Here is a 50,717-nt window from a genome sequence, read left to right on the forward strand (position 1 = left end):
TTTTACAGATGAGGGAACTGAGGCACAGATAAGTGAAGTGACTTGCCCACAGTCACACAGCTGACAAGTGGCAGAGCCGGGATTCAAACCCATGACCTCTGACTCCCAAGCCCGGGCTCTTTCCACTGAACCATGCTGCTTCTCTGACATAGTCCCTGTCCCACATGAGACTCACACTCTTTATCCCCATTTTACAGATGAGGTCAATGAGGCCCAGAAAAGTGAAGTACTTACGTGAGGTCACACAGCAGATATGCAGCAGAGCAGGGATTAGAACTCAGGCCTAACAGCTAAGTGCACTCCTGTGCATTTAGTCCTGCCTTCAAGCACTTAGGTACATTCATTCATTCATTCGTATTTACCGAGCACTTACTATATGCAGAGCACTGTACTAAGCGCTTGGAATGTACAATTCGGCAACAGATAGAGACAATCCCTGCCCGATGACGGGCTCACAGGTACAGAGCTTTGTACTCGGCTGTTTCCCTTACCTGAAACATTTTAATTTCTGTTTACCCTCATTAAACTGTCGGCTCCCCGAAGGCAGAGATGGTGTTAACCAACCAAATTGTACTCTCCTGAGGGCTCAGTACAGCGCTGTGCACACGGTAAAGTGCCATTAATTGATTGATTCACTAGTTGGTCCCCTAGTCCCTGGGCTCCCTCAGTCCCCGGTTCCACTACCCCGGAAGCCCCGCTAATCCCCTAAACCTCTTATCAGCCCCCGTCCCCTGCTTTCCCTCCAAATTCCTGGCACGGGGTCTGCTTTGAGAGGAGGCCAGCTGCAGTGAGGCTGCCGGGCTCGGGGCGGGCGGCTGCCCTTCCGGAGACGGAGTCCGGAGCCTGGCGCAGCTGAGCCCCGGGGACCCGGAGCTGGGGATGGATCCCGCACGTGGTGGGAGGAAGCCCTTTCCCGGACGGAGCATCTGTGACTTGAGACACCTATAGCTGGGGACACGTGTGACCATGGACACCCGTGGCTGGAGAGACGTATGGCCAAAACAAGCTGTGGCTGAAGACACGCCTAAGGCCAGACACAGCTGAGGCTGGGAACACCTGGGGCCGGAGACAGCTGGGATGATAATAATAATAATTACTGTGGTATTTGTTAAGCACTTACTATGTGCCAGGTACTGTACTAAGCTCTGAGGTAGATACAAGGTGACTAGGTTGGCTATAGTCCCTGTCCCTCACGGGGCTCACACTCTAAATCCCCATTTTACAGATGAGGTGACAGCTACAGACAAGTGAAGTAATTTGCCCAAGTTGTCATAGAAGGCAAGCGGTGGAGCCGGGATCAGAACCCAGGTCCTTCTGACTCCCAGGCCCTAGCTCTAGCCACTGGACCACGTTGCTGTGGTCAAGGACACCTGTGGAGAGACACCTGTGGCCAGGGATGTGTGTGGCCAGAGGCAACTGTGGCCAACACTAGGTGTCCTGATGGTCCTGGCATCGCTTTTTTCCGGCAGCCAGGCCCAGGGGACCAGCAAGCACCTCTGGGCCAGGGCTATGGGGACCACGGCCTCCCTTCCCACCTCTGGGCCAGTTGTCCCCCCCTTAGGCATGTCAGGCAGCAACTTTGAGATGCCTTCTGACAACCTGAAGATACTAATTGTGAAAAGCAGCGTGGTAGTGGAAAGAGCCCAGGCTTGGGAGTCAGAAGGTCACGGATTCAAATTCCGGCTCAGCCGCTTGTCAGCTGTGTGACTTTGGGCAGTCACTTCACTTCTCTGTGCCTCAGTTCCCTCATTTGTAAAATGGAAGTGGACTGTGAGCCCCACGTGGGACAACCTGATCACCTTTATCCTCCTCAGCGCTTAGAACAGTGCTTTGCACATAATAAGCGCTTAACAAACGCCATCATTATTATTATTATTTTTATTCGTTAGGCACTTACTATGTACCAGACTCTGTTCTAAGCACTGGGTGGGCAGGGGAGAGGGAGAACACAAGAATAATGGGTTGGACACAGTCCCTGCCCCACCTGGGGCTCACAGTCTCAACCCCCATTTGATAGATGAGGTAAGTGAGGCACAGATAACTTAAATGACTAGCCTAGGGTCACACAGCAGATGGCAGAACCAGGATTAGAACCCTTGACCTGACTCCCAGACTTGTGCTCCATCCAGTGGGCCATGCTGATTAAACTAAAAGCTTCTTCCGGGGGCCATGAGAGGCTTGCCGGGGGTGGGGAGGCCCGGGCTGAGGTGGGGTCTCCCCAGCAGTAGGGGAGGCGAAGGCAGGGAGTGGAAGGGGCCAAGCAGCCCTTGCCGTTGTGGCCAGAAAGGCCACTTCCCGAACCTTTCCGAGAGCTTCCCGGAAAGGCCACTGTTGTGGCGGGAGGGGAGCACAACAGAAAACCTCCGGGAGACAGTGTGGATAGCGGGCAGCAGTGCTCTGCCCCCGCTCCCCCCTAAAACTCCCTCGACATCTGGGATTGCCTCTTCTCCAGCCCTCACCCCATTCTGCCCTCCACCCCCTCCCTTTATCCCACTTGCCTTCCTCTCCTCGCTTCCCTCTCTCCATCCTCCATCATCCCACCCATCCCTCCCTCGGCCCCCCGACCCCCTGGAGGCCCTGGCCTCCTCGCACCGGGCGGCCCAAGGGTCCTGAGGGGCCTCCCCGAGGAGCAGCTGGCGGGGGAAGGGTGACGGGCCTGACCACCGACCAACCCCAGCTCCGGTAGAGAACGGGTTCCCGCCGCTCCGTGACTCTGGCCCTCTTGCCGTCAGCTGGGGGAAAGAGGCAGTTTTCTAAGATGGCCCTGAACCCCCCTCCTCGCGGTCACCCACTCACCTCCCTCGCCCCGGCTCAGGGAAGCAGGCAGGACCCAGGTGGCTGTGTTTCTGTATCTTTAATTCTTAGTCATTTATAAAAAGATCAAAACCTTAGGACAGGCACCTACCAGCCCTGCTCTAGGGAAAGGGGGACCTTTATAGGACAGGTGAGGAAATAGGGCCGCATTTCAAGCCACGGACCTGAAATTCAGGGTGGGGAGGGGAGAAGGGGGCAGTCCCCTCCTTCCCAACAGTGTGGCTAGAACGGTCCGGGAGCACCCACCGAGTAGCGCACCCCTCTCTCACCCCGGTTTGGAGCTGCCCTGGCCTCGTGTATCCTCAGGTGGGCCGCTCATCCTCGGTGTCCCTGTGCAGGCCGCTAGAGGACCAGGGGAACGAGGCGGAGCTCCCCCTCTCCCCACCAGGTAAGAGGAAGGACTGGGACCCTCCCCTCCACGAGCCGGAGCTGCGAAGGCAGAGGGGGATCCCCGCCGGCGGGCCGGCGCTACCCTAGGACAGCCGGGCCGCTCCCCCGGGGCCCGGCCCCTCAGCGGATGACGGGAGCCGAGCGGTCATTGGTGACGGTGGGCCGTAGCTTCACCGTGGCGAAGGGGTTGGTGCCGCTGAGGAGAGAGAAACATACCGTGAGCCTGTCATTGGGCAGGGATGGTCTCTATCTGTTGCCTAATTGTACATTGCGAGCGCTTAATCCAGTGCCCTGCACACAGTAAGCGTTCAGTAAATACGACTGAATGAATAATAGTTGTGTACTTGTTAAGCGCTTACTATGTACCAAGCACTGTACTAAGTGCTGGGGTGGGTACAAGCAAATCAAGTTGGACACAGTACCCGTCCCGCACAGGGCTCACAGTCTCAATCACCATTTTACAGATGAGATAACTGAGGCCCAGAGAGGTGAAGTGACTTGCCTAAAGTCACACAGCAGACAAGTGGCAGAGCGGGATTAGAACCTATGACCTGTCTCCCCGGCCTGTGCTCTAGCCACTGCGCCATGCCGCTTCTCCTGGGCCTTGATGGGTGCCAGGAAGAGACTCCCGGCTCTGCTCCCACCCCTGGGACCCAGGGACATGGAGGAGAATTTGGTCTTCACTCAAGTGACACACCTCTTGGTCCGGTCTCACCCCATGGTCATGCCACAGACGGGCCCACAAACACCCCCCTGCCATGGACATGTCCCCACAGACATATCCCACTGATGTGCCTTGGAGACACCCCTCCATATATACACCCTCTGGGTGTATATTTCCCCCGTCAGCCCTGCCCCCGGGGCCATGTGGACGCCCGGGCAGGCCCCCTGCTCAGTCACTGTTACACAGTGCCCACCCACCCTGACTGGGTCAGGCACCCAGCCCTCTCCAGCCCCGCTATTCTTTGCGGGAGGCTCCCAGGCTTGGGATACAGGGGCATCGGCTGCACCTCCGGACCTGCACCCGTGAACCCACACACTCACGAGGACACGTGTACAGACTCCCCACGGGCCCCCACATGTGACCAGAAGACAGGACCCATTGTGAAGCCCCCACCAGCCCCGTCGGACTCACCGAGGGAAGAGCTCTGGGGGTTGCTGCTCCCAAGCCATCAGCTTCTGCAGGTGGGATAGACAGGTGGACAGAGAGGCAGGTGGACAGACAGGCAGGCAGGTGGACAGAGGGGCAGATGATTGACAGGATTAACGGTTGGGGGCAAGGGGTGCATAAGAAAGGTACAGGTTAAGGGTGACCCCATCCAACTCCAAAGTGACACCTGGAAGCCCCTGGACACACATCCCTGCACGCATAGCCATAACACGCACACTTCCGCAGGCACGCACACACCTGCGGGCCTCACCCCATCCCCTCTATTCATAGATTATGAATCCCTCAAAGTCTGTGTCTTAATTCCCACCTGCATACTGTCTCCCAGTGCTTCATTTCAGTTCACTAATTCAATGCTCTGCACGCAGTAAGCGCTTAATAGTCCTCCTACTACTACTGTTGAAGGCTCAAGCCAGGGGGAGGGGAAGGAAAGAGGGCAAGGGGGTGGGGGGGAATGAGGGGCCGGGGACCCTGTGAGGTGGGAGGTCTCCTTCCAGCTCCTCGTCTTTAGGGCCTGAGGCTCAGTGGGAGGCAGAGGTCGGAGTCAGGGGGCTGCTCCCTCTCGGCCCCCGGCCACTCACCTTGGCATCGCTGGTGCCCCCCAGGCTGCCCACGCTGCCGTGGGAGCTGTTGGGGATGGGCGGGGCTGGTGGGGGGCTGGAGGCCAGGGGCTTGGCCGGGGTCCCCCAGGAGGAGTCCAGAGAGGCTGCTGAGCTGTTGGGGCGATCCAGGAGGTCGTCGAGGCTGTGACTTCCCCGGAGCGGGAAACTCCTGGAGCAGGGACCGGGGCCAGCGGTGACGTGGGGTTGTCAGGGGGCGGGAGACACGGACCGTGGGGGCCTGGGACTCTCCCTCCCTCTGGGGTCTCCCTGCTACCGGGAGTCCAATATGAGTGGGATGCATCATCTCATTCCCCAGAACCAGATACCCTGATCTAGTTGGGGGCAGAGGGATGGACCAGCTGACCTCTGGGTTGTCTGCTAGATTCTCACCTTCTCTGGCAAGAAAAGAGGGTGAGGGGGTGTCAGAGGGGATGGGGAGACTGCAGAGGGGATGGGGACTGCAGAAGAGGGAGCATATTAAGAGGAAACACATTAAGAAGGCAGAGGGGGCCGGTTTAGGGGTCAGCAGGGAATGGTCAGGCCCCCCCTTCTCTCGGGGGAGCTCCCCCGCCCCCAGTACCTGACTGACAGCTCATCGAGGTTTGTGTCCTCCAGGAGCTTCACATAGGCCTCAGGGAACCAGCCGGTCCTACAAGCGGAGTTCAGAGACAACCAGGTTGTCCTGGGCAACCTCCCTGCCACCCGCCCAGACCCTATTTCACCATCCTCCAGAAGGCGACTTGAGGTCTATAGAGGTGGGGAGGCCGGACCACCTTCCACCCCGCACTGAACTCCCAGACACCTCCTTCGCTCCACCCCCATACAATACAGGCGGTCCCCCTCCCCACCGGGCGCCCGGACTGCGGACTCACGTGCCGGTCCCGTCCAGCTTGCCATAGAGCCAGCCGTTCTGGGCCTCGGGGACCAGCACGGCGATGACGTCCCCGGCCGCGAAGCGCAGCAGGGTGTGGTTGGTGCTGTTCGAATGGGACACCAGAGCCCGGACCCGGCGGGGGCCCCCCTGCGACCCCACACTCTCCGCCAGCGAGTTGGAGCGGGACCGCCGGTTGCCGGCAAAGAGGGAGGCTGCCCCGGGGGGAAGAGAGGGTTCAAGATGACGAGGGGGCCGGATTCCCTTAACCCACCCCAGCCACCACCAACTGTAAAGGCTTTGAGGGAGGGAGATTCTTTCTAAAGTCTAAACCGAGTTCTGCTTGCTGCAGTGCGGTGCGGGTACGGCACGTCCTGATTTGGGTGGGGCAGAGAATGGCTGTCTCAGGCTGCGGCCTGTCCTCCCCGGCGGCCATCCCTGGGGCTCATGGGGCCGGCAGGGCCCCGCGTGCTCTCCGCCATGGGGGGGCCAACAGTACTTGCTCCATCCCTCCTCAGGAATGTGTGTGTGTGTGGCAGGGGGCGGTGGGTAGGGGTCGGCCCCCCAGAACTCACAGGCAGACGAGGTCCTCGGCAGAGATCTGCGGTCTGGCTCCAGCTGGGCCGAGGGCCTCGCCTCCACAGGCTCAGAGGTGTAGGAGCCCGAGTTGTGCCGGCTCCGGGGGGAGCTGAAGTCTCCCAGAGGCCTCTGGGGCTGGGAAGGGAGACGCGGGGAGGAGAGGGGTGGGCAGCCCGGGGACCACGGAGGCGGGTCGTCTGGCGGGGGTCGCTGGGGGTGGCGCTGCCCCTAGCCCGCCCCGGGGACCCCCGCGGGAACCCTCTCACCATCCCCCGGGCCAGGGGGCAGGCACGGGCGAGGCCGGAGAGTGGTAGGGGGAGAGGAGGGGATGGCCGGCCCCCGGGGGAAGAGCGAAGTTCAGCTCCCGGGGCATCAGTGGGGGCGCCGGAAGCCTGGGGGGCGAGGCCAGAGGCGCCCAAGGCTCCCAGGGTCTCACCATCTCCAGGTGGGTGGGGGTCAGGCGGCCGGACGGGTACCCCGGCCCCGAGGAGGGACCCCGCAGGCCCTGGGGGTGGGGGCCCGACGGGTTGCGGCTGGCTTCCGACTGCTCCTTCCACAGAAGCACCCGGTTCTGGAGGAGCCCGCGGGCCTGGGGCGGGGGAGGGGGCGACATGGGGCAGGGACGTTGAGGCAGCCAGGCCCAAGCTGCTTGTTTCCGCCTCCCTCCTGCCCCCAGCCCCCAGATCCTGGGAGGGGAAGAGATCAGGGGGAGGTAGAGGAGCGACAGATGATGGACTGAGGGGCTGGGGGCGGACTTGAAGAGGGTGGGGGTGGAGGCTGTTATTAATAATAATAATGGTATTTGGTAAGCGCTTACTAAGGGCCAAGCACTGTTCTAAGTGCTGGGGTAGATACCAGATAATTGAGTTGTCCCACGTGGGGCTCACGGTCTTAATCCCCAATTTACAGAAGAGGTCACTGAGGCTCAGAGAAGTAAAGTGACTTGCACACAGCTGATAAGTGGCGGAACCAGGATTAGAACCTACGACCTACTGACTCCCGGACCTGTGCCGTAGCCACTACGCCAGTTCGGCACACGGTAAGCGCTCAATAAATACGACTAAATGAATGATGGGGCGGGGAGTGGGCTTCCTTGAGCCAGTCAGAGCCCCCAGCCTGAGGCCCCCTCCCCTGAAACCCTACCCCCGGGCTCACCCGGCCATAGAACTGCAGGAAGGTGCCGGACAGCAGCAGGTGTTTCTCGGCCAGGAATCGGTAGCGACGCTTCTGCTCCAGCTCGGCCGCCCGCTGGCTGTCGGTCACGAAGGCCCTCATCTGCGCGTGCAGCCGGTTTACACTCTCCTGAGGGGTCGGAGAGGGGGCGGGGGGTCAGGGAGGGAAGCCTGAGCCAAGCCCAGAGCCCCTCCCGGGCTCCCCCAGCTCGGCATCGGCTGCTTGCCCCGGCCCGGTGGCAGGCCGCCTCTCCCCGGGAGCCCCGGCGTCGCCCACCTTCATCTCGCGGGCGTTCTTGTCCCTCGTCCTCTCCATCCTCCACAGCTCGGACATGCACTTCTCCAGGTGGGCGGCCCGGTGCCGGTACTCCAGCTCGTAGTGTTGGCGGCTCTCCTGGGGGGCCGGCCGACTGTGAGCGCCGGGGTGGCTTCGCCGGCCCCGGGGGAGGAGGGGGAAACCCCAGGCCGCAGCCCCGGAGAGAAGGGGCCGGAAAGGGCTGTCGCTCTTCCCCCTCACAACCCCGCACTTCAAAGCCCTGCTGAAGTCATGTCTCCTCCAGGAGGCCTTCCCAGACTAAGTCCCACTTTTCCCCATCTCCCACTCCCTTCCACGTCACCCTGACTCGCTCCCTTTGCTCTTCCCCCCTCTCCCCGCTCCACAGCACTTATGCATATGTCTGTCATTTAATTTATTTATATCGATGCCTGTTTACTTGTACTGATGTCTGTCTCCCCACCTCTAGACTGTGAGCTCATTGCAGGCAGGGATTGTCTCTCTTTACTGCTGTACTGTACTTTCCCAAACGCTTAGTACAGTGCTCTGGACACTGAGTTTATTAAGTACTCAATAAATACGATTGAAAGAATGAATGAAAAGTCTGCAACCTCCCGTCCCTCCCCACCAGCCGGACTGTGTACCCTTGGGTCAGGGGTCGGAGCTGGGGAAGGAGAGGGGGATGTGGGTCCCGATAGACCACCCCTGGATGGAGGAGAGAAGGCAGAAGCCCGGAGTGAGGGGTCCTGGGGTCTAGCCCCTCCTCCGCCCTTGCCTGGCTGTGTGACCATGGGCTCTGTTTCAGCCCCCTGAACCCCCAGTCCTCCCTGTCTGCTGGGACCCCAGAGAAGAGCAGTCAAACCAAGTAGGGGAAGGTCCTCGGTTGTCTGGAGTGGGGGTGGGGGTCACAATTTTTTTATGGTATTAAGCACTTACTACGTATCAAACACTCTTCTAAGTGCTGAGGTAAATGCAAGTTAGGTTGGATACAGTCTCTGTCCCACATGGGGCTCACAGTCTAAGTAGGAGGGAGAGCAGGTATTGAATCCCCCATTTTAGAGTAAACTGTGTCACAGAGAAGTGAAGTGACTTGCCCTAGGTTGCACAGCAGACAGGTGGCAGAGTCGGGATAGAATCCAGAATCTCTGACTCCTAGGTCAGTGATCTTTCAACCAACAATATTTTCTGAGCGCTTACTGTGTGCAGACAACAGTACTGAGCACTTAGGAGAGTACACTGTAACAGAGCTGGTAGACACGTTCCTTGCCCACAGCAAGCTAAGCTGTGTGACCTTGGGCAAGTCACTTCACTTCTCAATGCCTCAGTTGACTCCACTGTAAAATGGGGATTCAATCCCCGTTCTCCCTCTGACTTAGACTGTGAGCTCCATGCGGGACAGGGACTGCTAAGAGAAGCAGCATGACTCAGTGGAAAGAACCCGGGCTTGGAAGTCAGAGATCATGGGTTCGAATCCCGGCTCCGCCACTTGTCAGCTGCGTGACTGTGGGCAAGTCACTTAACTTCTCTGTGCCTCAGTTACCTCCTCTGTAAAATGGGGATTAAGACTGTGAGCCTCACGTGGGACAACCTGATGACCCTGTATCTCCCCCAGTGCTTAGAACAGTGCTCCTGCACATAGTAAGTGCTTGACAAATACCAATATTATTATTATTATTTCCGACCTAATTAATTTGTAACTACTCCAGCGCTTAGAAGAATGTTTCACACCTAGTAAGCGCTTAACAGATACTATAAGAAAAAAACTCAAAACTAGTTCACAGTCTAGAGGACTGTAAGGCTATGCTGCTTCCTTGCGCCTGGTTCAAAGTTGATGTTCGGTGAGGGAGTGCGGCCCAGGAGCTCTTCCCCTGAACCCACCCACCAGGGCTGAGCCCGGAGCAGGCTCAGGTCGCCCCGGGGGTTCCCGCTCACTTGGATGAACTGCATGTCCAGCTTGGTGTTCTTCTCCATGTGCTGCAGCACGTCTCCGTGAAAGGTTTGCACCTGGCCAGGGAGGGCATGGGAGAAGGTGCTCGGAGCCAGTCCCCCTCCCCTTAACCCCCCACCCTCTCCCTTTTCCTTAGTCCCATCCTCCCAATCCCATCTCTTTTCTCGTGCACCCACAGGGAACCTGTGTACTGGGCACGGTTCAGAATTTTTTTTTATGGTATTTCTTTCATTCATTCATTCAATAGTATTTATTGAGCGCTTACTATGTGCAGAGCACTGTACTAAGCGTTTGGGATGAACAAGTCGGCAACAGATAGAGACAGTCCCTGCCATTTGATGGGCTTACAGTCTAATCGGGGGAGATGGACAGACAAGAACAATGGCAATAAATAGAGTCAAGGGGAAGAATAGAGTCAAGGGGAAGAATAGATTTTTAAGCACTTACTATGTGTCAGGCACTGTACTGAACCCTGGAGTAGATACAAGCTAATCAGATTGGACCCGATCCATGTCCCGCATTGACAGCTTTAATCACCATTTTGCAGATTAGGGAACTGAGGCACAGAACAGTGAAGTAACTTGCCCAAGATTACACAACAGACAAATGGGGGATTAGAACCCAGAAAAGGGATTTGTGGCCCCTACCCACAATGAGCTTATGCTCTGAACCGGGGAGGGGCCCAGGAGGGCTAGCGAGGAGGCCGGGACGCTGGGGGAAGAGGTCCTGGAGAGGGTCTTTGCAGGGAATCCCAGAATTAGAAGTAACCTGGGCGGTCCATTCCCCTGCCTGTTGGGCCTGGGCAGCCCTCACATCCTTAGACTGAGTCACTGACCCTTAAAAATTTCCAGAGAGGGAGACTCCCCCAGTTGCACTTGGTTGAAGGCCCCGATAGCCAGAAGTATTTTCTGAGTCTAAATCCTTTCTGCTGCAATTTAAATCCCTCAATTTAAATCTCTTCTGTTGCCTCCTGTTCCCAGGAGAAACAGAGCAATGGCTCCCTGCCACTCCTTCATGACCCCTTCAAGACTTTGAAGCAGCGTGATCTAGTGGATAGAGTCCGGGCCTGGGAGTCAGAAGGACCTGGGTTCTAATTCTGTCTCTGCCCTCTGTCTGCTGTGTAACGTTGGGTGAGTCACTTCACTTCTCTGCGCCTCAGTTCCCTCATCTGTAAAATGGGGATTAAGACTGTGAGCCCCACGGGGGACATGGGCTGAGTCCAACTCTCGTTAGCTTGTATCTACCCCAGTGCTTAGAACAGTGCCAGACAAATAGAAAATGCTTAACCAATACTATCATTATTATTATTATTGTTGTTTGAGGACAGTGCCCAAGCCCCCTCAATCTTCTCTTCTCCAGGCTAAATAACCCAGTTCCACCAGTCTCTCCTCCCAGGCCTACTTTCCAGCATCCCTCCCCATCCCTACCCCCTCCTAGAGAATTTCCCTTCACTGGGCTGAGCCTCTGCCCTGTTACCCTCCCCACCAGGCCCCAGCTGACTAGAAATTAACCGGGGGGGAATGGAGGGGCCAGAGCCTCTTTCCAGCTCTCCCTCTGCCCCTCCCGCCTCTATCCCCACCCCCTCCCCCAAATACTTACAACAATTTCCAGGTCAGAGTTTAGGTGTCGCTGGGTGTCAGACATTTGTACTAAGATTTCACCTGGGAGAGATGAGAGAAAGAGAGAGGTATATGTGATTCAGGGCTGGCTCCTGCCTGCCTCCCTTCCCTATTTCCCCTGGAACCTCAGAAAAATACTTAGTACAGTGCCGGGCACAAAGTACATGCTTAACAAATACTAGAACTATTATTATTATCAAGGCACAGGACCGGGCATCATCTCCAGGCAAAATAATAATAATTGTATTTGTTAAGCACTTATGTGCCAAGCACTCTACTAAGCATTGGGGTAGATAGGAGATAACCAGGCCGGACACAGTCCCTGTCCCACATGGGCTTCAGAAGGTAAGGGGAAGGAGAACAGGTTTTTAAGCCCCAATTGTACAGATGGGATGAGAAGCACCGAAATGAATTGGCTTGCCCAAGGTCACACAGCAGACAAGCGGCAGAGCAGCAGGTGCCTGGATCAGGATGGAAGTGTTGATGAGGAGGCTGAGGGCAAGTCTCTTGGGGCCTTTTTTAGGGTAAGTGTTCCCAGGGCGAGAGGAATAAAAGGTCGTGGACCGGATACAGAGGCCATTTGGCTGGGAGACCCGGCTCCTTTCGACTGAAGCCTGCGGGGGCTTGGATCCGAGTGGGAGGGGGCTGGGTTTGAGGGAGGGTCTGGTCACCCAAAATCCCCCGTGGGAGCCCGGGGGGAAGGAGGAGGATGGAAGCACTGAGCAGGCTGCCTGCAGGGGACGTGTGGGGTGGACCAGAGGCAAAGAAGAGGGGAGGGGAAAGAAATCCAGGCTTCCGACCCATCCTCCGGTCTCACGGTCAGTCAGGTGGGGAGACGTGTACCTCCCCCCGCCACCCTCCTGACCCCCTCGGCCCACCTGGCCCACGACCAGCCACCTGGGGTCGGGGCTGGAGGGGAGGAGTGGAGCAGTGGGAAGCAGGAACAAGGAGGAATGTGGAGGGATTCGAGTCCTACCCAGCATTTGCGACGTGGAACTCTGAAGGGCCTGCTCCCCGATCTTCTGGATCGCGTTGAAATAGACCTCTGCCGCTTCTGACAGCGCTGTCCGGCGGGGAGGGGGCAAAGAGCTTCGGGACCTGTCTCTCCCCATCTCCCCCCGGCCCCCCGACTCTTCCCAAGTGTCCCCTCCCGGGTGGACTTCATCCAGCGCTCCGGAACGAGGCGGCCGCTGGTGGGAACCGGTCAGACAGGGCAGGCTGGGGCCGGGGCTGGGCACAGCGGCACGGAGCATTCAGAGCTCCCGACATTCATTCATTTAATCGCATTTATTGAGCGCTTACTGTGTGTAGAGCATTGTACTAAACCCTTGGAAAGTACAATTCAGCAATAAAGAGGGACAATCCCTGCCTACAACGGGCTTACAGTCTAGAAGCTGGGAGACAGACATCAAAACAAGTAAACAGGCATCAGTAGCACCCATATAAAATGAATTATAGATATAAAAATAGAATTATAGATATAAATATAATTTAAAAATAAATGGAATTATGGCTTTGGGGCCTTGGGAGGGGAACACAATGACTTGGAAGTAGAGGAGTGCAAGTCAGGGGTCTCCTCTCACCCCGAGAAACACTAATTTCCAGGTGCACACTTTTCCCTGCTTCAGGGACACCCCCACATAAGCCTTCTTCATCCCTACGCTTTTCGCCCGACCTAATGCCACCCCTGATATTACCCCAACCCATATATCACTCCCCCATAACCCCACCTCACCTCATCTAACCCTCACCTCATCTACCCACCCCACATCACTGCATCATCCCAACCCACCCCTACTTCATCTACCCACCCCATCCCATTCCATCACCCCACTTTCATCACCCTGTTCCACCCCTCACCTCATCTCCCCACCCTCATCAGTCCCCCATCACCCCACCCCATTCCATCCCACCTCAGCAGCTCTCTTGTCCTAGCAGTAGAGAGAGCTGTAATAATGTGCATATCTGTAATTTATTTATATCACTGTCTGTCTGTCCTCTAGACTGTAAGCTCATCGTGGGCAGGTAATGTATCAGTTCATTGTTATCTTGTACTCTCCCGAGCGCTTAGTATAGTGCTCAGCACACAGTAAGTGCTCAATAAATATGACTGACTGCCTGGGGACAGGTGGGTTGCAGCCAGGGTGACTTGCTGGTCACTCACTCACCATGGAAGGCACGGAGGTAGTTGTTGCCCAGGTAGACCAGGTTCTCCAGGGCCGGGTTGAACTGCTCCATGATGCTCTGGAGGCCCCCAGAGGGGCAGGGGATGAGGAGGGGGATCACAGATTAACACAACACAGCGGCAGGGGCCTGAACGCACCTCTGTGCGGTGGAAAGAGCTCGGGTCTGGGAGCCAGAGCACCGGAGCTCTAGCCTAGCTCGGCCTCCCGGGGCGAGCGGCCACTCGACCTCTCTGGGCCTCGGGTTCCTCATCTGTAAAATGGGATCCCTTCCTCTCTGGCAGGGATGTTGTGAGGGCAGAAGTGAGATGAGCAATGTCAAAGTGGTTTGGAAAACGAAAACAGGTGAAGGTGGCTTTAATATAAGGGGTTGGGGGTGAGGCATCTGGCCTACCTTGAGAGGAAAGGGGGTGCTCAGGTCACACCCAGCTCCATGTTCTCTCTCCCGCTGGCTGAAAACGCCCCCTCTCCTGCAACTTCTCCTAGGCCTTGGCCTTTTCCTGCCTCTGCTCAGAGACTCCGGGGGCCCCAACAAGGAGAGCCGCAGAGAGACCTCATGGGTTTCCTGGCTCCCCCCACACCTAGGTTCTCCTAGGAGCCGAGGAGGCTGGGCCTGCTAGACCGGGACTGCCTGGGCCACCAGGCCTAAAGGGTGGTACCCTCACATGATCAGCCTCAGCAGGCAAGCACCCACCCCCATGACAGATCCCGGACCGGTAAGAGCCGGTCGCGGTTTGATCTCCCCGGCCGGTGGCTGAAGTTGGACGCTTCCCCCGCTCTCTCCTCTCCACACCCTGTTTTAGGACAGTGAGGTCCCCCAGGAGTAGGTTCTATTAGGTCCCAGTGGGGAGGAGTGGTTTGGCTTTCTCTGGTGGGTTTCCAGCCCTGCTCTGAGAATGACTTGCGAGACTCTGCCCTGCTCCACATCCCTCCGATTGCAGGGTTGGCTCTCCGGACCTGGGGGCTGGGCTCCAAGATGGTGGCCTTTAAGGAGCCCGTGGGAACTACTCTCCTGGGGGGATTGTGCCCCCAGGAGCTGGAGGCCACCTCCTGCTGCGTCCCGGTGGGAGCCGAGGCCGCTTCCAGCCTCCGTCACGGGCTGTAGACTCACCTGGTAGATGGCCATGGTGGATCTGTAGAACTGGTCCATCTTGAGTCATTCAAGGGGGCAGGGGGAGGGACCCCCTGAGGAGGAGACAAGGTGGTGGTGAGCGTGGGGAGGCTGGTGCCCTCGGGCTCACCCAGGGGTCCGGATCCAGAGAGCCAGAGGGGCCTCGGTCGGTCAGCTTGTTCACTCTCCCCACTCTGCCAGGTTGGGACTCGGGAGTTCAGGGGCAGCTGGGCGAGGACTCGTAAAGAGGATTAATTATTCACCAGCCCCTAGGCCGGAACTTGATCCCTAGCTGTAACTGGACACCCAAGGGCTAGGAATCCTGTGATGGGGGTTCATGTGACCCACCCCTTCAATTATTTACCCCTGGGCTGGGGGGCGCAGCTGTCTTCCATCACCTCATTTTCCCAGCCTGGCAGGGCTCCCCAGGGCCGACAGGCTGGCCTGAAAGGTGCCCAGGCCGGGCCCTGCCCTGCTGCCCACCCTCATGGTCCGCCCACCTTCCCTCCGGCCCACCCCTAACGGTGTAGCCTAGTGGGTAGAGCACAGGCCTAGGAGTCGGAAGGGCTCCGCCACTTGTCTGTTGCGTGATCTTGGGCAACTCACTTCGCTTCTCTGTGCCAGTTATCTCATCTGGAAAACGGGGATTAAGATTGTGAGCCCCGTGTGGGACATGGACTATGTCCAACCTCATTAGCTTTTATCTACCCCAATGCTTAACCCCAGTGCTTAATAAAGTGCTCGGCCCAAACTAAACACATAAATACCACAACTATTAACATTATTGATAATAACACTCTTACTCCAGCAGAGGCTAGGGTGGGCTGAGGGCCAGGTGGGAAACCATGGCCCTCAGCCACTGCTCTGAGCCCTCACACTCCTTTCCCGGGGGCTCCCGGTGCTCCCGCCCAGGCCGGGGAAGGCAGGAGGCAGACTGCTTACAACTCCTTCGTCTGACAGGAGCAAAAACAAGGCCACCGGCCCAGACCAGGTGACCCCTCAAGACACTTTCCGGCACCAGGATTCTGACCTTGTGGGCCAGCACCAGCTGATCCCAGCCCCAGGGATACTGTTGGGAGGGAAAGGGGGCAGGGCACCGCTACAAAACCACCACAAGCACAGTCAGGTCAGCTTGAATCCAAACCGTTTATTTCACAGGGACCCAGGAGTCCAAGGAGAAACGCCACAGGCCCCTGAGACATCTTGCAAAGCTTGCCTCTCAGGAAGAATAAATTAACAGGCTCAGAAACCAAACCAACAAAGAAGGGAGGAGAAACCCAGCTGACTGTAGTGAGGGCCCTCAGAGTAACAAGGGGGACCCCCTCGATCAGGGAAACGGGGTGAAGTCTGGGAGGGAGCCGGGGAGGTTCCCTGCCGCGCTTCAGAGCCCGACTCCGTTATCACTTCTGGGCCCTGGGGTGGCTTGGGGCAGCTGCCTCCCAGCCCCACCGAGGGAATAGGGAGGGGCGGGGGGGAAAGGTCGGGGTGGAAGTTCTGTGTGATTTCTAGAGTCGCTCCGGAGGTGCAGTATCGGCTTCAGGCCCAAGCCTCTCTCCCCTCCCCCAGCCTCTGGACTCCCCCGTGGTTACCTGGGCCCATTCCTACCAGCCTACCCCCACGTTAAAAAAAAAAAAATCAGGTTAGAATCAGAGTCTGTGTGTCGGGTGGGGAGAAGGGATGGAACAGCAGCTGTAGTTTGGTCTTTTCTGTAGTGTGTTACTGGAGCGGACAGGAGGGTAGAGGACTAGGGGGTGAGGAAGGATAGGATTGAACGGGGAGATGAGGGCAGTGGAAATGTAGGACCACCTGTCAGTTATCATTAAATAAATTAAGGCAGCAACAGACACTGGGGAGGGGGAGGGAGGGAAGGCATGATGGCCTCAGGGGGACAAGTGAGGGGATGGAAGTTGGGAGCAGGGGATAGAGGGGAGAAATGCCATCCCATGTCAGAAGCCCATCCCCAACCCAGCCCAAAGCCTCCCTCCTGCCAGTCTGGCCAACTCTTTCCGCCCTGAGGGTCCCCCACGAGCCCCGTTTTGGAGTGACCCCCGGACGGGGCCGGGAGGGCGGCCCTCAGAGGCCGAGCAGGTGCTGGACCAGCTGTTGGATTTGTTTTCGCTGTTCATGGATGTATATCTGGGTGTCCCAGAGGGCGTTCACCAGGACTGTGTCGCTCACCTCATCCAGATTCACTTCCATCCCGAAATGGGGGTTGAATCTGTCAAGGGATAGTGACCGCTGGAATGGGGAGCGGGACCAAGCAGCCGGAGGGTAGGGCTGGGGCCCTAGGGATGAGGTGGCACCCTGGGGCCGAGCCCCTTCAGATGGTGGGGGGCGGGGCAGAGGAGGGGCTGGGGGCTCCAGGTTGAGTGGCCAGTGGAAAGAGAGGGGGCAGGTGATACCTGAAATAGAGGATGTCCACCATCTGGCACCAGGCTCGGGCACGGTTCACGGCCCGCCCGTCCGGCTCCGTGCACTGCCAAGAAAAACCCCCGTGAAGGCCCCTGGGCCCACCCAAACCCCTTCTTTCCCTAGAGGCCCAGGGCCGGTTCCAACCGAGAGACAGCCCTGCCACGATCTGGGCCCACCCCCGGGTCTCTCCCGGCAGGCTCTAAGGAAGAGTTGACGCTGGGCCTTGGTTCTACTCCTCCCGGGTAGGGATCTGGCCCGAGACCACCTTTAGGGTGGGGATGAGAGCAGGGATGACTGAGAGAGGGACTAGCAAGGAACGGAGATGGGAAGCGCCTTAGCCCTGGGACAGAGAACAGCTGGGTTCCCGAGGCTCCCGTCAACTCGTGGTGTGCCGGCCCCAATCTGTACCCCAATTTCCCCCTCTAACTGGAAGAGGTCACGGGCTCAGCCCCCAAGAACACCTCCCCATCCCCCCGACTCCGGCCCCAGCCCGGACACTCATCGGCCCGATCCCCATACTCACACAATCCACCACCATCTTGCCCAGCTCCCGGGCCCCAAAGACCGTTTTGGCCAGTTCCCAGGGGTTGCTGGGACGGAAGACATCCACACAGGTCACTGGCACCTGTGGGGATTTCCCTGTGCCCAGGGAGACCACCACTCCCAGCTTCTTCACTCTGTGGCGCTCACCCTGTGGGAGAGGACAGGGAAAGGCGCTTTAAGCAAGACTCCTTCACTCATCCCCAGGCCCCGCTGCTTCTGCCAGATTTTGAGCTGGGGGGAAGAGGACACAATTTAGGATCCCACTAGGCCTCACCATCCTGGGCTGGGCAGGGCTGGACACAGGCCTGAATCGGCCAACTTGGGCCTCAGATTTGAGTCTTGAGAAGGGGCGGGTCTGGGACAGGGACCGGGGTTGAAGGCCCTTTCGCCGGCCCTCGCGGCCCTGAGGAGCCCTGGCGGAGACGGCTTGGGCATTGGACTTCCCACAGTCTGACCCGGAGACCGCACAGCAGTCCCCGCTCCGGCTCCCCAGGACTGTGGAGTCCCAGCCCCTCTCGGCAGGGGAGAGGACCGGGAGGGGCTGCCCTCACCTTTCGGATCAGGTCCTGGTTGTACTCGTGAATCTCGGTCATGGCGTCCAGGGTGGGGTTGTTGGCCAGCAGGCCGCCGTCCAGGAAGCGCCCCATGGGCCGGAAGTAGGTGGGGGCAGCTCCGCTGCTGCGGGCAGCCCGCCACACCAGCTGATCTGGAACAGGGAGGGAAGGAGGGAATCCGTGTAGGGGGAGAGAAGAGGGTGAGTCCTGGCCCTTCTCCCCACCATCCTGCCTCCGGTCCCCCTGGTGTGTACCACCCCGGGCTGCGGTGAGGATGACCAGAGCAACCGGCCCGCCTCGCTCGGCCCCCCTCGCCGCCCCGCTCCCTCCGCTGGGATGGGTCCGGGGGTGGCCTTTACCTTTGGGCTCGGTGAGAGGCTGGAGGCTGTCAGTGAGGATGAAAGAGGGCTCGTACTCCGTCTCCGGAGCGTCGTAATTCCGGAAGAGGTGGAGCTCCGCCGGCTGCCGGTCAGACAGAGTCCCGGTCAGCATCACCCTGGGAGAAACGAGCCGGGCGGCCGGGGTCAGGCTCCGGTCGGCCCCTTGGGGATGGGGGGAGGGGCCTGGGCTGCCCCCCTCCCACCGTGCCCCACCACCTTGGGGGCAGAGACGGGGATCCTGGGCCGCTCACAGCCCACCATCTGAGGTGGTGCCCAGTCTACTCATCCCCGGGGCCTCCCTGATTCTCTCCAATCCAATCCAGGCTATGACCATCCCCGACACGTAGCTGGATGGGGGGAAGGAGAATGCAGACATTTGCCGGGAGATTTCCCCAGTGGTTCTCGGTGGTTTACCCACACTTGCCCCAGAACCAACACACGCTTTTCACGACTGCCCATTTTCACCTTCTCATACCCCGCGCCCCCAAGAGCCGACCCCAAACTCCCCGCCCGCCCCGACCCATCAACAGATCCCCTGACCGCCTCCCACACGAGCCCTCGCAGTCTCCATTCTCTTACCTGGTTACCTATGCATCGCCCTCCCACAGGGCGGTGGTCACACGGATCTCTCCCCGGGAGTAACCACCACCCCCAGAGGCCCCACTCCCCTGGGGGCCTGGGAGGCTGACGGCCCCCAAGCTGAAGCTGGGGTTCTCTCCAGTTTCTCAGCTGGTCGCGGGTGCCTTACTTGGGTTTCTTGATGTCGGTCATCTTGGAATGCTCCCCGAACTCCTTCTTGAGGAACTCCTCCAGAGGCGTCGACTCGTAGGGCCGCGAGCCGCGGAAGACCTCGTCCTTCATGCGGAAGTACAGGCAGCGCATGTAGGTCATGGACTTCCCTGAGGCGGCGGGGACAGAGCCGCTCAGCACCGGGGCGGTCGAGACGCAAAACCGGCCGACCGCCCCGCTGCCCCGCTGAGGTCCCACCTCCTCCGGGAGGTCTTCCCTGATTGGTCCCTCTCCTCCTGCTCTTTTGGATAACGATGGTATTTGTGTAGCTCTTACTCCATGCTAAGCACCATATTAAGTACTGTGGTAGACGTCCACGTCCCACAATGGACTCACACTCTAAATGGGAGGGAGACGAGGTACTGAATCCCCATTTTACACATGTGGAAGCTGAGCCACAGAGCCAGGAAACGTCTGGACTTCTTGTCCCGCAGGGAACCCCGGGTCCGTTCAGATCCAGCCTCCGCCTTCACCACTGAGCCTCCCTGACTGCCGTACCAGGTGAAAGCTCTTCCCGTCCCGGCCCTTGCCCCTAATGCTCAGTGGTCCTGCGCTCTCAATAATAATAGTAATAATAATAATTGTGGTATGTGTCAGGCACTTTACTAAGCACTGGGGTGGATACGAGCAAATCGGGTTGGACACAGTCCCTGTCCCACGTGAGGCTCACAGTCTCAATCCCCTTTTTACAGAGGAGGGCACTGAAGCCCAGAGAAGTGAAGTGACTTACCCAAGGCCAGACGGCAGACAAACGGTGGAGCCGGGACCAGAACCCATGACCTTCTGACTCCCAGACCCGTGCTCTATCCACTACACCATGCTGCTTCCCCTCCACCCCCTGACTCGGGCACAGCCTGAAGCCTTTTCCGGTGGGCCCCAGACCCCCAAGACCTTGAAATCCTCACCGTGCAGGATGGCCAGGGCCAGGATCCCTCCGGTGCTGGTCCCGGCCACCCAGTCGAAGAGGTCCTTGGTGGGGAGGCCTGTGGCCTTCTCAATGGCGATGAGAAGCTGGATGAGCACCAGGCCACGGACACCCCCTCCGTCCAGGCACAACAGGGCTTCGCGGCTAGGGACGGACAGATAGACGGATAGATGGTTGGAGGGACGGTGGAGGGAGCGTCGGCTTCACTGTCCCCGTGGCCCCTTCCCTGCCGCAGCCCTCGAGGAATGTCCACCAATCACTGAGGCCCCAATCCCACTGTCCCCCTGGACAGCCCGGCCAGACTTCGTCGCTGATACGGCTGCAATGGGTCCCGCTCGCCCCACCCGGGCCCGAGGAGTCTGACTCCGTGTCTGGATGTGGCCTGGGTCTCCCCCGGGGGCTGCCCCTCAGGCCTGCTGTGGTTCTTTGGGTGGCTAAGGGAGTGCTGAGAAAGCTGCCAAGGTGAGCAGTCAGGGAGACCCGCCGGTCCCAGAGTCTGGGGCAGGGCCAGCAGGATGGAGGGCTCCCAAAAGATGGCCCCCTTCCCAGAGGGCCGGCCGCTTCATCTGCATCCGGGAGGTGCGGGAGGGATTTTCTGTGAGACCCATTCTCTCATACCAACCCTCTCATACCATATCAACCCTCTCATACCATACCAACCCTCTCATACCATACCAACCCTGGCCCCCCAGGCTCCTCACCTTCTCTTCCCCAGCGGCGAGTAATTGGTGACCATGGGCTCGGTAAAGGACCTGCACACCTTCAGCACGTCATGCAGCTCTGCTGAGGCGAAACGCAGAGGGGGCAGATTGCCGGTCAGGATCGGGCCCAGGGAGGCGGCGGCGGGCCGGGGGGAAGAGGCCAGGCCTGGACCTATTTTCCCCAGGATCTTCCCCGGTGTTTCCCAAAATCCTCCCTGTGCCAGACCTGGGCCAGGGGAGGGAGCGAGTTCCGGGCTCCAGGCCCTAGTCGGACCCTGCCATCTGTCAGAACTGGGCTTAGAGCTCCCTCCATCCCTGGCCTGGATCGGCCCTGGCTCCCCAGGCCAGACTTCTTGTGGGCCTCAACAACTCTGCCTCCTGGGGCTTCCCCCCCTACCTGCGCCCAGTGCCTGCCTGACTGCTCTCCCTCTTGCCAGGCCATCCTTCCTTTCCTTTCCTCTGCGAGGCAGAATCCCCCCGGCGCCAGCGGCAAAAGTTCCCGGCACCAGGTGCCCCTCGAGCCCCTTCCACTGGCACCACCTGCCACGCTGCCCACAACACTGATTGATTCCAACTTCCCGGACAGTAGGTGCTGGGCCCCCAGAGCAACGGATGGAAGCCACACAGAATGCTAGCAGCTGGGGCAGTGCTCGTAGGCTGGCGTGGTGCTCGCAGATGACCAGTGGGGAAGCAAGTGGCCCGGTAGGAAAGCCGGGGATGTACTGCGGGTAGGCTGGAAGATTGGAGAGGAGGGTGGGGAGATGAGGGGAAGGGGTGAAAAAACTGCAAATGTGTGAGTGTGAGAGACAGGCTGAGGCCCACAGAGAGACTCAGGCAGAGGCAGACTGAGAGGCCCAGGCAGAAAACAACAGACTGAGAGGCCTAGGCAAAGCCTGATAGAGAAACCCAGGCAGAGACCGACAGACTAAGACCCAGGCAGAGACAGTTCGAGAGACCCAGGCAGACACCATCACACAGAAACCGGGGCACAGATCGTCGGACTGAGAGACCCAGGCAGAAGCCGACTACAGCTAACCCCGGGTCCTGACTGGTCTACCCAGTTCGATCCACCTGGGTCATTACCCATCTGCCGCCGTGCCCCAGGCCACCCGGGGTTGGAAAGGCCACCTGGCCCAGGACAGGAGGTGACCTGGGAAACCAAAAGAGAAACACGGGACCAGTGGGTGGGGGTAAGACTTCAGGAGTTTTCCGGAGGCGCTGTCGAGGGCCAGAAGGGCTGGACGGTCTTGTCCCGTATGGATCGGAGGAGGCCGGGGACATGGGGATCGTGGAAAGGCTGAGGGCAGGCCCGTCTTGGGCCTTGCGGCACACTCACTTGGACCTGGCCAGCGGGCGGCTGCTCTTCCCTGGGTTCCCCACACTGCCACCCTGGCACGGTCCACCAGGTCCCTGGGGGACCTCTGCGGACCAGACTCCTGACTTAGGGGCCCTTCCCCCCTTTCCTGGGGTCAGGACTTCTCTGGCCTTTGAGCCATGATGCCTGGTGCAGTTCTTATGGCGTGCTGGCTCCTTCCATATACCACGGGGTCTAGATCGCACATGGGGACAGAGTTGGCGGTGAAGGAAGACGGGGACCCAGGTTGTGAACACTGTTCCGAGGGGGGTTCGGAATCTTTCCTGGGGCCGGCAGAAGACCGACGCACTGCTTCTCCAGGGATGACGTCGGGGTGGGAGGAAGCAGATGCCCCCTAGAGCTAAAGGCCATTTCCAGGGCAGAGCGTGTGTGGGTGGAGGGGTGGAATTCGCCAAGGATCAGAAAGAACACCAGCGGATGAGTCAAGGGCTCATCCCACCCACTGTTCCCCTCACCAACCAGCAGCCTGCCTGGGTCTGTTGGCGGGGAGTCGGGAGCTGGATCGGGGCCAGGGATTGCCGGGAGCCGGGCATCCTGAGTTATGGGGTCTGCAGTCCATCTTCCCCAACAAACCATTTCCTAGGCAGCCAGGACCACACGAGGGACCCTGAGGAGCAGGGAAAACCGGCGGGATAATGAGGAAGGAGGTCCAGGCCACCATCCAATTATCAGGGTTCAACTTTCCCTGGGTGCAGTTACACCCCAAGCTTCCTGTGTACAGGGATCATCTTATCTGCCTCTACTGAATTCTTCCAAGTGTTGAGTACAGTGCTCTGTGCCCAGCAGGTTCTCAGTACGTACTCTTGCTGCTGAGAGCCATCCTAGGCACCGTGGGGAGTTACAAAGGCCCAGGCCCTGCCCTCCAGGAGCTTACAGCCTCATGGGGGAGGCGGACAGGCATAACTAAAAGAACATAAAGAGAGCCAAGAAGTGGAAATATATAAACGCAGAGATTTATAACCACATAAAGAGTCACAATAATCACAAAGATACTGTGAGCTTGTTACGGGCAGGGAATACGTAATTATTGTTGTACAGTGCTCTGCATATAGAAAGCACTCAATAAATACCACTGATTGATAATATCCATGGCAGGGTTGTGCAGGATGCAATTGAATAAGTGTGGAATGGGGGGGGGGGGGGATTGGCACCTCTTCCCCTGGCTCCGCAGCCCCCAAATGGGGGAAGTCCACCTACCATGGTTCATCTTAGCTGCCACCTTCCCAGGGGTTTCTCCATAGTTGTTGGTGGAGTTCACCTCAGCACCAAATACGATGAGAGCCTTTATCATCTCCACATTGTTGTGCTGTAAGAGGAATGGATGCCTGGGGGCTCGGGGCGGCGGTCCATCATGTCCCCCCAAGCCCGGGACACTCTCCTGGCCACCCCCATCCAACTTCCTGCCACACCCTGCTGTCAAGGGGAGGGATCGGGGCCCAGGGGAGGAATCAGGGGGCCCACCCTGGCCCTCAACCTGACCTCTGGGGTCGCACCAGGGCCCCCTGGCCCAGCTCCATCCCGAGCATTCATGCAGAGACCTACAGCTGCCTCGGGGGGAGTCTGGAGACCCCAGGAATACAGGTGGGTCAAAGAGGCCCAGGCTGGGAGGGGACAAGTCCGTCAAGGTGGTCCTGGAGGCCTTAATACCTTCTGAAGGGTTGGGGGAGGTGGGGGTATGGGCCCTTGGGAGAACCAGTTTACTGTCGCTGCAGACTCCGTCTACTCATAGAATAATCCTGAGTGGTCTCGCCAGGGCTCCCTGCTCTGGACAGGAGCCTGAGGACAAGACTGATCCCCATCTCCAAATCAGTGGCCTCCAGGAGAGGGAAAGGACTCAAACACTTCTCAGTATCGACTGCCTTCCTCAGAAGCCAACCCACTCATCTGTCTGCCCTGGCCTCCGGGGAAGCGGCAGAATCACCAAATCGCGACCAGGGGCTTCTTTGAAGCCCCAGAGAGGTTCAATTTCCTAACCCTTCCCATCACCCAGTCCCTCCTTTGGATCTGTACCCTTCGATCGCTTGATATTCACTTCACCCTCAGCCCCACAGCACTTATGTACAGATCCGCAATTTATGTATTTATGGTAATGTCTGTCTCCCCCTCTAGACTAGAAACTCACTGTGGGCAGGGAATGTGTCTACTAACTCTGTTGTACTGTACTCTCCAACATCCTCAGAACTGTGCTGTGCACACAGTAAGTGCTCAATAAATGCCAATGATTTATTGATTGACTAACCCGGATTCCCCTCAATTTCACCCAGCCCGCTTTGAAGCTCTGAGCAAAGGACTTGTTAGAGGAGGAGAGGGAAGGGAAAGGAGGCAGAGAGAGGGGAGGGGCTGCGGGACTCCCGTCCCGCTGGTTCTGAGCCCAGCTCCGGGAAGGGAGGGCTCCAGGGGCATCCAGAGGCCAGGACTCACCGCCACGGCCAGGTGCAGGGGTCCGTTGCCACGCTCCCCGCGAGTGTTGGGGTCGGCTCCGAAGGTGAGCAAGACCATGACACAGTCGAAGCGGTCCTGAGCCACGGCCTGGTGCAGGGCGGTGTCCCCCGAGTTGCTGGTGCTATTCACCTCACTGCCGTAGCTCACCAGCAGCCGGGCCATCTTGGGGGGGAAGGGGAAATGAGGAGGTAGGGGAGGGCCCCGAGCAGCCCACACCGATGCCACCCTGCCTCAAGAGAAGCTGCCCGGGGGCGCCTCCACGAAAAGCCAGCAAACCCCCCTCTACCCCACTGCTTGCCCTGCTCTCCCTCCTCCCAGGTCCCTCCTATGGGCACTGCGGCCCTGCTTCTGGCTTAGCCACCACCTCCACGCCCTCCCTAAACCCTCAGGACGGAGATGTCAACTTCCTATTGGAGTGCCGGGGCAGATCCGGGGAGGTGCCTCGAGGGTGGGGAGGCTTCCCTGTGCACTGGCCCCAAGCGAGGAAGTTAGGAAAAAAAGCGCTCCCAGCCCATACTCAGGGCCCGGCCTGACCTAGAGCCTGGAGGTGATGAGATGGGCTAGCTGGGCTGCCCACCCTGGCCAAGCGCTTTGCCTCCCTGTAGGCCAAACAGCCTCTCAGCAGGCCTCCATGGAACCTTAAGCCCATTGTTGGGCAGGGATTGTCTCTATCTGTTGTGGAATTGTCCATTCCAAGCGCTTAGTCCAGTGCTCTGTGCACAGTAAGTGCTCAATAAATACGACTGAATGAACCAATGAATGAACTTATTCATTTGGGCCCCCCCGGAGGCTGGCAGTAAAACGGTCCAGCCCACGGACAGGAGAACGTTTCCACGGTCGGGGAGAGAGGCTCCGGCCCAGGGCCCAGGGATGGATTGGCTCAGGGGCTGTCACTTGCTACCAGAGTCACCAGCCAGGCCTGGTTGCTCTTCTCCTCTACCATCCCTGGTGTTCCAGGTTCTGGCTGCACACTGCAGTTCTCCTCTGCCAGACAGACTGCCTGGACTCTATTATTATAAAATGTGGTCGAGTCGTTTCTGATTCACAGCCACCCTATGGCTCTATTTTCTCTAGAACGTCCTACCTTCTGCCACAATCCATAACCTCGCTGACGGTTCTTCCGTTACCGTGGTTATGGTTTCTATCCATCTAGCTGCTGGTCTGCTTCGTCCACATTTCCCTGGACTTTTCCCAGTGCTAGTGTCTTCTCCAGAGAATCAGTCCTCCCGATGATGTGCCCAAAATACGGTTAATCTAAGTCGAGTCATTTGGTCTTCCAAAGACCACGTCGGCTTAATTTGCTCCAAAACCCATCTGTTTGTTTTTCGGGCTGTCTAGTCTGGGCTCTCTAGTCTTGGCTCAACAATGGAAAGGAGCCAAGCTGGATCCCATGGCTGTCTGGGGGCTGGGGCAGGAGGGAGGGCCCTTTTCCCCGCGGGAATCAGGGAGTCCGCACCCCCTCCCGCTCCCCGCTGGCTGGACCGGAAGAAGAGGGGCTCCTCGCTGGGCGCCCACGGACGAGGGCTTGACTCCCGGCCTCACCCCGCTGCCTACCTCTGCCGTCTTGGCCCAGTGGAGTGGGGTGGCCCCAAAGTTAGGGTCCTTGCTGTGGATCTGGGAGTTGTCCTTATTGAGGATCAACTCGGCACACCTGGGGAGAGAGGCGGGGTTGGCGAGACGGGCAAATGTCAGCCATCCTCATCCCTCACCCCTTGCCAGTGAGGAGCCCAGTGGGAGACAGCCCTGCTTTCTCCCTGCTCCCCCACTCCCCGCCCCCGGCTCCCTTTCCCCCGCCACCCGAATTACCCCTTCTGGGAGAACTGCACGGCCGTGTGGATGGGGTAGCCGGACTGTCCCAGCACGTGGCAGCGGGCATTACACTGCAGGAGCACCCTGACCATGTCCTCACGCCCCAGCTGGCAGGCCAGGTGCAGAGGGGTCTGCCCTTCGTTGCTCACGTGGTTCAGGCCAGAGGAGGGACCCTTCCCCAGGAGCTGAAAGAATCAAGGCCCCCCCCACCACACACACACACACACACACACACTGAATCAGGGTCCTCTCCCCCATCTGTTTAGGGGGGCTCCTCCCTCCCCTGGGGATACTATCTAGAATTCGGAGAAGATCCAGAGCAGACCAACCAAAATTGGTGAGGCCTATGAGAAGAGAAATAGACTGTAAGCCCTTGAGGGTAGGGATGACTTGGAATTATTGTACTCTCCCAAGCGTTTATGCAGCGATTTGCACACAGTAGGCCCTTACTGAATAATTCTGACGAAAAATTAGAGTGCTTGTGGGCTGCGTTGGGGGGATGGGATGGGAATGAGAGGCCCACTGTTACACCAAGGGGACCGGGAATCTGGAAATAGATTTCAGTGATGTGAGTTTAAAACAGGGGTGTTGAGTGAGAACCAAAACTTGAAATTGACCGAAGGGGTCAAGAAGGACCACCCAGCACCATCCAGATCATCCTCCAGTCCCAGAATCCTCTAGCTCGGCCCCAGAATCCTCCTTCTTGTCCTCCGGTCCCAGAGTCCTCTAGCTCATCCCCCCAACTCCAGAATCCTCCGGGTCCAGCACCATCCAGCTCATCCTCCAGTCCCAGGAACCTCCACTTTGTTCTCCAACCCCAGCATCCTCCAGCCTGCCCTCCCCGGGTTGCCATCTTACCTCTCTCTGCACCCGAGTCCCCGGCCCCCCCCCTCACCTGAACCACCTGAGGATTGTCCCCCCGGATTGCGTAGTGGAAGGCGGTTTCGCCGTTGTTGTCGGTGACGTCCATCCTGACGTGACAGTGCTGAATCAGCTCCAGCAGGCACTCCATGTCGCCCCTGCGGCACGCCAGGTGCAGAGGAGTGCAGCCCTCCTCTTGTTCCGAGCTGTTGGCAGAACTGCAGGGGGACCAGGAAATTGTGAGCAGTCAGATTCGGGGGTGGAGGGGGGGGACCCACGATTCCCGCACTCTGGCTTGGCCTCTGCCTGAACAGTGACCTCTCCCTTTTCCTCACTTTCCCCAGTTCCATATAACCTAAGGGCCGAAGCTCTCCCAAATTCTAGTACTACGATGTTATCCGATGAAAGCCCTTTTTTCAAGGTCCAAGCTTTCTTCTTCGAAGGTTTCGGTGTCCCCGGCTGGTATTTATTAAGCGCTTCCTATGAGCCGAACACCGCGCTCAGAGCTAGGGTGGATCCGGGAAGAGTCCGATCGGGCGACCCGATCCCTGTCCCACCCGGGGTTCACAGCTGAAGTCGGAGGGGAGGGCAGGGATCTTACCCCACTGTCCAGATGAGGAAACTGAGGTCCACAGAGGTTCAGGGGCTCGCCCAGCAGGCCAGTGGAGCGGCTGGGACTTGGACCTGGGTCCAAGGCCGTCCCTCACCCCTCACCTGACGACGTGGTTGTGGTGGAAGCAATCCCGGATGCCCAGCTCCACGGCCAGGTGGGCCACCGACCAGCTGGGGTGGCTGCGGATACAGTCTGTCAGCTGTTGTACCACGTCTTCATGCAGGGTCTTCTCCGAGCTCTCGTAGAAAGGCACCAGCTTCTTGGAAAAGGTCTGGAAGGTCGAAAAGGCCTCCTCCTCTGTGTCCAGCTGGAACAGCCTGGGAGGGCCGGGGCAAAGAACAAACCGGATGGAGGCGAATCCTGCCCCGAGCCTGGGGGAGAGGGGGGACTTCTCCACCCTCGAGGAGGCCACCTCATGACCCGAAAGGGACCCGCCCATCCATCTTACACCCTCTCATCGTCCCCCCCAACTCCCTCCTCCCCTCCCGCCGCTCTTTGCTACAGCCGCGCTGACCAGCGGCCAAGGTCTGGGCATGTTCTGCTAGAACCAGCGAGGCATCGCACGAAGTGAACCATCTTCATCCATCCAAGTCTGCTTTCTATGCCCTTCCCACCTTGGTTGGAGGAACATACCGAGGGGACCTAGAATTCATTCTCTCAAATACAGACTCTAGTGGACTAAGTGCTGGGGTGGATCTGGGCTAGTCAAGTCAGACGCAGTCTCTGCCTCACCTGGGACTCACAGTTTAAGGGGACGGGAAAACAAACGTTTCATCCCCATTTTACAGAGGGGGAAACTGAAGCCCAGAGACGGATGCGCTGCTGCTGCTTTGGGAGGGGCAAAACAACAAAAACAAAACACACACATGTGCCCAGCAGTGGCAAAAATCCGACGGAACTGCTCCCACATTCCCCTTTTGGAGGGGGGCGGGGGTGAGAAGGAGCCTGCTTCGATTCAGTCGAGACAACCATCGCTTACGACACGTGAGCAAATATTCCTATCCCCATTTTCCTGGCTACCTACGGGGCTACATAACTTACTGACAAATGAGAGAACCCTTGCCCGGAAGGACCTCGCGCTCTAATACGAAGACAGAATAGCCATCGTTGAATGAAGGGAGTCCTTTTATCCAAACTAAAAAATGCAAGGAACGGATGTTTTTTAAACGGTATTTGATAAGCGCTCACTACGTGGCAAAGGAAAGCTTTGGGTGCTATCTCTCAGCTCTGGGACAACCCGGGGGCAGACAGAGGCGAGGATTCTAGGGAGAGCGACTGGATGCGGGGGTCGGGTCTCGGACTGGGCCGGAGAGGATGCAGAGGGAGGGAGAGGGAGAGCCTACCCTGCCCCCCCTGACTCGAGTCCCCTGAGCGCCCTCCTTGGAACTGGCTCAGGAAGGCGGCGGTGGCCGGTGCCAGATCCAGTGATTCAGGGGGCCCTGAGGGTGAACCGCCACATCCACCTCTCTCTACGGGGCGCTTGCTCAGCCCAGTTCAAGCAGTAGCTCTGCGTGCTCATCCCCCGGCCTCCCTGCCGATGTTACGGCACAAAGCCGCAGCAGCAGGAGGAAGCTGCCCTGGTCCTTCCTCCCCCACTGGGCCTGGCTCTGAGTCGGTCCGATCTGGTTCTGCAGGCTTGGTTTCCGGGAGCTTGGTAGGACTGGATCGGTCGGGGTAAAGCCCCTAAACCCCCACTGTTTGCGGTTTGACCGGCCCTCCCCAGCCTTCCTCAACAGGTAGGCTAATAATAATAATTGCAGTATTTGCTTAGCGCTTACTATATTCTAGGTAGTGCGCTAAGCGCTGGGGTGGATAAAAGCAAATCGGGTTGGCCACGGCCCCTGTCCCACGGTCTCACTGTCTCAATCCCCATTTTACAGACGAGGTAACTGAGGCCCAGAGAAGCGAAGTGACTTGCCCCGGCCACAGAGCAAATAAGTGGCAGAGCGGGGAAAAGAACCCACGTCCTTTGACTCCGTGCTCTATCCACTGCGCCCTTCGGCATCTCCTTTCGGCCCCAGTCCCGGGAAAGGAGAGCGGGCTCTCGGCAGGGTTCTGAGGGTAGGGACCCGGACCTCCACCCCCGCACCCTCAGGCCCCGGGTGACCGGTCCTCCTGCACCTCCCTAGCCCCGGGAGTTGGCCAGGGTCCGAATGCGCCTTCCCAGCTGGGGATTCCCGGACCTCCCCTCTCAGCCTGAGGGAGGAAGGAAAGGGAGGAGGGCGGGGGCCAGGGCGGGCCTTCACCCACCGTAAAGCACTCCGCTGGCAGTTGGGGTTGACCAGCAGGCATTCCCAGGTTCGGCCGGCGACGTTTTTGTAGAGGACCACCCGGCCTTCCTCCTTGAGCTGCTGGTGGGTTGTGTAGTCGGCCAGGAACACCTCTTTCACCCGGTAAGGGTTAGAGAACAGGTTGGAGACGCTGTTGAAGGTGCTCAGGAGCCGGTCGAAGAACTGCATCTCGGCAGGGAGGTGTCCCGCCGGCTCCTCCGCCCGCCTGGAAAGAAGCCAGGGAAGGCGTCAGCTGGACTCGGCGCTCCCCGGCCACCTCCGCCGCGTCGGGCCGAGGACTGGGACTCCTGCCGCTGGCTGATGGCGATACCGACCCCATGGCCCCGCTCCAGGCCTCAGTTTCCCTGGAGGGACGCAGAAGCAATGCCAACCACCTAGTGTATAAACTCGAAAGAGGGGATCGTGCAAGCCTACTACTCTAATGTACCTCGATCTCGTTGCTCTCACCGCTGACCTCTCGCCCACATCCCACCTCTGGCATAGACCGTGCCACCCCCGCGCCCCGGCCCCTTTCACATCTGACAATTACTCTCCCCACCTTTAAAGCCTTATGAAGGCATAACTCTTCCAGGAGGCCTTCCCTAAGCCCTCGTTTCCTCTTTTCCCACTCCCTTCTGCGTCATCCTGACTTGCTCCCTTTATTCATCCCTCCCTCAGCCCCAGAGCACTTCTGAACGGATCCAAAATCTAGTTATATTCACGTCTGTCTCCCCCTCTACATTTTAAGCTCGTTATGGGCAGGGAGCCTACCAACTCTGTTATTTTGTAATCTCCCAAGTGCTTGGTACAGTGTTCGGCACAGAGTAGGCACTCAATAAACACGACTGATTATTGTCCTCTCCCAGTAAGTGCTTAGTACAGTGATCCACACACAGTAAGTGTGCGATAATTGATTGATGAATCCATTGGGTGTCTTGAGGTCCTGCATTATGCTGGACAGTCCGGATCTCACACTGACTGGGGAGGGGTGACCAAAGGCTCTGGAGCAAACCGCGTGGGGCGGGAGGGTGAGGGCACCTCAGAGCCGGACGGATTAGTTTCCGAGCTCTTAGTACAGGTCTGCACACAGTTAGCGCTCGATAAATACTACTGAATGAATGGATTTTCACAGAACGGCAGCCACGCTACAAGTCGGTTTCAAGTGGCAGCCATCACGTACGCCTCGGGGTCTGGTATCAATCGTATTTCCTGAACGCTTACCGCATGCAAAGCACTGTACTAAGCGCTTGGGAGAGTACAGTATAAGAGACACGCTCCCTGCCCACATCGAGCTTACAGTCTAGAGGGGGAGATAGACATTAATATAAATAAATTAGGGATCTGGACATGAGTGCTGTGGGGCTGGGAAGGGGAATGAATAAAGGAAGTGAGTCACGGTAATGCAGAAGGGAGTGGAAGAGGAGAAGAGGGTTTAGTCAGGGAAGGCCTCTCGGAGGAGATGTGTCTTCAATAAGGCTTTCAAGTGTCGGGGGCGAGGTGGGGGAGTTACTGTCTGTCGGATATGACGAGGGAGGGCATTCCACGCCAGAAGCGGGACGTGGGTGAGAAGTCGGCGGAGGGATAGGTGAGATCGAGGTACAGTGAGAAGGTTGGCATCCGAGGAGGAAAGTGTGTGGGCTGGGTTGTAGTAGGAAAGTAGCGAGGTGAGGTAGAAGGGGGCAAGGTGGTATTTCTGGGGTGTCACCACTTGGCCCCTCTAGGACCACCTTACCTTTCTCTCACATACGTGCCCAGAGAACCAATAAACTAAAGGGCTTTGGGCTTTCACAGCAAAAAGCTGAAAGCAAGGCCCCGTTACTCTACTGAGCCCGTGCCCAGCCCAGCCGGGGAGAGGAGGAGGGACCCTGGGGTTTTCCATGGGATGATCATGAGGTGGCTTAACGCGCCCACCTGGAGTCACCCCAGCTGGCCAAAACAGGCAAGGCCCAGAGAGAGGCCTCTCCTGGCCACGGTCTCTCGGGGCCAGGGACCGAGCCAAATCCATGCCATCTCCCTGGAATGGGACACTGTCAAACGCCAGAGATAACAAAGGTGGAGGCAGGGAGGCCTCCCAAAAGCCCAACTGTCCAAGGTTTGGTTTGGTAGCCCAGGAAACTAGAGAGGGAGGCCTGCCACAGCCAGTCTCTGAAAAAACAAAAAAATTTGCGGGGTTTGTTAAGTACTTACTTTGTGCCAAGCACCATGCTAAATGTTGGAGTAGATACATTCAGAGCAAAGTCCTGGTCTCACACATGCGGATCCCGGTCGGAATGGAGACAGCTATTTAATCCCCATATATAGATGAGGAGACCGAGGTCCAAAGAAGATAAGTGACATGCCCAGGATCACGCGGCAGGCAAGTGGCGGGACTGGAATTAGAACCCAGGTCTCCTGATTGCCAGGCTTGGGCTCTCTGCACTAGGCCACTCTGCTGCCCTGAACTGGCTGCCCCGTCAGTAGTCGGGTCCTGAGGAGAAGCCCTTCTGTCCCTCAACCTTGACCCTTTCCCCCAAACCCCGCTGCTCAGTAACCCAGACCTTCATGTCAACCAGGGGAAGCAGTGTGGCTCAGTGGAAAGAGCCCAGGCTTGGGAGTCAGAGGTCATGGGTTCAAATCCCAGCTCTGCCACTTGTCAGCTGTGTGACTGTGGGCAAGTTACTTAACCTCTCTGTGCCTCAGTTCTGTCATCTGTAAAACGGGGATTAAGACTGTGAGCCTCTCGTGGGACAACCTGATGACCCTGTCTCTTCCCCTGCGCTTAGAACAGTGCTCTGCACATAGTAAGCGCTTAACAAATACCAACATTATAACTAAAAAACGAATAACACTGGGAAGCAGCAGGGCCTGGTGGAGAGAGCCCAGGCCTGAGAGACAGAAGGACCTGGGTTCTTATCCCAGCTCTGCCACTTAACTGCTGTGTGACCTTGGGCAAGTCACTTCACTTCTCTAGGCATCAGTTCCCTCATCTGTAAAATGGGGATTGTGACTGTGAGCCCCACGTGGGACAGGGACTGTGTCCAACCTGATTATCTTGTATCTACCCCAGAGCTTAGTACAGTGCCTGGCCCATAGTAAGTGCTTAACAAATATCATGAACACTAACAACTAAAATCCTGAGTCAGGCTGAAGGGAGAGGGGCTAGGCAGGAAGGAGGGCAGAAGGGAGGTGGCAATGGGAACTGAAGGGGAGGAAGAAATGCCAAGCTCTAACTGTGGTCTCCACGTGCTTTCTGGGCAAGGGAGCTCCCTCAGCCGCCGGCCAACTCCAAAAACAACGAGGAAAAAGGAGAATTAACACATCAAATGGGGGAGGCGGCAGGGAAGGCGAAACTGACAACAGGGAGCTGTTTGTTTTGTTTTTTCCTACCTCCAGTTTCTTTTTTTTCTTTGACCAGAGGGAATTTTCCCAGGGCTTCGTCTTTTTTTTTTAATGGCATTTGTTAAGGGCTTACTATGTGCCAGGCACTACACTAAGCCCTGGGGTAGATACAAGCTAATCAGAGTGGACACAGTCCATGCCCCACACGGGGCTAATAGCCTAATCCCCGTTTTTACAGATGAGGTACCTGAGGCCCAGAGAAGTGAAGTGACTCTCCCAAGGTCACCCAGCAGAAAAGTGGAGGAGCCGGTATGAGAGCCCAGCTCCTTCTCTTAGGCCCATGCTCTATCCATTAGGCCACCTTGCTTCTATGGCACCTTCTCCTCCTATGGCACTTGGCCCAGCTGGCGGGGAAGCAATCGAAGGGCGAGGGACACACCCCAGAGGGCTGAGGGCCAAACCCAAGGGCGTAGGGGAGGGCAGTTTCTTCTGAAGGTGCCATCTTCATTCCTCAGAAACCGGTAAGATGTGGATGGGCAATAACCGCCCAAAGCCTTTTCCTCAGAAAGAGCACCGTGAACATCCCTATCTTGGCTCCACTCCGCTTATATCAACGCTTACTGTATGCGGTGCACTGTACTAAGCGGTTGGGAGAGGACAGGGGTGGGTAGAGAAGTTCCCTGCCCATAACGTGTGCTTAGGCTGGAAGGGGGCCTTTGAGGTCAGCTAATTCAGGGGTCTGCAGAGGGCCTCTCTGGAATCTGGCCACTCTCCTCTGTCATCGCAAGTCACGAAGCTTCTCGATTCCCCGGAAAAGTCACCGGTTTCTTTCAAATGCCGTTTTGTCCCTTAAAAATTAAGGGGAGTGGGGGGACCCGAGTTCTAATCCCGACTCTGCCACCTGCCTGCTGGGTGACGTGGGGCAAGTTATTTCACTTCTCTGTGCCTCAGTTTCCTCAACTGTTTCCTCAACCTATTCCTCTGACAAACTGAGGGCTCCATGTGGGACAGGGACTGTGTCCAACGTGATTAACTTGTATCTTTCTCACTGCTTATGACAGTGCTTGGCACATAGTAAGTGCTTAACAAACACTATTTAAGAAAAAGGGCCCAGGATCTGCCTTTTATTGGGCATGTTATGAATCTATCAGTTAGGCTCTTCAAAGGCAACGGCGTGGTTTAGTGGAAAGAGCACAGGCTTGGGAATCAGAGGACGTGGGTTTTAATCCCATCTCCACCACTTGTCTGTGGTGTGGCCTTGGGGAAGCCACTTCACTTCTCTGGGCCTCAGTTACCTCATCTGTAAAATGGAGATTAAGACTATGAGCCCCACGTGGGACAACCTGCTTACTTTGTATTTACCCCAGCGCTCAGAACAGTGCTTGGCAAATACTAAGCGCTTAACAAATGCCATCATTATTATTCAGCCATTAACAACACTAAGTCGCCCCTCAAGAGTAATGTGACCACTGGGGCTGCAATTCCAGCCCAACCAGTTGTCTGCTGTATGACCTTGGGCAAGTCTCTTAACCTCATCTGTAAAATGGGGATCAAACACCTGTTCCCCCTCCTATTTACAGCGACTATGTCTGACCCGATTATCTTGTATCTACCCCAGCGCTTAGTTCGGTGCTTGGCACACAGTAAATGCTTAAATGCCATCATAATTATGATTAGGTAACCATTTAGTACCAAAAGCAGATAGGAAAACCGACCAAAACTGTATGGATCATTCTGGGAAGGTGACAGAACCGTTCTCCTTGGGACTGTGCCCAACTTGGCTCTGAGTCTTGGGAGATAAACGTCACACACCTGGAGAAAGCACTGGTGGAGCCCAGCTCCACTCCACCCATTACAAAGCTCATCTGATCCATCTTTCTGGTCATCCCCCTTTTTTAAAAAATATTTGTTTAGTGCTTACTATGTGCCAGGCACTGTTCTAAGCACTGGGGCAGACACGAGCTAATGAAGTTGGATCCAATCCATGTCCCAAATGGGGCTCATAGTCTTAACCCCCATTTTACAGATGAGGTGACTGAGGTCCAGAGAAGTTGAGTGACTTGCCCAAGATCACAGAGCAGATGCACAGTGGAGCTGGGACCAGAACCCAGATCCTTCTGACTCCCAGGCCTGTGCTCTACCCACTAGGCCACACTGCTTCCGTCATACATTCCTTTTCCCATCTTCAGGGCTGTCATACCTGGATATACAGGCACCTCCCCTCCACTCTCATCAAAACTCCCCTCTGAGCTCATTTCCCCCGTAAAGGATTCTGTGAGTACGAGTGCCGCCAGCTTATCTTAAACAATCACCGGTAGCTTTGCCAAGCCTCCGCAAACCAAATTGACCACAAAACATTCACACCAGCAAGATATCCTCTCCAAAACCAAAAGTATTCCATTCTCGGGTTTTTAGGTGGCACGGGGGTGGGTTTTCATATGCTCTGTTCTGCTTGGCTAGAGTTCCCCCAAATGCATTTTCTCCAGGAATCCTTCCCTGACTAATTTCTCATCTCCCTTCCCTTCCGCTTCACCCGGATACTTGCATCTGTACTCTCTACACACTCAGGAACTCCCTCTTGCCCCCACAGCACTTATGAACTGTAAGCCCGTCATTGGGCAGGGACTGTCTCTGTTGCCGAATTGTACATTCCAAGTGCTTAGTACAGTGCTCTGCACATAGTAAGCACTCAATAAATACTATTGAATGAATGAACGTATCCTGGTACTCCGTCGTTTTCTCCTACCTGTAATTTATTTTAAAGGTCTATTTCCCCTGTTAGACTATAAACTCCTTGAAGGCAGGGATTGTGCCTATTTACTCTCTATTATATTCCCCCAAGTGCTTAGTACAGTGCTCTGCCCACAGTAAGCACTCAATAAATCTCACTGATGGGGGAAACACTCCACCAATCGACTGAATTTACTGAGTGTTTTTATGGTGTGCAGAGGACCTTACTAAGGCACTTGGGAGAGTTCAATGTAACAGAGTTGGTAGACATGTTCCCTGTCTATAATAAGGGGAAGATAGGCATGAACAGAAATCAATTAATTAAATTACAGATATGTGCATAAGTGCTAAGGGGCTGAGTTTGTCAATCTCCAGATCCTGCAGGAGGAGACTTCCCAGAGAAGCAGCGTGGCCTAGTGGATAGAACATGGGCCTGGAAGTCAGAAAGACCTGGATCCTAATTCCAACTCCGCCACTTGTCTGCTGGGTGACCTTGGGCAAGTCATTTCATTTCTCTGTGCCTCACTTACTCATCTGTAAAATGGGGATTAAGACTGTGAGCCCCATTTGGAACATGGACCGGGTCCAAAGTCCTTAGCGTGTATCTACCCCGGGGCTTAATACAGTGGCTGGCACATAGTAAGTGCTTAGTAGCATTAAAAGAAAAGGTCCACCTAAAGAAGGCTGCATTAAATGGGATTCTAATTTCCTAATGAGCCACCTGAATAAACAAGAATTTCCTTGGTTTAACAAGTTCCTGAAGTTTAACCCCTTCTTTCAAGGTGAATAGGAATTCTCTCCTTCAGGCCCACTATCTTGACCTCAAAGAAAACTGCTCTTGGAAAGTATGGGGAAAATTTCCCAGCCCTTTGTTAAGGGCGGGGGGGGGGGGATACAGCTACTGAATCTGAATCCTTTCTATATGAATGCTAGAGAAAGTTTGGGATCGCCCAGTTTAATTCAGACCATTTCCAAAGAGCTACATTATTACCTAACAAATCTTCTGGCATCTGTAAAATGGGAATTCAATACCCTTTCTCCCTCCTACTTAGATTGGGAGCCCCATGTCTCAGTAGAGTGCTTCGCAGACAGTAAGCCCTCAATAAATACAACTGACTGGACAGGGACTGTGTCTGACTTCATTAACTTGTATCTCCCTCGGCACTCAGGACAGCGCCTGACATAGTATGTGCTTAACATTATTATTATTATTATTATCCTGTTTGGGGATTGGAGGGGGAGGATGAGAGCGGTGCACAAGTTACTCCTCTCTATCTTTATTGATGCCTGTCTCCCCCACATCTAGATTGCGAGCTTGTTGTGGGCAGGGTCTGTCGCCCTTTATTACTGTCTTGTACTTTCCCAAAGGCTTAGTACAGGGCTCTGCACATAGTAAGTGATTAATAAATACGATTGAATGAATGCCCCCAAATCACTCTCCTTACCTGTAAATAAGAAGAGCGGGAACCATGTGAAACCCTTACCTATTTGGTTGGTCCTGAGTAGTTATTTCAGTGCCCTGTGCACAGAGGATGCTTCCTAAGGATTACCGCTATTTCTACTGCTAGACTATAAGCTCGCTGTGGACAGGGAATGTCTATTATAGAAGCAGCGTGGCTCAGTGGAAAGAGTCCGGGCTTGGGAGTCAGAGGTCGTGAGTTCTAATTCCGGCTTCATCACTTGTCAGTTGTGTGAGTTTGGGCAAGTCATTTCACTTCTCTGGGCCCCAGCTCCCTCATCTGGAAAATGGGGGTGAAGACTGTGAGCCCCACGTGGGACAATCTGATTACCTTGTATCTACCCCAGCGGTTAGAACAGTGCTTGGCACACAGTAAGTGCTTCACAAATACCATCATCATTATTATTACTAGACTGTTGGATTGTACTCGCCCAAGCGCTTAGTACAGTACGGTAAGGGCTCAATAAATACGATTGAGTGATACTGCCGATGAAGGCACGGAGTGAGGGCCGAGGGAGGAGTAACTAGCTCAAGGTCACTCGTGGGGTCAGCGGAAATATTGGGAATGGGCTTCAATCCTTCCCTACATAGGGCAACCAGAGGGGAAGTGGAAGTAGCGAGGGAGGAGGGGAGAGGGTGTGTGTGTTTATGTGTGTATTGACTGTGGGCAAGTCACTTCACTTCTCTGTGCCTCAGTTACCTCATCTGTAAAATGGGAATTAACTGTGAGACCCACGGGGGACAACCTAATTACCCTGTATCTCCCCCAGCGCTTAGAACAGTGCTCTGCACATAGTAAGCGCTTAACAAATACCAACATTATTATTATATTGTGTGTATATATTGGGGGGGGCGGGTAAGGGAGAGGGCAGCTCTCCCGACCCTCTGCCCCCTGCCTGACCCTTGGCACTGCCAGGCGGCGGACACACACCTGAGCGGAAGGAACTGGCACAGGAGCAAAGAAGGGTTGGACGGAGGCATGTGAACCCGTTATGGGGCCGGGACGGTCTCTACCTATTGCAGAACTGTCCACTCGGAGCGCTCAGTCCAGTGCTCTGCACATCTTAAGCGCTCAATAAATACGATTGAATGAATGAATGAATGAATAATAAGCGCTCAATAAATACTACTGAACGAAGGGGGGCTTCGGGGAGATGCAACGGAGGGGCCCGGGGGCGCCAAGGATTCTGCGGCCGTTGCCCCGAGGGGGTGGGAGGGCGTCGGGGAGGAGGAGGAGGCCGCGGGCGGGAGGGGGGTGGTCCTGCGGGAGGGAAGAGCCATCGGGGGGCGACCCGACGCCCCCGGCGCCATCACTCACCTCCTCACTCACCCCCTTCCACTTCCGCAGAGCGAGGCTGCGCGGAGCGTTGTTTTCCCTCAACCGCCCAATGGGAGGGTGGCGAGGAGGGAGAAGGAGCCAAGTCGTTTCACCGGAAGTGATGGCCGGCAGCCATCTTGGAGCGGGGCGGAAGGCCCAAGGGTAGCCATTGACCGCCCTCCCCCGCCTCCCCTGCTCTCTTGAAGGGGCGGAGGAGCGGCTGTTGTTCCCGGCCTTCCACCCCTAACCGAAACAATCGGGAATTTCTGACAGGAGGGGAGCCGTTCCTCCGTATTTAGGCGACGCTTGCAAGGAGCTCAGGGCCCCTTGGCCACACTCCTTCAGGCCCAGTTTCCTGGTTAATCTCCAAATTGCCTCAGTCCAACTGATCCCCATTTATGGGCGTAGTGACTTATTATTCATTAATTCAATATGTATTATAATTATTAATTTATATATTTGTATATTATTCTAATATTTATTGAGCACTTACTATGTGCGAAGCACTGGACTAAGCGCTTAGAATGGACAATTCAGCAACACAGAGAGACCAACCCTGCCCAATGATGGGCTTACAGTCTAATCGGGAGAGACAGATGGACAAATTAATAATACTAAGTTTTAATAGTACTAAGCATATTAATAATAATAATGCTGGTATTTGTTAAGCGGCATGGCTCAGTGGAAAGAGCCCGGGCTTGGGAGTCAAAGGTCGTGGGTTCTAATCTCAGCTCGGCTGCTTGCCAGCTGTGTGACTTTGGGCAAGTCACTTCACTTTTCTGGGCCTCAGTCACCTCATCTGGAAAATGGGAATTAAAACTGTGAGCCCCATGTGGGACAACCTGAACACCTTGTATCCCCAGCACTTAGAACAGTGCTTTGCACACATTAAGCACTTAACAAATACCACTATTTATTTTTTAAGCGCTTACTCTGCATCAGGGACTGTTTCAAGCGCGGTCTTCCATTAACGTACCCTCCTAGTGGATAGAGCCCGGGCCTGGAAGTCAGAAGGGCCTGGGTTTCAATCCTGCCCCCACCGCTTGCCTGCTGTGTGATCTTGGGCAAGTCATTTCACTTCTCTGGGCCTCAGTTTCCTCAACTGTAAAATGGGGATTGAGACTGAGACCCATGTGGGAGAGGGACTGTATCCAACCCAATTCGCTTATATCCACCTCAGCGCTCAATACAGTACCTGGCACATAGCAAGCCCTTAATAAATGGCACAATTATTATTTTATTCCTCTTTATCCTATCGTATCCTGCTATGGGGTGGTGTTCTTCCGCTTTCGCTATCTAAATAATTTGTGTCCCCCATTAAATTGTAAGCTCCTTGAGGGCTGGGATGAGGTCTTTTACTTTTCATATCCACCTCTAAGCACTTAATACTAATAATAATTATGGTATTTGTTAAGCGCTTGCTATGTGATAAGTACTGTTCTAAGCACTGGGGTAGATACAAGATGCTCAAGTTGTCCTCCATGGGGTTTACAGTCTTAATCCCCATTTTACAGATGGAGTAACTGAGGGAAAGAGAAGTTAAGTGACTTGCCCAAGGTCACACAGCAGACAAGTGGTGCTCTGCACAGAGTACATGCTCAAAAACTACTACTGACTGAACAGGAATGGATGCCTTTGGGGAAACTGAGGCAAAGAGGACTGTGGCTTTTTCAGGACCATTCGGGGGGAGGAGCCAAACCGAAGCCCAAGTGTCCTGTCTCACCCCACCCATAGTCTATTCACCCAATCTCACTGTCACCTGAGGCTTTTCATTATTACAATATATTAGTTGAGTGTCTACTTTGTGCCTAGTACAGTATTGGATGCTTGGGAACATTAAAAAAATATGTAAACTGGAAGCAACCCCTGATCATAGCTTTTAATGTTGTGGGAAAGAGACAAGTTCAAAAATATTACTAATTTTTAAGCATCCAAATTAACCCCAACTCTCTTTCTCCACCCCCAGTCCAGAAACAGCCAAGTAACCAGTTTTCTAGATGTTTTAAAATCCGCTCCATCCTACACCTGTCCTCCGTATTTGTCGAAGGGTGAGGCTTGGGTGCTGCATGGTGCTTCCAGGAGGAGGGGGTTGCTGGAAGTCTCTAGATATCCCAATCCTGATGGGGGGCTCAAACTGCATTTGTTTAGTGGCCTCTGCTCATGATACTGTGCTGGTAACAATAATAATAATCATCATTAAGTAATAATAATAATAAGTACTTACTCTGCTCCAAGCACTGTATTAAACAGTGGGGTTGATTCAAGATAATCGGGTCTGACACAATTCCCATTCCACATTGGACTCACAGCCTAAGGGGAAGAGAGAACAGGTATTTTATCTCCATTTTACAAATGAGGAAACTGAATCCCAGAGAAGTTAAGTGACTTGCCAACATCACCCAACAGGCAAGTGGTAGAACTGAGATTAGAATGTAGTTCCCCTGATTCTTGGGCCCATGCTCTTTCCACTAGGCCACACTGCTGGTGCGGAACAATTTTTTATGGTATTTATTAAATGCTCACAATATCATTATTATTATTGTACTTATTATGGCTTACCGTGTGCCAGGCACTGAGCTAAACTCTGGGGTAGATAAGTTAATTAGGTTGGACACAGTCCCACATGGGGCTCACAGTCCTAAACCTCATTTTACAGAGGAGGTAACTGAGGCACAGAGAATTTAAGTGACTTGCCTAAGTCACACAGTAGACAAGTGGCAGAGCTGGGATTAAAACCCAGGCCCTTCTGACTCCCTGGCCCACGCTCTATCCACTGGGCCACTTGTCAGCTGTGTGACTATGGGCAAGTCACTTAACTTCTCTGTGCCTCAGTTACCTCATCTGTAAAATGGGGACTAACTATGAGCCTCAGTGGAACAACCTGATTATCCTGTATCTACCCCAGCGCTTAGAACAGTGCTCTGCACATACTAAGTGCTCAACAAATACCAACATTATTATTATTATTAGGCCATTAAACCTCCTTAAGCCCTCGTGATCCAGGCAACCACCCCAGGGCAGAAAGTGTGGAATCGGGACACAATCAAAAGCTGTCCAAGGATACTGTGAATCAATGACACCATCGCCATGGCAACGGGCCCCTTGCCCAGCTTCTGGTGCCCAGTCTCCAGAGCTTCTCTTTCATGTCCTTCCCTTGAAGGCCGGGAGTCCTGAGCAGCTGCCAACTTTCAGCGTCAGTAAACTTCAAACCTTACGTCTTCTCTCTTCTTCCCCCCACTTCTTCCATACCTCTCATGGCTCAAGTAGGACATCAGGGTATAGCCCTGAGGAAGTCATGATAGGATGGCAGAGAGAGCTCTAAGCTGGGAACCCTCCCTGCCTCTAACATCAACTAGCTCTAAGGGCTTGGGCAAACCTCCTCCTGGCTCCAGAAACTTCCGCTACCCTGAGCACTTCAGAGTCCCCCTGTGAATTGCCTTTGGAAATTCTGCCATTTCTGTTCTGCGCATGTTCATCTGGGTCTTTCTGTCCTCTCCGTTAGTAATGGCATAATAATACAGTCCTCTAGACTGTAAACTCACTGTGGGCAGGGAATGGGACTACCAACTCTGTTATATTGCACTTTTCCAAGTTCTTAGTACTGAACTCAACAAATATGATTGATTGGTTGACTAATAAGGCCCCAGAGCGAGTTTGGGGCAGGGAATGTGTCTACCAACTCTGTTACACTGTACTTTTCCAAGTTCTTAGTACTGAACTCAACAAATACGATTGATTGGTCGACTAATAAGGCCCCAGAGCGAGTTTGGGGACCCTCCTATTTCAGAACCTGCCAAAACAGCCTGGGGAGGAGTGGGCTTGGGAGTTCTCTAGGCTTGAAGCCCACATGAATTTTTTAAATGGTATTTCTTAAGCACTTACTATGTGCCAGGCGCTGTACTGACCGCTGGGATAGATACAAGTTAATCAGCTTGAACACAGTCCCTGCCTCACATGGGGCTCACAGTCTTAATCCCCACTTTACAGATGAGGGAATTGAGGCACAGAGAAGTGAAGTGACTTGCCCAAGGCCACCCGGCGGACAAGTGGAGGAGGCAGGATTAGAACCCAGGTCTTTTTGACTCCCAAGCCCGTGCTCTATCCATTAGGCCATGCTGCTTGTCAACTATCCACAGTCATGCCCCTCATGGGTTCTAATCCCTGCTCTGCCACTTGGCTGCTGGGTGACCTTGGACAAGTCACTTAACTTCTCTGTGCCTCAGTTCCCTCATCTGTAAAATGGGGATTAAGACAGTGAGCCCCAAGTAGGACAAACTAATTACCTTGTATCTATCCCAGCACTTAGAACAGTGCTTGGCACATAGTAAGTGCTTAACAAATACCATAGTTATTATTATTATTCACCTATTTCAAGTGCCAAGCCTGGGGGGATTTGAGGAACTGCTCCTGCGGCAGCTGGGAATATGAGCCCCAACTAAAAATTGTCCCCTAAAAATCACTGAAGCAACTGCCCCCCAGCTTGCTGGCATAGATTTCTCCCCCACCCACCCAACCCCCCGGCTCCTCAGACTGTAAACTCTCCAAGGGCAGTGCCCGAGTCCTCGCTTTTTTACGGTATTTGGTAAGCGCTTACTATGTGTCAAACGCTGGAGTAAATAAAAGTGAATTAGATCAGTCACAGTCCCTGTCCTGCATGGCGCTCACAGTCTATGTAGGAGGAGAACTCAGGCAGAGAGAAGTGAAGTGACTTGCCCAAGGTCACCCAACAAGTATCTGGCAGAGTCAGGATTAGAACCCAGGTCCTCTGACTCCCAGGGCCAATTTCTCTTCACTAGACCACGCTGCTTCTCCTTTCCTTTGCATTTCTCCACCACACTTAACCCCGACCACAGTGAGCGGTCGATGCAAACTGGCTAGCCGACCCGGTATCATCAGCCCAAGGATTCAGTAGTCGATAATATTTCCTGAGCGCTTGAGAAAGTGAGTTCAATAGACGAGGAAGACACACTTTCTGCTCACAAGGACCTACAATGTTCACCAACCCTTCCATCACCGTCCAAAGTCAGAGCAGCGGCATACCGACGGGCCAGAAGTAACCGGGACCTGAAGAAGTCAAATACAGACCCTTGGAGGGTGGAATTTTCAATATTTTCAATAAATCTTATTTTTCCACCTCTCTATTTCTCTCAGGTGTCCAGGCCCAGGTTTATTTGCTAGCCTAGAACAGTTCACGTCCTCTCCTCTTGCCTCTCGCCTCTTTTCTGTGCAAGGCAGAGAGTTATAACTTCTTCCCTACTCCGTGGATTCCATAGATAATACTGTGGTGTCTGTAAGATAGCATGGCCTAGGGGAAAGAGTGTGGGCCTAGGAGCCGAAGAACCTTTTGATTCTATTTATCTTGATTCTATTTATCTTGATTATGTTGTCTTGGTTTTGTTGCATTCTGTTTTGCTCTGCCATCTGTCTCCCCCGATTAGACCGTCAGCCCGTCATTGGGTAGGGCTTGTTTCTATCTGTTGCCGAATTGTCCATTCCAAGCGCTTAGTACAGTGCTCTGCACCTAGTAAGCACTCAATAAATACTATTGAATGAATGAATGAATGAAGCTGAGTTCTAGTTCCGACTTTGCCACTGCCCTGCTTAGGAAGTCGGAAGTCATTTGACTTCTCTGTGTCTCGGTTTCCTCATCTGTAAAATGGGGACTGAGCGACTGTTCTCCCTCCCCCTTAGACTGTAAACCCTGGCACAGGAAGTGGGTCTGACCTGGTTATATCTACCCCCATGCTTGGTACACAGTAAGCACTTTAAATACCATTATTATTAATAATTGTCATCTAGACTGTAAGCCTCCAGTGGGCAGAGAACGTGTCTACCAACTGTTACACCGTGCCCTCCCAAGCGCTTGAATGCAGTGTTTCGCACACAAGATTAGTTCACTTTATAGGATTGATTGATTGGAATAATGGTAATGAGAGTCTGGGAGACCAGGCCTGCGGTAAATAAAGCCGGAGTTCGACATTCTCAGTTCTGACAATTTGACATTCCGAGGTCTACGGCTCCGCAGCTGCAGGAGTCCTTCAGGAGGGGGAATGTGGAGATGCCAGGGAGTGAGCCGGGGCCCGTTAAGACTCCTGCCCAGAGTCCCCAGCCCTGCTTTCCTTGTGCCTAGTGGAGACCGAGGAAACGATAGGAATCCAGCCGGTTTGGCTCAGGCACGGGGGCAGTGAGCTGCTTCCTCACAGACTTGCTCGTTTGTCGATTTTACACCCCAGGGAAGGTCAGTCAGTTGTATTTACTGAGCGCTTGCAGTGTGCAGAGCACTGTACTAAGCTCTTGGGACAGTATATAACAACATAATGATAATAATCATCATCATAATATTTGTTAAGCACTTACTATGAGTCGAGCACTAGACTGTGAGCCCGTCATTGGGCAGGGATTATCTCTGTTGCTGAACTGTACATTCCAAGTGCTTAGTACAGTGCTCCGCACATAGTAAGCGCTCAATAAATACTATCGAATGAATGAAGTTAATCAGGTTGGACAGAGTCCCACAAAGAGCTCACATTCTTCATCCCCATTTTACAGACGAGACAACTGAGGCCCAGAAAAGAGAAGTGGCTTCCTCAAGGTCACACAGCCGCCGGGCGGCAGAGCCAGAATTAGAACCCAGGTCCCTCTGACTGCCAGGCCCGTGCTCTAACCACTAAGCCTGGCTCAGGGGAAAGAGCACGGGCTTGGGAGTCAGAGGTCATGGGTTCAAATCCCGGCTCGGCCGCTTGTCAGCTGTGTGACTTTGGGCCAGTCACTTCACTTCTCTGTGCCTCAGTTACCTCATCTGCAAAATGGGGATGAAGACTGGGAGCCTCACGTGGGACAACCTGATGACCCTGTATCTCCCCCAGCGCTTAGAACAGTGCTCTGCACCTAGTAAGCACTTAACAAATACCAACATTATTATTATTAATGAGACACATTCCCCGTCCACAACGAGCTTCCATGCCAGGGAAGGTTGGTGGTGGGGAGGATTGGAGGTTTGTTTAGAGGTTCCGAACTCAGGGTGGTCGGGTGGCCGGCGGAGGAAATTTGGCCTCTTTCAGAGTCAGGGAAACGGAGGGCCAGGGGAGGGGCGAATCCCTCCTCGTCCCCCGTGGTGGAGCTGGGAACAGAGCCAGGGGGCCCTCGCCCCCAGACCCGTCTGCTCGGTGGTCCTCTCCACCTGCTCCTGCAGCTGTTAGCCCCGGACCCGCTAAGGCATTTCAGCAGCTTCAAGGCCAGAGGAGTGACAGCTGCCAGCCCCATGGGGTGGAGGGGTGGGGGTTGGGAGGGGGAAGCAGCGTGGCCTAGTAGAAAGGGCCTGGGAGTCAGAGGACGTGGGTTCTATTCCCAGCTAAGCCACATGTCGGCTGTGTGACTTTGGGCGAGTCACTTCACTTCTCTGGACCTCGGTGACCTCATCTGGAAAATGGGAATTAAGACTGTGAGCCCCATGTGGGACAGGCACTGTGTTCAACCTGATTACCTTGCGCTTAAAACAGTGCTTGGCACATAGGAAGTGCCTAACAAATACTATGGTTATTATGAATGGACAGGATCTCCTCTCCAGTATCTACCTCAGCATGGCTCAGTGGAAAGAGCCTAGGCTTGGAAGTCAGAGGTCATGGGTTCGAATCCTGGCTCTGCCACCTGTCAGCTGTGTGACTGTGGGCAAGTCACTTCCTTCTCTGGGCCTCAGTTCCCTCATCTGTAAAATGGGGATTAAGACTATGAGCCTCACGTGGGACAACCTGATTACTCTGTATCTACCCCAGCCCTTAGAACAGTGCCTGGCACATAGTAAGCGCTTAACAAATACCAACATTATTATTATTATTATTATTACCTCAGCCCATCCTAATAATTGTGGTATCAGCTAACTGCTTACTATGTGCCAGGCACTTATTAATAATAATAATAATAATAATGTTAGTATTTGTTAAGCACTTACTATGTGCAAAGCACTGTTCTAAGCGCTGGGGGAGATACAGGGTAATCAGGTTGTCCCACATGGGGCTCACAGTCTTCAACCCCATTTTACAGATGAGGTAACTGAGGCACAGAGAAGTTAAATGACTTTGCCCACAGTCACACAGCTGACAAGTGGCAGAGCTGGGATTCGAACCCATGACCTCTGACTTCCAAGCCCGGGCTCTTTTCACTGAGCCACGCTGCTTCTCCCGTGCTTAACTAAACATTAATTCAATAGTATTTGGGATAGATACAAGATAATCAGGTCGGACACGGTCCCTGACCCACATGGGGCTCATAGTCTAAGTAATAAGGTATAGGATTTAATCTCATTTAGAGGGTGTAGGATTTAATCCCCATTTTACTGATGAGAAAACTGAGTCACAGGGAAGTGGAGAGCACGGGTCTGGGAGTCAGAGGACCTAGGTTCTAATCCCTGCTCTGTCACTTGTCTGCTGTGTGACTTTGGGCAAATCACTTAACTGCTCTGAGTCTCAGTTAACTAATCTGTAAAATGGGGATTAAGTCTTCCTCCCTCTGATTTAGATTGTGAGTCCCAGGTGGGACAAGGACTGTGCCCAAACGGATTATCTCGTATCTACCCTAGCTCTTAGAATAGTGCTTGACACATAGTAAGCACCTAACAAATCCCTAACAACAACAACAACAAAAAGGGGATTTGTCCAAGGTCATGCAGCTGATAAGTGGCAGAGCTGGGATTAGAACCCACTTTCCTCGACCCCCACAGGTCTCCTGTGTCACCTTGAGCAAGTCACTTCACTTCTCTGGGCCTCAGTTACCTCGTCTGTAAAATGGGGATTAAGAGTTATGAGCCTCATGTGGGACAAGGACTGTGTCCGACCTGATTAAACTTGTATCTACTTCAGTACTTAGAACGGTGCTGGGCACATACTAAGTGCTTAACAAGTACCATAATTATTACAATATTAATAATAATAATAATAATATTGGTGGTATTTGTTAAGCGCTTACGATATGCAAAGCACTGTTCTAAGCGCTGGGGGGATACAGGGTGATCAGATTGTCCCACGTGGGGCTCACAGTTTTAATCGGCTGTGTGACTGTGGGCAAGTCACTTAACTTCTCTGTGCCTCAGTTCCCTCATCTGTAAAATGGGGGTTAAGACTGTGAGCCCCACGTGGGACAACATGATTCCCCTATGTCTACCCCAGCGCTTAGAACAGTGCTCAGCACATAGTAAGCACTTAACAAATACCAACATTATTATTATTATTATTATTATTATTAATCCCCATTTTACAGATGAGTTATCTGAGGCACAGAGAAGTTAAGTGACTTGCCCAAAGTCACACAGCTAGCAAGCGGCAGAGCTGGGATTCGAACCCATGACCTCTGACTCCTAAGCCCAGGCTCTTTCCACTGAGCCACGCTGCTTCTCTAATATTATGAGAGAATATTATATTAGAATATTATGAATTATTATTGTCAAAGGTCAGAAAAAAAAGCCAGGCAGCAGTATAAGAGTACCCTTCACCCACTCAACAAGGGCCAGGACCCGCTTTGGTTGGGGGAGACAGGAGAGCCAATTTCATCTAATTTACTTCTGGAGCAAATGGCCTGGTCAATATGCCTGGGGACTCACCAGCTGGTGGAGGGCACTTATAATAATGATAATCATAATAACTATGATATTTGTTAAACGCTTACTATGTGCCAAGCCCTGTTCAATACCACTGATCGGTTGATCGTCTCCAAGATGGACTTCAAGTATATCAAATCAATCCATACTATTTATTGGGCACCTACTGTGTGTAGAGAGCGGCGCTAAGCATTCGGGAGAGTCCAAAAGAGTTGGAAAACACAATCCCCCGTCCTCAGGGTTCTTACAATCCAGAAGGGGAGGGTGTTCAGATTTAGCAGAGTAAACAGACACTGAAAGAGTTTACATTTAGGAAAGTATGTACTTTTCATCATGGTTTGGAGCCCTCCACCAGACCCGATTAAGCCCATTTTTGCAATTTGGAGAAGTCCCCTGGGAAAGGAAGAAGTGGGGTGGGGGGTGGCGGGCTGGGAAGCAGTGTGGCTTAGCGGAGAGATCGCCGGCCTGGGAGTCAGAGGCCCTGGTTCTAATCTCGGCTCGGTCACTTGCCTGCTGGGTGACTCTGGGCAAGTCACTTGACTTCTCTGTCCCTCGGTTTCCTCATCTGAAAAATGGGGATTCAATACCTGAGCTCTGTCCTACTTAGACCATTGAGCCCCATGTGGGACTGGTTATCTTACATCGACCCCAAGGCTTAGAAACAGTCCTCGGCCTATAGTTAAGTCCTTAACAAATAGTTAAGTGCTTAACAAATACCGTCATTGTCATGGCATTTATTGAGCACTTACTAGGTGCAGAGAAGTGTACTAAGCACTTGAGGGAGTACAATATACAGAGTTGGTAGCCATGGTCCACCACTAGTATTATTATCTATTTGGGGAAGCAGCGTGGCTCAGTGAAAAGAGCCTGGGCTTCGGAGTCAGAGGTCATGGGTTCGACTCCCGGATCTGCCATTTGTCAGCTGTGTGACTGTGGGCAAGTCACTTCACTTCTCTGGGCCTCAGTTACTTCATCTGTAAAATGGGGATTAACTGTGAGCCTCACGTTGGACAACCTGATGACCCTGTATCTACCCCAGCGCTTAGAACAGTGCTCTGCCCATAGTAAGCGCTTAACAAATACCAACATTATTTTCATTACCTAGACTGTAAACTCGTTGAGGGCAGGGAATGTGTCTGTTTATTGTTATATTGTACTCTCCCAGGCGCTCGGTACAGTCCTCTGCACAGAGTAGCAGCCTGGCCTAGTGGAAAGAGCCCGGGCTTGGGAGTCAGAAGTCGTGGGTTCTAATCCCCTCTCCACCACTTGTCAGCTCTGTGACTTTGGGCAAGTCACTTCACTCCTCTGTGCCTCAGTTCCCTCATCTGCAAAATGGGGATTGAGACTGTGAGCCCCACGGGGGACAACGTGATTCCCTTGTATCAACCCCAGCGCTTAGAACAGCGCTTGGCACATAGTAAGCGCTTAACAAATACCAAAATTATTAAGTCGCTTCACTCCTCTGTGCCATAATACCATAATAACAGTAATATTATACTCTCCCAAGCACTCTGTACCACTGTACTTTGCACACAGGAGTGGCCTGGCATAGTGGAAAGAGCCCGGGCTTGGGAGTCAGAGGTCGTGCGTTCTAATCCCCGCTCCGCCACTTGTCAGCTGTGTGACTGTGGGCAAGTCACTTCGCTTCTCTGTGCCTCAGTTACCTCATCTGTAAAATGGGGATGAAGACTGTGAGCTTCACGTGGGACAACCTGATTACCCGGTATCTACCCCAGCGCTTAGAACCGTGCTCTGCACAGAGTAAGCGCTTAACAAATACCAACATTAAGTCACTTCACTCCTCCGTGCCTCAGTTGTCTCATCTGTAAAATGGATTTTAAGACTGTGAGCCCCACGGGGGGCCAACCTGATTCCCTTCTATCTCTCCCAGCGCTTGG

The 50,717-nt window shown here is 54.8% G+C and overlaps 2 protein-coding genes across 5 annotated transcripts; both read right to left on the reverse strand.

The window, feature by feature from the left end:
- Positions 1-2,839: 2,839 nt before the first annotated feature.
- On the reverse strand, positions 2,840-14,919 carry BAIAP2L2 (BAR/IMD domain containing adaptor protein 2 like 2). Of its 3 annotated transcripts, none has more exons than XM_029078567.1 (14): positions 14,732-14,919; positions 13,606-13,681; positions 12,414-12,500; positions 11,418-11,479; positions 9,803-9,874; positions 7,874-7,990; positions 7,580-7,726; positions 6,861-7,013; positions 6,421-6,559; positions 5,847-6,060; positions 5,555-5,623; positions 4,954-5,143; positions 4,340-4,383; positions 2,840-3,400 (listed from the first exon to the last, which is right to left on the reverse strand). In XM_029078567.1, the coding sequence occupies exons 1-14, from the start codon at positions 14,768-14,770 to the stop codon at positions 3,325-3,327; spliced, it is 1,485 nt and encodes a 494-aa protein (XP_028934400.1). In that variant the 5' UTR covers positions 14,771-14,919; the 3' UTR covers positions 2,840-3,324. The 3 variants fall into 3 exon arrangements, with proteins under 3 accessions (XP_028934400.1, XP_028934401.1, XP_028934402.1); XM_029078568.2 differs by lacking the exon at positions 14,732-14,919 and adding an exon at positions 14,015-14,558; XM_029078569.1 differs by lacking the exon at positions 9,803-9,874.
- Positions 14,920-15,858: 939 nt separating this feature from the next.
- PLA2G6 (phospholipase A2 group VI) lies at positions 15,859-39,386 on the reverse strand. Of its 2 annotated transcripts, none has more exons than XM_029079430.2 (16): positions 39,231-39,386; positions 30,386-30,631; positions 28,237-28,452; positions 27,557-27,740; positions 26,659-26,846; positions 26,407-26,503; positions 24,832-25,014; positions 23,608-23,716; positions 21,036-21,117; positions 20,315-20,478; positions 19,369-19,519; positions 18,600-18,736; positions 18,238-18,392; positions 17,667-17,834; positions 17,134-17,207; positions 15,859-16,949 (listed from the first exon to the last, which is right to left on the reverse strand). In XM_029079430.2, exons 2-16 carry the CDS (start codon positions 30,592-30,594, stop codon positions 16,805-16,807), a joined length of 2,262 nt encoding a protein of 753 aa, XP_028935263.1. In that variant the 5' UTR covers positions 30,595-30,631; positions 39,231-39,386; the 3' UTR covers positions 15,859-16,804. The 2 variants fall into 2 exon arrangements, with proteins under 2 accessions (XP_028935263.1, XP_028935262.1); XM_029079429.2 differs by having other exon boundaries at positions 21,036-21,114; positions 39,231-39,385.
- Positions 39,387-50,717: the final 11,331 nt, after the last annotated feature.

The sequence above is a fragment of the Ornithorhynchus anatinus genome, chromosome 14 (genome assembly GCF_004115215.2).
Source record: "Ornithorhynchus anatinus isolate Pmale09 chromosome 14, mOrnAna1.pri.v4, whole genome shotgun sequence".
Taxonomy (NCBI): Eukaryota; Metazoa; Chordata; class Mammalia; order Monotremata; family Ornithorhynchidae; genus Ornithorhynchus; species Ornithorhynchus anatinus.

Coding starts and splice junctions, on each gene's coding strand:
- BAIAP2L2 (XM_029078567.1), bottom strand. CDS start 14,770: ATGGACCAGTTCTACAGATCCACCATGGCCATCTACCAG. Junction 13,682..14,731: donor CCACCATGGCCATCTACCAG/GTGAGTCTACAG, acceptor GGGGGCCTCCAG/AGCATCATGGAGCAGTTCAA. Junction 4,384..4,953: donor GGGGCACCAGCGATGCCAAG/GTGAGTGGCCGG, acceptor TCCCACCTGCAG/AAGCTGATGGCTTGGGAGCA.
- PLA2G6 (XM_029079430.2), bottom strand. CDS start 30,594: ATGCAGTTCTTCGACCGGCTCCTGAGCACCTTCAACAGCGTCTCCAAC. Junction 19,520..20,314: donor GGCCCTGGCCATCCTGCACG/GTGAGGATTTCA, acceptor CCGCCGCCTCAG/GGAAGTCCATGACCTACATG. Junction 18,393..18,599: donor GCCTCTCACCGAGCCCAAAG/GTAAAGGCCACC, acceptor TCCCTGTTCCAG/ATCAGCTGGTGTGGCGGGCT.